Here is a 64414-nt window from a genome sequence, read left to right as displayed (position 1 = left end):
ATTTGGACTTTCCCACATGGATGGCAAGAATTGAGCTATCATCTGCTGCCTCCCAGAGTCTGCATTAGCAGGAAGCTGGATCAGAGTTGGAGGCGGGACTTCAGGCACTCTGATATAGGACCCGAGCATCTCAAATAGCAGGCTAATTCACTGATCTGCGACTTTATTCCTAGGGAATCTTTTTAAACACTTAAAAAAAAAAATAAGGGCTGCCATTGAGACACAGCAGGTAAAGCTCCTGGCTTATGGTTTCAACTTGGCCCAGGGTTGCTCATTGTAATCATGAGAAGTGAGCCAGTGGATGGAAAATTTTTTCTTTCTCTGTAACTCTGGCTTTTGAAAATAAGTAAATAACTTTAATTTTTTTAGAGATTCTTTTTATTTTATTTTAAAGTCAGAATTGCAGAGGGAGAGAGAGAAAAATCTCTCTGCTGGTTTACTCCCCCAAATGGCCATCATAGCCAGAGCTGGCCCAGTCAGAAGCCAGGAGACAGGAGTATCTTTCTTCTGGTCTCCCACATGAGTGCCAGGAACCAAGCACTTGCATTGCTTTTTCCAGGCTATTAGCAGGAAGCTGGATCAGAAGTAGAGAAGGTAGGACTCAAACCGGTGCCCATATGGGATGCTAGCACTACAGGTAGATTAGCCCAATATGGTACCACACCAGCCCCTACTTTTTTTTCTTGAATAATGTATTTCATAGAGATGGGCACACAGTAACATCTTCCATCCTCTGATTCACTCTGCAAATGCCCATGGTGGTCAGGGCTGCACTAGGCTGAAGGCAGGAACCCAGAACTTTACTTGGGTTTTCCAGGTGGGTGCCAGGGACCCAGGTACTTGAGTTAGCCCCTACTGCATTTCAGATACTCATTAGCTGGGGAAACAAAGTGGAGCTGAGACTTGAATCCAGGCATTCCGATAAGTGATATAGGTGTCCTAAGAAGTGTGTCAACTGCTGTGCCCATCACCTCTTCTTTTTCTTTTTTTTTTCTTTGACATAGAACTCTTTGTTAAATTGCAAAGTATTGCACCTTTTTTATAATATTATGAATTTTAAGATTCAATTAACACACAATGAAACTCACTCTTTTAGTATATAAGCAGTTTTGACCAACAAAAGTGGTTCTATAACACTCTTCCAGAAGCCCAAGGGATCCTGTTAGAACCCAAGTCAGCTCAGAGCCCTTCTGGGCTCCAGGTCCCTCCAGGCTCCATGCCCTGCTCTCCAAAGGGCATCCCTGATCTCATCTACCAATGACTCCTCACTCTGTTTCTACCCCACTGGTATCCTCTTTGTTTCTCAGTTGTATCAGGCACACTCCTGCCTCAGAGCCTTTGCATAGGTTTTCCCCTTTGCCTGGACCACTTCCTCCCCTCAGCCTTCCTGAGAGTCTGGGGTCTGGACACTCCTGGGATTACACAGACGACACAGCATACATTCCCAATGTCACTAGTTTGGGAGTAAACTAGGGCTACGTTGAACTGGGGTGTGGACATTATAATCCTGGGGTAAAACATATGAGGATACATAGGAAATGACATCAAAGAGTTTGTGGAAAAATGCAATTCAAAGACGCTTATTTCATTTGAAAAAAATACTTGAAATTTGCTTTATTTTTTCATAACACATTTCCTATGAACTTTCTGACAATCCCTTTGTACACATGTGTTGTTGCTACATTTTGGGTAAGCAGTCCCAGGGTCATGCTGGTCACGGTGTGGACAATGTTGGGGTCACCTTGGGGTGTCGTGTCTATGTGATCACACAGAATTTGGAGTGGGCACTCTTAAAGCACACCAAGCTGGGAGATACACTCTTGAGGACACCTAATATGGAGGTGTGTGACCATTTGGAGTCACCCAGATGGAGATAAGAAGAGAGCTAAAGACACGAATAGGGAATAGATGGCAAATAAGACAGGGGCATCCCTGGATTGGCACAAGCTTGGCCATGGCCACCCCTGTGGGTCCACATTGATGACATGGATACTTGTGGGGTCGCTGAAGGAGGGTTGATGGCTCTCTGAGTCATAAAAATTGCAGGATGGCCATTCCTAGGGTCCCAAAGACTCAATGCAGGCACTTGTGGACTCAGCCCAAGTGGTATAGAAACCGCTTTGGGGATGGATGGCCACACAGCCTTCGGCATGAACACTTGGGTCATTCTTAGCCCTGGGACACACAGGCAGGTATTGCTATTGCTGTGGCCAGACTAGGGCATAGTCTCACCCCTATAAACATACCCTTCAGAGTGTGGCACCACTTTGGACTGGGCACTGGTACCTGCTGTCATAGCCTTATGCATTCTTTAGGGATCACTCAGATAGCTGTGCGACAACTCCTGGGTCAGTCAGGTGAAGAAAACAGCCTCTGAGACCCAGAGAACATGTTTCTAAAGACATAGGATTAAACTGGAAAAATTAGTTCTTGTTGCCTAGCTGGGGAGTTTGTCAGTTCCTTGTTCAGCTGTTCTGCTTTAGGATTGTAAACAGGGGTGACTTCGACTGATTTTCCAACACTCCTGAGGGGTTTGTTCACCTAGAGAATGAATTCTGGGGAACTATTTGGTAACTGCTTAGATCTTTGTACCCCTTCATAGATTTGTAAAAAATAACAACAGGGTTTGGCACAATAGCATAGTGGCTAAATCCTTTCCTTGCATGTGCTGGGATCCCATATGGGTGCCGGTTCTAATCCTGGCTGCCCCAGTTCCCGTCCAGCTCCCTGCTTGTGGCCTGGGAAAGCAGTCAAGAGCGGCCCAAAGCCTTGGGACCCTGCGTGGGAGACCTGGAAGAGGCTCTGGGATCCTGGCTTCAGATTGCCTCAGCTCTAGCCATTGTGGATGCTTGGGGAGTGAATCAGTGGATGGAAGATCTTTCTTTTTCTCTGTAAATCTGACTTTTCAATAAAAAGAAATAAATCTTTTAAAAAGATAACAAAACAAAATTTTACTTTTTATTGAGACAGAGAACTCCCATTCACTAACTCACTCAAATGTCTACAACAGTTGGGGCCAAAGCCGGAAGCTAGAAACTTATTCCAGGGCTCCCACACAAGTGGCAGGAACTCATTATTTGAGCCAACATCCTTGGTGCCTCCTGGGGTCTGTACTGACAAGATGTTAAAATCAGGAGCTGGAAATGAACCTGGGTGCTTCAGATCAAGGGTGTGGGCTGTCTCAATCCCCAGGCTAAATGCACATTCTCCACATGAGTACTCAGATACACAAAGATCAGGGTGTTTTTAAAAGTCCTGAAAAGATGGAATTAAGTTTATTTTTGCTACAGATTGAAATCTGTGCAGTTTTCCCATAAAATGCATTTCAGACAAACTTTGGGGAAGACTCCTCACTTATGCACAAATCTCAAAAATGTCTTGCTCAAAGAAACTTATTTCCAATTCTACTTTCCATGAACTTCTTGAAGAACCCGTCCATATTAAAATGGGATTCCAGTACACTGAAATTTAATTATTGCTATATATAAAATTGAAAAAAATTTGGGGTGTGGTAACATTTGGGGCTTTTTAATCAAAACAGTGGATTTAAAAAATCTGCTATCATTCACAGTGGTGACAAATAGAAACAATATTGCCATATGCCTCCAACTGTAATTTACATTAAAAAGGGTATTTTTGCATCCATAAGAAAATCATAGGTACAGTGTTTTCTATTGTGGTTTGTTGCCAGTATTCAGTACTGGGAATCAAGTTCAAGTTCAGTTATTCATGAAATTACGTGGCATGAATATATAGATAACCTGATTTCTATGCAAGTGAACACCCTCAGGTTCCATGGGGGAAATTGTGGAAATAATTAGGACACCCCTGGGAGAGGCTTAGAGAAGAGGTAGGACCTCAGTCAAGAATTCATCGCCTCACATTCTGGTTCGTTCCTTGCTGTCTCTGTGGTGGCTCTTGCAGATTCCAATGACATGGCTTGTCTGTTTAGGCCCCATGGCTGACATGATATTGAAAATAGGTTCAACTCAAGTTCTGGCATCCCTGATATTAGGCAGCTTGTTCATTTTTACCTGAAGGGGAAAGAAACAGTAATAAACCACAAAAATATACATGCCCATTTGCTTTCACTGTAATAATTTTGTTCACCGAATTGCCAACAGTTTTGTAGCCCTCTCTCCTATGTAGTAGAAAGAGAAATGCATGAAATGTGTTCAGTTTAATGAGCAAAGATGCCAAGGTGTTATTCTACCCATAAGGTAGGTGTTCATTGGCCCTGTGGTGTAGTCTCGACACATACTATGATTTCACGGGGATACATACAGTATTACTCAGAACATTCTAGCATCCTCTGGCATTTCATAGGACACAGACAGCGTTGCTTAGGAGCCTTGTAGCCTGTTTCTCAGGAATGAATGGGCATACATACAGCTCTAAGAGGTAACATTCAACAGCCTGCGCACTGGCCATATCTTTACACTTGTAGCAGTGAGTAAGAGGATTCTAATGGCTACACATCGTTCCAACCACTTGATTTTAGCTTGTATTTCCCTTTGAGCAGCTTTTTCACAGCTTACTGGCCATTCTTATCTTTCTTAAAAAGTATTCATCTGTTCCTGTGAAAGGAAGAGTCAAAGACTGAGAGATCCTTCATCCAGTGGCACACTCCTCCCCAAAGGACCAACACCTGGGGCTGTGCCAGACTGAAACCAGGAGCCAGAAGCTCCATCTGGGTCTTCTATGTGGGTGACAAGAACTCAAGGAAGAGGGTTGTCATAGTGGGTTAAGATGCAGCCTGCAAGCACCACCACGCCATATGGCCACCACTGAGAGTCCCAGCTGCTTCACTTCTGATCTAGTTCCCTGCTTGTGACCTGGGAACACAGCAGAGAATGACACAAGTTCTTGTTTCCCTGAACCTAGGTGGGAGACCCAGATAAAGTTCCTGGCTGCTGGCTTTGGTCTGGCTCAGCCCTGGCCAGTGTGGATCAGGAGATGTAACATCTCTGTCTCCCCTTCTCTCTGGAACTCTGCTTTCCCAATAAATAAAATAAATCTTAAAACAAAACAAAAAAATAAAGGATTCCCAATAATACAAAAAAAAAAAAAAACAACAAAAAACATGGGCCTGGCATGGTGACCTAGTGGCTAAAGCCCTTGCCCTGCACGTGCTGGGATCCCATATGGGCACCAGTTCGTGTTCTGGCAGCCCGGCTTCCCATCCACTGCCCTGCCTGTGGCCTGGGAAAGCAGTCAAGGACAGCCCAAAGCCTTGGGACCCTGCTCACGTGTGGGAGACCCGGAAGAAGCTCCAGGCTCTTGGCTTCGGAGAGGCTTAGCTCTAGCTGTTGTGGCCACTTAGGCAGTGAATCAGTAGACAAAAGCTTTTCCTCTCTCTTCTCTGCATATCTGACTTTGCAATAAAAATAAATAAAGCAAAGCAAAAACAAAAACAAAACAACTCAAGGCTTCCCCAGGCACATATATTAGCAGGGACCTGGATAAGATCCTTAGCAGCTGAGACTCAAACTGCTGCCTGGTGTAGGATGTAATTAACACAAATGGCGGCTTAACCTACTCTGCCAACTTTGCCCCTTACTTTCCTATTTTTCCCTTTACTGATTTAGAAGACTTCTTTAGTACTAAGAATAAAATATACTAAGGTATAAATACTTTTTCCTAGTGCAGTTAGCAACATCAATTTTGTTTCAGCCCTTCCAGTCCTTTACTCCAAACACTAATCACAACACTATAAACACTTTGCCTAGAGACCTTGGTCCTTTATGTCCAGCTTGCACTTGTTTTACTTATCCCATACTCCTTTTACTTATTATGTATCAGGGTACTTCAAAAAGTTCAGGGGAAAACTGAATTTTTAAAGATTTATTTATTTTTGTTGGAAAGTCAGGTATACAGAGAGGAGGAAGATCTTTGGTCTGATGATTCACTCCTCAAGTGGCCACAATGGCCAGAGCTGAACCAACCCAAAGCCAGGAGCCAGGAGCTTCTTCCAGGTCTCCCACATGGGTGCAGGGTCCCAAGGCTTTGGACTGTCCTTGACTGCTTTCCCAGGCCACAAGCAGGGAGCTGGATGGGAAGCAGGGTTGCCGGGATTAGAACCAGCGACTATATGGGATCCCGGCATGTGTAAGGTGAGGACTTTAGCTGTTAGGTCACCATGCTGGCCACCTCCCCCCCAAAATGAATTTGAAAGTTAAGCTTATCATGCCAGCGTCCTGGCATAGTAGACCAAGCTTCTACCTATAGCGATAGCATTCTATATGGGAACAGGTTCGTGTCTTGGCTGCTCTACTTCCAATTCAGCTCCCTGATCTTATGCCTGGGAAAGCAGTGGAGGATGGCCCAAGTGCCTGAACTCCTGTACCCATGTGGGAGACCTGGAAGAGGCTCCTGATCAGCTTACTCTGGTTGTTGTGGCCATGTGGGGAGTGAACTGGCAGACAGAACATCTATCTGTCTCTTCCCCTCTCTCTGTAAGTCTGCCATTCCAATAAACATTAAATAAATCTTTAAAAAAAAGAAAGAAGAGTAAGTTTATTTTGAAATATTGTGAAATGCATACATACAAGTGCTCTTGAAGATGTTCATGGAAAATGTGTATTTATATGTTAACAAAAGGATGGCTATGGATGCCTGTGCAGCGAACAGCACGCCCAGAAGCACAAGCGGGACATGACAGCCAGCTCAACTAGGCCAGCAGACACATCGACTGCCTTGTGAGAGGACAAAATCAGAATAGGTTGGATGGATGATTCTCCTGGCCAAGCTTTGCAACAAGCGTCTGGGTCTGTGGATACACTAAGCCAATAGACCTTGGAAAGATTTTCTTAACCCTGGTACAACGAAGCCGATCATGTCTCAGAACTTTCAAAAACACTCAAAAGGGTCTGGTGTGGTAGCCTAGCGGCTAAAGTCTTTGCCTAGAACATGCTGGGATCCCATATGGTGCTGGTTCTAATCCTAGCAGCCCTGCTTCCCATCCAGCTCCCTGCTTGTAGCCCGGAAATGCAGTTGAGGACGGCCCAAAGCCTTGGGATCCTGTACCCGCATGGGAGACCTGGAAGAGGCTCCTGGCTCCTGGCTTCAGATCAGCGCAGTTCCAGCCGTTGCAGTCACTTAGGGAGTGAATCAATGGATGGAAGGTCTTCCTCTCTGTCTCTCCTCCTCTTTGTATATCTGACTTCCCAATAAAAATAAAATAAATCTTAAAAAAAAAACACAAACCACTCAACTGAGAACACTCTTCCTCGCATCAGGGTCTCTAAGGTGTTAATGAAGTGGTCGCCTCCCTCCCTACATGCTGATATAGTCTGGCAGCAAGAAGCGGCCCCTCCCTTCTCTCTCCCCAGCAGATACAGGAGACAAAAAAGAACAGAACTGAAACATTTGTTGTCCCACTCAGCTTCCTCAACCCTCCCAACCCTCACTGGAGGCCCATGTGGGCAAGCATCCCTTTCAACTATGTAAATAATATTAAAAATAAAATATACATATTTTTTAAAGAATGCACAGATGTCACACATTCACAGACCTCTTACCCAAGCCAGCAGCTCTGGGAGAGCTGAGACCTGTGTCTGTTTTGTTCTTTGCTCTATTTCCAAACCTGGAACCATGCCTGGGCCCACAGTGTGTGCTTGGTGTTTACTGAATTATTGCCTCAATTTGTAAAAAATGCTCCTAGTAGTCCCTGGAGCACCCTAAGAGATGCTTAGCAAAGCTGGGGTGACTATAATCTTAGCAGTTGGTGGAGAAATCTCCAAGGTAATATTTGAATTTTTTTATTTAAAGGTATCCTTATGCAAACCCAGAGATAAAAAAAAAAGTGAACTTACCCACCTTAACATGAACAATTCATTTCAATTCCATTCTCTTCTACCTACGCAGGACAAAGAAATGGGATTCATATAAGTTGGTTCCAAAGTTTCTATTCCTATGCTTGGTTTTATCTACTGAGTCCTACAGCTATGGGAGACAAGGAAGAGAATTTTGGCCTTAGAACCCAGTGATTCAGGGCAGACAGAGGCATGCTGCGAAGCAGTCAATATGGGCTCAGAACCCCATTTCCAGACCTCAGGAGCAAGCAGGGTATGGCGCTGAGGAGTGGCCAGGGGCTGGGCCAAAGTGTCCACTCTGCTGATTGGGCAATCCTGAGAGCGAATCTCCTTGGCCAGCTGTCCCTTCTTCTTCAACGTGCAGGCCTCCTTGTATGGGGGTGAGATAGGGGGCTGGGTGGGGGGTGTGTACTTGTACTCGGAGCCATCCTGTAGCTGTAAGAGATGCAAGACACGGGAAGATGAGGACCTGGGAACCTAGAACAGCTCCCTGTCCCCAACCCCCACCAATTCCTGTCGATTGGATCGGGCACTCACGTGCAGTGGGTAACTCCGGTCTGAATCATAGGCGCTCAGGTCCCCACAAGTCACAAAAGGCACAATGATGCGGGTAGGTCCATCCAATTGGTTGAAATCTGGGTCTTAGGAATAGACACAAACAAACTCAATACAGGGCCAGGACACCAGGGGCCAGGCACAGGTGTCTCGTCCTCCCCAGGTATCTACCAGTCCACCCCACATCCCTCCCCATCAGAAAGCTTTTACCCCTTCAAAAACATCTGCTGCTTTCTTGTGGCAATTTATGTCCACCTGCCATTCTATTGTCAGTTGTCAGGACCTTATCTCCTTCTACTAGGGGGTGAGGCGAAGACCCTACATGGGCAAACCTTCCATGGAGGGCTGAGGTTTCTAAACCTCTGGGTGTGTCTGAGGGAGAGAACTGTCACCAGGTTTAAGAACTACCCCTAAGGAGAGTTAACTGGGTTCAAGAGCCTGTTGGGACACAATGTCCAGAAAGGGTAGTCTCGGGGGTACATGGGTGAGATAAAGCGAATGAGTAGCTGGGTCTGTGTGTGTGTGGGGGGGGGGGAGGGAGGCGGGGGGAAACACAAGAATTTCCCCAGGGATGGAGCATGCGGATCTGGCTCTTACCGTAGGCATGGTCCAGCAGGGGCTTGCTCAAGTCTGGCTTGAAGCCCTCAGGAGGGTCATAACCTTGACAGACAGCAAACGCCTCTGTATGGGGGGTGGGGAGGAGGAATGTGGAGTGAGGGTGTCTGCTGCCACCCCCACCCCATGCAGGCTGTGCCCTGGGAGATTGTTTCTGCCCACCTCCCCAACCCAGCCTCCGCCCTGGCTTGCTTTGCCCTACACTGACCGATGCTGGAGTTCCGACTGCTCCTGGGCTTGGCACAGAGCACGCTGGAGAAGAAGATGCGTAGCTGACTGTACACTAGTGTCACATCCCGGCCTCGGAATATCTGGGGGAGGGGTGAGAGGGGTAGGGCGGGAGGGAGGGAGTGGTGAGGGTAGCTCGCAGGGACCTCATGCTCCACTCTGTTGGAACGCTCGCAAAAGCCCCATCCCTGTCCTGACTCTTACCTTGGCCACCAGGCAGCCTCCCGGCTTTAGGACATGTGTGGCAATATTCAGAGCCTGTGGGCAGGACAGATAGCTGAGATGGAGGCGGAGGCAGCCAGGAGGGGGGCCAAAGGAGGGCGGGGACTGCCAAGGTTACTCACTGCTAGGAGGAGCTGGGCCTGCATGTACTCATCGACATCATGGAGGCCAGTGACTGCAGTAGGAGGAACAGTGTTAGGGGGCCCGGTGGCTTCTTATGCTGCCATTTAGAGTAGCTGGAAAATGTCACTTTGGGGGTTCCCTCCTGCCAAGGCTCTGGAAGCAACTGCAGCCTGCCACTGCCTGCCTAGGCAGAGCTGCCAACCCTCAGCAGTTGCAAAGCACCTCATGGGTAAGTCGTATTGCCATGTCTACCTGCCGCACACATGGCTGCCCCAATCTGCAGCTTCATCCAGCAGACTCCCATCTCCCAGGGCTAAAATCAAATTCAGCTCCCCTCCCAAATCTGCTCTTTTCAGTACTTTGGGCTAAAAACTCTATTAGGGACCTTTGGTCTCCATCTTCATACCCAGCCCCTAGTCAGTCCTCTTCTCATCTCCGCATCCCAGTCAGTAATAAAACTCATCAGGTTGGCTCTCAAAGCACCTGCAGCTTCTCCTGACCATTGCAGCAGCCCAGTCCTGAAGCCCCCTGTTTCCACTCTTGTTCCTCTCCCTATTCACAGTAGCCTGAGAGATCTTGGCACTGCTCCTGGCTTGCTCTGAGCTCTCTGGGACCCACAAAGTTCTACAGGTTCTGGCTCCCGTCACTCTCAGTCATTGTGTCCCAATGACAATGAACTGCTTGCTGTGCCTCACACTCACTGAGCACCCTCTGGCCTCAGGGCCTTTGCATGGCTCCTCCTACTGATGAACCGTGGCCTCCTCCCTCACCTCCTCTCAGCCTCTATTGGCAGCTCAGGGAGGTGCTCCTCATCTAACTTTCCTCATTGATGCCAACAGGTGCTCTCTTCTTTGCTGCTTCCTGCATTCCCCTACGGCCACCTATCGCCTCCTAACATATAGCCCAATTATTGGCTTTCATTTCCACCTGTTCCTAATAGAATATCAGCTCCACAAGGTCGAGACTAGTGGAACATATTCACAGATCTTTCACCCAAACATAATAGACACTCAGCAAAGCTGTGTCCAGTGACTGACTGACTACAAGAATGAGTGGCCAATGGAACTGTGCATTTGCAGAGATGACAGAGGTGGAAAGCAGGCAGCAGAGGGCGGGGAGAGGCTGAGAAGGATGAGGAGAGGCAGGGAGCACCTGAAGAGGTCAGGAAGTCAACTGAGGTGGCAGATGCAGAGGAGCAAGCAGCTGGAGGCCCTGCCTGGCTTTGCACCCATTGCCGCTTACCATCAGGAGCCCCGTCACACACCACCAGGTCTGCAGGGCAGCCCTCAAAGTGCTGGATGATCTCCTGGGCAGTGGACAGCTGCAGAGGGAGTGAAAGAATGAGGGAGCAGGAAGAGGAAGAGGGAGAGAGAGAGAGTTAGAATGAGAATGTGTGGTCCCAGGGATTTATACTCTGGCCCTTTGGTAGCACCTGCCCATGTTCTGGCTCCTAGTCTTCCCTGGGTCAGCCAAATTCTCAGGCTTTGCACACCTAAGACCAGGTTTCTTTCTTCTCTTCCATTCTCTTTCCTTTCCTTCTCTCTTTGAATGTTTGTCAACTTCCACATTCCCAAGGAAATGGCCAGGGATACATTGTAACATAATGTTTGGATACAACAGTGCTCTCAAAAGAGCAGACTGTAGTGGTTTTAGCTTCAATACACCTCTATGTTCACATAATAAAGAAACAAGAAAAATCTCCACTATAAAATCACATAGAACTGTTTCTTGGTTTTTATTTTGAAAGACTTGGTTTCATCTCTGGAGACTGGATCTCTTCAGTGTCTCTTTGCAATGATGGATGACCTGCGAACTCCAAGGCTTCTGTTTTGTCAGTCCGCTTCTCTTTGTCCTTCTCCCTATTTTGTTTCTACCACCTTGCCTCTCCTTCCATTTCCCATTTGGTCTGAAAGAGGGCTTTCTGCCAGAACAGCCCCCCTCCCCTGCCCCACAGTGTCCCCTGAGCCATGCTCTCACCTGGGTGATGTCCCCCTGGATCTGGATCACACCTGGCAGTGGAGCCATAGCCTGCAGGTCCACAGCCACCACTCGGCCAGGCTCTTGGCTTCTATAATGATAACACAACTCAGCCAGATTTTTGGTTCTGGCTGTGCCTTTCCTAACACACATTCCTAGGCCGCCCTTCTGGGCTCCCCAGACTTACCCAATCTTCTGGCTCAGCACCTGGCTCCAGCTGCCTGGAGCTGCACAGAGGTCAACAGCTCGTGTCACACCTGGACACACACAGTGAAAGGGCACAAGTTGGTAGTGCCTCACCTCACCAACCTGGGGTTCCTGCCAAGGGTATCCCTTGTTCCTGGTGTGCACCCACATCTCCCAACTGCCCAGGAGGCCAACTTCCTTTCCCGCCTGTGTCCCTTCCCCAGATTCCCATCAGATTGGAACCACCCTCTCTCTCTTCCCCTTCCCTTGTCACCAGTTAGGCACCTGCAAAGAGGTGGAATTCCTCATCTAGCTGTAGCAGTTTGAAGGCACTGCGGGCACGCCAGCCATTCTCCTTGGCCAGGCGGTAGTAGACATCTCGCTTGTCCTTTGATGTCCGTCCCATCTCACACTGCCCAGGGACCTGTGATGGTCAGCTGATGCCACCCGGAGCTTGAACCAGGTGACTCTACTACCACCTGCCTGCCGAGGGTGGAGAGAACCACAGAAATCCTAGTGTGCTCTTTCGCCCTCCCCCATATGCCAGCTCTCTTAGCATCCTTTCCGTCCATATGTTACATTGCCCTCCACCCACGTGGAACATCATCATCATCTATGTCCCATTATCTTTGAGTTGCTCACTCTACTGCTCCCTCGTTAATCAAGCAATGGACACACTCCATTGACCCCCAAACACTACGTGAAGTCCCAGGTTAACATCGGACCAAACTTTTCCGACTCTTACAGTTCCCCCTCCCCGATTTTCCAATAACCACAAAGCCCATGGCTCCAGTGGGCGCGCAAGATTCTCTTCCCAGACTCTAGCTACACCGCTGTGTCCCTATACTCCCTTCCTACCCATCCAGCACGCTTGGGCGCACAAACCTTGGGGGCTAAAGCCCAGATGTTAGTGCAATGGGGATTGTGCAGCGGCAGCTCCCAGGGCAGTCCAGGCTTCTTCCTTCGCTGGCTGGGACAGGTCAGTCGTGCCTAGAAAACCTCGGCTTGGACCCACGTCCTCGGGATCCCAGGGCCTTCCTCAACTTTCCCAGCGGGATGAAGCAGTTAATCAGGTCAGTCCACTTGCAGCCCGAGCCTCAGCAAGAGCGCAGCCGGTGAGCAAAAGTAAGGCTTCAGTTTGTGTTCGCAGCAGTCCTTAGCGCTGCTCGCACATGGCTAAAGGTTAAAGCAGTCGGCATGGTGGGCAGCTCACAGCAGCAGCGACACCTGGAACCGATCTGAACGTACAACGTGTGTCCCGTCATCTTGGGTCGACGTAACTAAGTAACAGGAACTGCTGCACCCAGCATGCAACGGGCATGACCAATGCGGGCCAAACTCCCGCACGGCTTGGCTGAAACGTCGCGTAGCACCAGAGCTGTCTTTGTTCTTTTGTTCCAAGGCCAAGTTCGATTTCCTCCCTCGCCCCTCCCTTCTTGGATCGTGGCGGGGGTTGCGGGGTGTGGAGAGAATGGTGGTGGCGGGGAGCTGTCGTTGAGCCCGAGGACTACATTTCCCAAGATGCAATGTGCTCGATGACGCCCATTCGATTTCCTCTTGGCGCGAAGATAAATTGCCTCTGCTGTTGTCTCTGTGACAAGGAAAGTGTGTTGGTGGCCTGTGTAATCGCTGAGAAGCTACTGGGTTGGAAAATGGAAATGTTGAATAGTACAGATTTCATGCAACTGTAGGGAACATTAAATAAGTATAGCTTGCGAGGTGTTTCTGCATTTTTAGATATTTCTGCATTCTTTAGGCACTTTGGACTCCGGCTCTCATACAGATAAAGACCGAGGAGACCCAGTGTATAAACACAATAACGGTAGAAATGACATCAATAGTGCTGGCACGGTAGCCTAGTGGCTAAAATCCTCACCTTGCATGCACCTGCATCCCATATGGGCATTGGTTCACGTCTTGGCAGCCCCGCTTCCCATCCAGCTCCCTGCTTGTGGCCTGGAAAAACAGTCGAGGATGGCCCAAAGCCTTGGGCTCCTGCACCCATGTGGGAGAGCTGGAAGAGGCTCTGGGCTCCTGGTTTCAGATCAGATCAGCTCTGGCCTATGCAGCCACTTGGGGGAGTGAACCAGCAGACTGAAGAATCTATCTTCTTGTGTAACTGTGTTATAATGATATCAATGTAATAATGGAAATATTCTAGCCTTTGCTGTGTGCTGGATGCCATACTAGGTGCTCTTAGGTGCTGGTAAATGGTTAACTGGCTTTCAGGAAGGGAAGCTGTGCTTTTTCACCTTTGTCACCTTCCATGCTTTGCGCAGCAGCTGCTGAAGTGCAGTCATGGACCCTGGAGGTACGGGAAAAGCACCACAATCTCTTCTTTCTGCCATGCAGATCAGAATCAGGAAAGGCACCCTCAGCCACTGCTTTGGCCATCCAGATAACACAGGGCTTGGGGACTGCTCTGCTACTTAGGAACTGCAGAGTTTATTACTTATAAATCCATTGCATTGGATTCTAAATTTAGAGCATCCCCTTTTTTTTCCTCTCCAGATAACTGACAAGCAGCTTGGTGAGCCGTACAAGCCGGTCCCCAACATGCTCCTGAGTTCTTACCTTTGTTTACTCTTATTTCTTTCAACGGTCAAGTGAGGTGGCTAATTTCATTGCATCCAATTTATAGATGAAGAAAATGAGGCAACAGAGGATGCATATTACTAGGGTATGTAAGTTTAGACTACTTTCCGTAACGTGTGTGATGAAGAATATTATTCATATTTTTACGATAATTTATCTTATGTTTGATGATGCTTACACAGTTGAAAGGATGCATGCCCATGCTAATCACCCATCAGGGTGGGAAGGGTGGAAGAATGGGGGAAGGTGGGTGAGACAATTGTTTCCATTTTTTTTCTTCCTGTATCTGGGGGAAGTGGGAAGAGAATGGGAGAGGGCTACTCCCAGCAGCCCAACTGCATCAGTGCCTGGGGATGGGGGATGAGCTCTTGGTGTCATCACAGGGTTCCTGATGTAGAGCTTGTTCCGAGGGTACTGCTTGAGTGCTTTTGTATTCACATTTCTGTATAGAAATCTAGACAGATGTAGACTATTTCTAGCTACTTGAGCTATATAGCAAAGAGAACAAATGTAGATAAATATGCCATTTTATGTAAATATCAAAATAGAATGGTATGTATTTTGCACATCTTCCTGAGTCTCAAATAAATGTGTTATACATAAGTATAATGCTAACATTGTATATGAATATATGTAAATATCAAAATAGAATGATATGTATTTTTCACATTTTCCTGAGTCTGAAATAAATGTATTACACATGAGTATAATGCTAATATTGTATATGAGTATATGGATATGCCAGTATCTGGATCCATTTCTTTCGGAAATGACGAAATACAGAGTTCATGATGTAACTATAATGTTATGTCAGGTGGCGATCACAGGTAAGAATAATGAAGTTAGATGAAAGGTGGGGAGAAGAACGGAGGGGACTTGCTGTTTCAGAGAGCGCTCGGGGAAGGAGACTTTGGAGCTGAGCGCCGCAAGGGAGCGCCCCCTAGTACTAGTTGGAGGAAGTGCACTGTGGGCCGAGGGAGCGCCAAATTCGAAGGGGAAACAAATTTGCTGAGGACTTAAGGAGCTGAACCCTTGAGCCCTGGTGGCTTGGTCCGGGAGCTTCAGCACACAGAGATCCTGATTCTTTGGTCCACACCGCTGCTTCCCCGCCCTGAGCATGGGGGCCCGGGGATCCGCCCTTCGGGGGCAAGTTCCCTTCTTCTCTCCCGCTGGCGTGGTGCTTCGCGGTTTCCTGCGGGGTTGGGGAAGGAGCAGAGTCCTGTAGGAGTGCCTAGGACCAGAGCCTGAGGGGGCCTCTGGGTTGCTGCCCCCCATTCCCTCCTCTACCCCCTGCTGAAGGAAGCTCCTGTGTGGGTTAGGAACAGTTCAACCCATGAAGCTGCTGCCTACAAGAGAGGAGGGCTCCCCAAGATGCTTGCGGGGAGGGGATCCCAAGTTCACCCCGTGGAACGCTTCCCACGTCCTGTTTTCTTGCCCTGCCCCAAAAGGATGTTTAATTTTTTAAAGATTCATTTTATTTTTATTGCAAAGTCAGATATACAGAGAAGAGGAGAGACAGTGAGGAAAATCTTCCTTCCTTTGATTCACTCCCCAAGCAGCCGCTGGGGAGCTCAGCTGGAGCTGATCTGATCTGAAGCCAGGAGCTCTTCCGGGTCTCCCATGTGGGTGCAGGGTCCCAAGGTTTTGGGCTGTCTTCGACTGCTTTCCCAGGCCACAAGCAGGGAGTTGGATGGGAAACGGGGCTGCCGGGATTAGAACCGGCACCTATGTGGGATCCCAGCGCGTACAAGGCAAGGACTTTAGCCGCTAGGCCACCGCGCCGGTCCCAGGATGTTTACTTTTTTTTTTTTTTTTTAAAGATTTATTTTTATTATTTTTTATTGGAAAGGCGGATATACAGAGAGGAGAGACAGAGAGGAAGATCTTCCATCCGATGATTCACTCCCCAAGTGAGCCGCAACGGGCCGATACTATGCCGATCCGAAGCCAGGAGCCTCTTCCGGGTCTCCCACGCGGGTGCAGGGTCCCAAAGCTTTGGGCCGTCCTCGACTGCTTTCCCAGGCCACAGGCAGGGAGCTGGAAGGGAAGCGGGGCTGCCGGGATTAGAACCGGCGCCCATATGGGATCCCGGGCGTGCAAGGCGAGGACTTAACCACTTGCGCCACCGCGCCGGGCCCAGGATGTTTACTTTTGAGCCAAGAAACCAGGCCTAGGTGTTGGCAAGGGATGGAAGGACAAGAGCCAGGCTCTGCACTCCCCAGTCGGGATTCAACGTCGGGAGCCCCACCTGGACCTCCTGCTGAGTTAGGAAGGCTTCTTCCTCTAAGCCCTGCTGAAGAGGTAACTGCCAGGTCCACTGGTTCCTGGAGGGGGCACCTTAACCTCGGGCCGGAAATGGGGGAGGATGGGGGGGGGGTCTGAGATTGGACAGGGACGGGGGTTGGGGGCTGGGAGGATCCGTGCTGTCAGAGAATGAAAGAGTTCTTTAGTGGGGAGCCCACATGCAGCAGCAGATTGGGGTGGAAAGTAGTGGTCACATTCACTTGCTGTGTGTCAGGTGTCTGAACCTATTCATTCCCAATAGCTCTGGGATTTTGGCATTATTATGTCCCCCCATGAGATTTAGTGGCCGCCAAGCCCTTCCAACATCAAGTAGAGAAAGCTTTTGGTGCTAGCTGCTTTGCAAAGCCACTCCCTTCACTTCTGAGCAGTGGACCAATGACAGGGTCATGAACATCCGGGATCTCCCTGGAAGAACTGACAAGATGCCCAAATGACTTTTGATAAGCTGTGTGGAAATCCCAGCTATTCTTCCAAGCTGGGATTTTACAGGATCAGCAAGAACCCTAAGAGAACCTGACAAGGGGCTCTACTTACAAAGTTACTGTTTAACATCCCCTCCCCCACCCCCTCCCCCAGCCTCAGGTCCTTCCAAATATCCCAAATATCTGGCACCTTCTATAGCCAATACACAGCCAAACCTCACTTTTGCCTTTCTTCTTCCTTCTACCAGCATAAGCTGACAACTTACTATTTTTAAAAATAATGTATTTCTTAAATTTTATGCATGTATTTGAGAGGCAGAGAGACAACACAAATTCCAATCTGCTTGTTCTCCCCCCAAATATCCTACAACAATCCAGGTCAAAGCAAGGACCTGGGAAGCTGACAACTCAGTCTAGGTGGTTCCTGTGGGTGGCAGGAGCCCGTTGACCTGAGCCATCCTGGCTGCCACCCAGGGACTGCCTTTAGCCAGGGGAAGCTGGAGCCAGGATAGCTGCCCCCCACCCCCCGCCCCAGGTACTCCAATATGGGAAGTAGGAGTCTTACCCAGTATCTTCACCACTCAAGCAAACACCTGCTCCCCCAGCCCCCCAAATACCTGCTCTTGTGATGACCTGAATGTTGCAAAGCTACAGGATGTCAAGCTAAGTGAAGGCTCCTTTCTCTTCTGGAAAAATTTCCTTGGCAGAAATGAAAAGAATGGTGACAATAGTATGACACTTAGTAGGTAGCATTTATTGTGTGTTCTGCTGTGTGCCTAGTAGCCCCTGTGCTGGACAATGTGAGAGAGCCAGGGTTCTGGCAGTGGGATCACAGCAGGAGGCACTAGTTCTTTACACAGACCACTTGCGACTTTTCTGAAAATGTACCAACCTGCCTACCCCCATCCTATCCTGTCCCCCCGCCCCCCCTGCCCCCCGGCCATCTGGGCCAGGGCCTCTGCTGACAGATGTCTCTTTCCCTGACCAACCTGTAACGCAAATGTGTAATGGCTGTGAGTGGGGAGAGAAAGAAAGCAGAGTAAGCAGGAACTGGGGGAGCAAGCAGCTGCTGAAGTGAGCCGGGCAGGGACGTCTGTTTGTGTAGCCATGAACACCCCTGAGGATATCTCATCTGCTTGTATAGGTTCTCCAGCACAGTCACGTACTGCCTGTGAGCTGCGTGTGCGGCTGCCTTTCTAACTTTCCTGTTTGTATCTTCTGTCTAATGCTACCTACACAACTTATGTATGGCACCTTTGTGTCACACTGTGTGTGTGAGTCATTTGTATAGGGTCGTGTGTGCATGTTGCTCAGGTGTTCACGTGTCTCCTTTGTCATGCTTGTGTGTGATGAGTGTGTTGGAGGGAGCATTTGTCTGTCCTGTGTATGTGTATGTCTTATTTATGTGTGTCTTTTTTCTCCATGTGTCTACCCCCACGTCTGTGTCTTTCTCCAGTGAGTGGCTGCAGATGTGTGCCCTGTGGAGCTGTCTTTTGGTGCCACTGTACAAGGTACTTCAAAAGGTTCATGGTTGAGTCTGGCACGGGGGTGTTCAGGTAAAACCAGTGACTAATGCTGATGTCCCATGTGGGCACTATTTGGGTCCTGATTGCTCCACTTCCAATCCAGCTCTCTGCTGATGGCCCAAGTGCTTGGGCCCTTGTGCCCCTGTGAGAGACCCAGATGAAGCTCTTGCTTAGGCCTGGCTGAGTGTTTTAGCCATCTGGGGAATGAACCAGCTTGGTCTCTGTCTCTCCAATTCTCCAATTCTCTCCAATTCTCTCCAATTCTCTCTGTAACCCCTGCCTTTCAAATGAATATATGAATATATTTTTCAAAGTTCATGGCAAATGAAATTAAAGCACAAGATGCCTTGCCCGCATGCTTTTTAAACTGCTCTCTTATGAGTGGTTTTTGGTTCCCTGTTTTTATTTGTTTGTTTTGTTTTTTGGGGGGTGTGCTGGTTTTGTTTTGTTTTGTTTTTTCCTCACACGGCCTTATGCATATTTTATGGATTTCTGCTTTGCAACGATAGTAGGTATGCACTCCGTATTTCTGCATTTTTTTGTTTATGTGCGTTTGCACCTTTCCTTGGGAGTTTTTCCTTGGACTTGATTTATACGTAGTCTGTGGCTTGAGTGCAGCTGTGAATGTGTCTGTGCGCGACTGTGGCTTTGGTGTGTACAGTCATATCATACTGCGAGTGCCTGCGTCTGTGTGACCAGAGTTGTGGCTATTCATTGGGTCACCAGCACACATGTGAGTTCACTATGTGCTAACATGTCATGTTAGAGACCTGATTGTGTAAGTGGACTTCTGGAGCCATCTGCACCTTGGAATTGTGTGCCAGGGGAGGGGGACTGATGCAGATGTTGGTGAGTCTGTGTGTGGATTTGCCTGTTGGTTCTCTTTGGCATGATAGCTGTGAACCCGTGGGCTATGGCGTCTGTGAGTCGACAATGCCTGGATTCCCGTAGGAACTTGTGTTCACCTGCGCTTTGTGTTATGTGGCTCTGTTTGGGGGTGATGATGTCTATGACATCATTGGCACACCGAGGCTGGCTGATTATCCCATGAGCCTGGGAGCTCCACAGGCAGTGATCAGGGTCCGTGTGTGCTCCAGAATTCAGCATTCACTACATGTGCCCTGTGTCTTCCCTGCCTGCCTGGCCACACTCACTCGTAATTCTGTGAGGGATGCTGACTCTGCTCCATCTCTGAGCCATAGATGGGGCTGTACTGAGAACAGTTATGTAGCTGCGATCCCTGAATATGCACAGGAGAGGTCTTTCTCCTGCTGTGGTGGGGAAGTAAACCTCCCATCCCTTATTCTCCTTGGTTGTAGGGGGACTGGGGTGTGTGTGGATTTGCCGTAACCCTAACTCTAACCCTAACCCTAGGCTACTTTTGAAGCCCTAGCCAGCTTGTGGCTTTTCAGGGAGGGTGGGGATGGGGATACAGAGGATGACTAGGGTTCTGGATGGAGGCTTCTCGTCTACCTGCCCTTTAAGCAATCTAATCAAGTTGGATCAGGACCCCCAACTCTACCCCACCTGTAGGAGACACATGCCTTGCCTGGGACACTCCTGCCAAATGCCTGGGTGGGATTGAGCAGATAGATCCTCCCTCAGCAGAGAGACACATAGTGGGGCTCCTCAATTGGGGTGTGAAAACCCTACCCCATGCTTGGGCTGGGGTCCTGGACTCTAGGATTTACCCAGTTTGCATATAGTGTATGTATGTGCACACTCCCCACCACCACACCTGTTCACCTTGCCTCTCCCTGGGAGCCACCCCCACCCAACCCTGTCCCCACCATAACATCCAGATGGAGGGTCTGCGTGGAAATGGCTTGGCTGTGTTTACCCTTACATATGCCCTGCTGCCCTTCTCAGGCTCATATAGCCACGCTGTCTGCCACACTGCTTGACTCCCATATTTTCTGCCTTCTTGTCTTTTATCCCTCTGTTTGTCCCTGTGGCTGAGAGCACTTTGCATCGTTCATCTGGTCCAAGCTGGTATTTCTGAGTCCTGTTCCCTCCCCGCAACCCCCGTGGAAGCCCCTTCAACAGGTTGCATCAGTCCTGGGCTCCGGAGGCTAGGCAGGGAGGAGCAGGTGGAGGAGGTGTTAGAAGGGGTGGGGCCATTGCGCTGACACGTGTCCTTGCAAGGAGTGAATGGCTGGCCAAGTGGTGACTGGGGGAGGGAAGAGGGGAGGGCGCGGGGGACAGGAACTAAAAGGACCGCGGGCATGAGAAGAGGCACAGTGAGTCTAGGGTCTGGGAGGAGAGATTGCCTTAGCTCTAAATGGCTAGCTCATCTGCTGCAGGGTCGGTCTCACCGGCGTTCTTGTCCCTCTTTCTCTCGTGATCTCTCACTGCCCTTTTTCTATGTCTGTCTGAACAACTCTTGGAGTTTCCTCCACTCTGATTTTCTTCTTCTGTTTCCCCATCTCTCCCATCTCTGTGTCACCTCTTAGGCTTGTGTTTCTTGCTCTCCATTTATCTCACTTTCTCTTATCCCCTTGCTCTTCTTGCTTTTCTCTTCCTTCCTCTTGACTCTCCTCAGTTTCTGTGCTTTGCTCGCTGCTTACCTCTGCATGCCATCCTCTTTGCCCTTCCAGCTTGCTTCCCTGTCTCATCTCCTCTGCCAACTCTACTTTTCTGTCCACAGGATGGAGCTTCAGGAGCTCAAAATGAATGGAGACTTCCCTGCGGGTGCTGTAAGGTGAGTGGTTGTGGGCTGGGGCAGTCTAAGTTGACAGTGTCAGGGGTCAGGGGTCAGGGGTCCCCTTCTTCTCAGCCCCACCTGTGTTTTCTTCCCCTACGCAGCCCCAGTCAGGAACATGAGGACATTCTGCCCAACGATGTTCCTGACGCTGAGACGAAGCCGGTTCAGTTGGTGGATGAGCGTGATACTGGCACAGCCCGTGCTGGCTGCACCTGCTCCAACTCAACTTCCCAACTGATGCCAGCTGTTCCTCAGCCTAACTCGTTTCCTGACCCAGCTACTCAACTCTCAGATTCTCCCCCTTCCCAGGTATTTCCACCACTCTCTCTTACTTGCTTGGCTTCCTCCCTCCCTGATTGCTCTCCGTGGCTCGGGGACTGCCTTCCCCTGCGGCACCCACCTACATTCTCACGTGGCTCTGGCTGCCCCCTTCTTTTCTGCTCACTGCTCCCCATTTTCAGCTGATCCAAGTTCACAGTTACTCTCTGTGGAACCCTATCCTCTCACATGCCTCTCCACGTCCAGCTGCTCCCTCCCAAAGTTCTCTTTCCACTTCCTTCCCCCACTTTCTACCTCTCCCTTTCCCAGCTTTAACTCTCATCCCTTCTCCCGACTTTATCTCTTGCCTACAGCCAGAGGGGAAGACATCATTTGGGATGTCAGTGTTCAACCTCAGCAATGCCATCATGGGCAGCGGCATCCTAGGGCTGGCTTACGCCATGTCCCACACGGGCATCATCTTCTTCCTGTGAGTGCATAGGTGACCTGGAGGTGGGGGTAGGGACGCACAAACGTTGTGGGGCGAGTGGAAGGTCTGGGATCATGTCTGAATTGTGCTCTGTGCCCCAGAGTCCTGCTGATATGCATTGCACTTCTGTCTTCATACTCCATCCACCTCCTGCTGACCTGCTCCAGTGTTGTAGGTAAGACTAAGAGCCTGGATCCCAGGTCCAGCCCTCACCCTTGGGACCCAAGACTCTAGATCCCAGATCCAGACCTCAACCTACACCTGGATCCAGACCTCAGACCTTAAGCCCATACTCTGCATGGACCACCCAAATCCCACATCCCATGGTACCCTAGATCTCACAATGCACTTTTTTGAACTCCAACCCCTTCTGCTGACCTCTGAGCCTGACCCCCAGACTTTCTCTGGAGTTCCGGATTCTTGACCTCCATCCCTTGACCTGGCTATGAGACTCCACGTTAGTCAAATCCTCTCTGGTCTTGGACTACTCCACTGCACCTTTACTCCCCACAACTCTGAGATACCCATTTCTCAGCCCCAAGACTCAATGCCCACCATGGCTTTAGTGCTGGCTCCAAGACCCCTACTTCCTTCCTCAAGCCTTCATTCTTCTCCCCAGCTACCATTACCTGGTCTCAGAGCCCCCCCCCCCCCCAGGCTCTACTACAAGATAAACCCTACTTAAGCCTCACCTCCAGTCATTCTCAAGCAGCCCCACCCCTCCCAAGCCATGAGTTCCTGGCTCCTAGACCCTCTGCCCACCATCTCCATTCCCCATCCTTGCTTTGGCTTTCTATACCCACAACCCTTTTTTCTTTGTTCCCACCCTCTGGCCTACGAGCCTATGAACTTCTGGGACAGAGGGCATTTGGGCCTGTGGGGAAGATACTGGTGGCCATTGTCATCTGTCTGCACAACATTGGGGGTAAGGACTCTTGGGAGGTAGAGGCCAGCTGGGAGAAGAGGGTGGGTTGAGGGGGTTTGTCCCTAGTCTGGCTGGCAAGAAAGGGTAAGGGAGTGAGGGGAATCCTTCTTCTTACACCTACCCCATTTGTACCAGCCATGTCCAGTTACCTGTTCATCATCAAATCCGAACTCCCCCTGGTTATCGGCACCTTCCTGCGTATGAACCCTGAGGGGTGAGTGAGCAACACCTCTTGGCTGGTGCACAGACCCCCATGTCTGCTTGTGGCCTACAGCTGGTGACTTTAACTCTGTGTCTAGCTTGAGGCTGTTGGGCTGGCCAGTTGGCTCAGACTGACTCCTGTGCATGGTGATGCCAGCAATGTGTGTGATAGTGGCTTTGACCATAGCAGCCCAGGAAACCATGTGCTGAGTCTGTGATTGCTCTTGTACTGTGTTCTGATGTTGACTGTGTATGCCCATGCATATCCAGTAGATGTGGATTCTGACTGTGGATTTACTTCAAGTGACTGTTTTGCTGGCAGATTCCCTGGCTGGCTGTGTGATTGACTGCAAGTGGGTTATGTTCAGTGTGATTCCAATTCTGACACTTAGTCGGTCTGACTTTGCGTATCCTGCTGATTCTATGATACTGTTTCGGAGTCTATCCACCTTGCTAATTCAGTCTGGCTGTGAGAGGATAGTAATCTCCAGTGACACGGATGTGTGAGTGTGTGTGTGTGTGTGCGCGCGCGCAGGTACTATCCCATGGCTTGCTCTGTGTGTGTGCCAAGTTGACTATATCTCTGGTTTGGTGACACTTGTTCTGGCAAATTCTCTCTGGTTATCTACGTGTAATCCCCAACATCTGTCCATACGTACTCTCTGTATTATGGCTACAGCCATAGATGTGTGACTGCTCTGGTCTGTGCATTTGTCTTTGCATTTGATTATGGATTCATTGTGCTGTGGATCTGTGTGTTTGCTTGTGTCTGAAGGGACTCCAGCTATATGTGTGTGTGTGTGTGTGTGTGTGTGTATGTGTGTATAGTGCAATGTGTTTTTGCTCCAACTGCAAGCATCTAGGTGCATCTGTGGGTTAATACTGGCACTGGGTGTCTAGTGGCTGAGCCTCACTGTGATCATGTGGACGTTGCCTGACGTGGATAAGCTTCTGTTTCACATCATCTTAAAACTTATTTATTCGGGGCTGGGGAGAGCTCTAGAGAGAAAGCTGGCATTCACGGGTTCACTGCACAAATGTCTGCAATGGCACAAACTTGGGAGCCTGGGACCCAACCCAGGTCTCCCACATGGGTGGCAGGGGCCCAATTATTTAAGCCATAATTTTATCTGTTAGGGCAAATACCCACTCCTCTATGACTGGTCTGAATTTTCTTTTTGTTATTTGTGTTTATTCTTTTAGATCTTTGACTTGATTCTGAGAACATCCAGGGGGCTGACATGTGACTTAGCATGTCTATTATATTCTGCCCCTACTGTAAAAATAGGTCCAATGGTGCTTTGTTGGTTTGCCTGTGAATAACTATGTATAACAGATAGAGAGAATGTGTGACAACCCAGAAAATAGTAAGCATGCAGTGAGATTCTTTTGAATGAATGAACTGGTTATTAGCAGATTCTGTAGTCTCTGACTGTCTTGCCCGCATGTCTTCCTCTGAAATCTATAGAGAATCCCAGTGTTTCTCTTCTAAAAATGTTTATTATTTTTATTTTAATCTGTGTGAGAGGGAGAGGGAGAGAGAGAGAGAGAGAGAGAGAGAGAGATCTCCGATCACTGCTTCATTTTCCAAATGTCTGCAACATTAACAAGGATTCAGCCACTTGAACAGCTAGGATTCAAATCAGCACTCCATTGTGGGATGTCAGTGTTGCAATCAGTGGTTTAACCTACTACACCACAATGTCTATTTCCACCTCCCCCCCACCCATTTCTTTGGATTTGATCTCAACAATGTGGTCAGCTACCTCACTCCATTTGTATTTCAGTCTGTCTTGGTGTGTGTGGCCATATCAGCCTAGCTACTTTCAGATGCTCCATGAACCTTGAGCTATTCAAACATGTGTTTTGGACTTAACTGACTTTGTGTCCATGCCTGCCTTTCTATCAACTTATTCAACCATAGATCAGTTTGCTCTCATTCTACTTGTACCTGCCAGGATCATGGCTCACTCCAACTATATGTCAGACATGTTGTGGCACTGGGCTCATTAGAACACTGAAGGTGATGGCTTAGGGGTGTTTGGTCAGCTGAGTACATGTGCTGAAGGCACATCTGCCAGTGGCTTTTATCTACTTGCGTGCATGTTCCCATCTGCAAACCGCTGGTGCTGCCTCGCAATCAGCCGACCGTTTCTGTCAGTGCTCCTTGTGCCATTTGTCACTGCGGACACCTGAATGACTTCTTCGAGATGAAATGTCAGCTCATCTTTCCGGCTGGCTGGCTAGCTGACTGATATTTTGTGTGTGGCTGCACCCTCGTACCCACCCCCCAATAGTATTCTTTGGCCGCGATCAGTCACTTATGTCTTTCTGTCTCCCTAGGTACTGGTACTTGAAGGGCAACTTTCTCGTCATCATTGTCAGTGTGGTGATCATCCTTCCCCTGACTCTCATGAGGCAGTTGGGTAAGAAGTTTCCTGGGGTGCTCATGGGAGAACAATGGTAGGTGGAAGGAGCTCCACGGAGAAAACCTCCATCGTCAAGGTGTAGAACACCAAGGGAGCTAGCCTATTTGGAGGCTTTGTGGTTGTTGGGGTGGGGGAGAGGTCCTGAAGGCCAGACTAGGGATTTGGGAGATTTGCTGTAGATAGTGGGGGGCATCTTTTGATTTATGAGGCTCTATGTGTTGCCTTTTGTAGGTTACCTGGGGTATACCAGCGGTCTCTCTCTGTCCTGCATGCTGTTTTTCCTCATTTCGGTGAGTCAGAGAAGACGTGACAAAGTGCAAAGACAGAGTTCAGGACTTTGGGACAGAGTCCTGTGACCTTGTTTTGTCACTCTCCTCTTCTCACTCAGGTCATCTATAAGAAATTCCAGATTGGCTGTGCTATAGTCTTCAGTGGGACAGTGGTGCAGAATGAAGATTCCCTAGAAATCCCCATCCAAATTTTCAACTATACCTGTGAGGCCCAGATGTTTACGGTTGGCTCTCAGGTGAGTGTACAGGCCAGTGGGAGCTCATGCCACTCTCAAACCCACTGGCTCTGTGCTATAGGGCATCCTGGACAGAGTGGACTGGTCAGGTATTGGACATCAAGGATTGCCATGTGTGTGTGCGCGCATGTGTGTATATGTGGGTGTGTGTATGATGTAGAGGGTAAAGCAGGGCTGGGGGAATGTGGAGGGGCTTCTCTAACCTTCTGTGAACTCTGGTGTGCAGATGTCCTACACAATCCCCATCATGGCTTTTGCCTTTGTCTGCCACCCGGAGGTGCTGCCCATCTACACAGAGCTCTGTCGGTGAGTGGATAGGCGAGTAGTCATGCATGATGAGCCAGCCAGGTACAGGGTGGACAGTCACAGTGTCCCCCAAGTGCTTGCTTACAGTGATCTGGGGACTGGAGCTTTGTGCATGACTGGGGGTTCTTGAGGGACTCAGAGTACATAATTCCTGACTGGAGCTTAAGTGGTCTATTATTTTAGCATTCAGTATGAGTATGTATGGACAGAGTTGGGAGGTAGAGTGCAGGAAATGAGTTGGGAGGGGGTGGTGTGCATGGCAAAGATGAGAACAGTGTGTGTGGGGGGGTGATGTGGATGGCCAGAGAGGGCTGAGGCAGTGGCTAAATGGGATGAGATATGGATGGGCAGAGGGAGGTGTCACTTGGCTAGTCACCCAGGGGAAGAAGAGACAGGCAACCTAATATGTACCAACTCAATGTTGTTTTGGGAAAAGGAAACTCTAGAGAGTGGGATGGGGTTTGGTTTTGCGGAACTAGGCCAAGTTCAGAGGTCTAGACTTGACAGTTCCATCACCACTATACATTAGGCCCACACAGCGCAGGATGCAAGCCGTGGCCAATGTGTCCATCGGGGCCATGTTTTTCATGTACGCTCTCACGGCCACCTTTGGATACCTAACCTTCTACAGTGAGTAGAGCCGACGGGGTCAGGGCTGCTGGGCCATGGGAGGAGTCCTGGGAGTCGTGGATTGCGGAATTAGTCCTGGAAGCTCTCTCTAAATCCTGTGTTCCATGTCTCCCATGTCATACTTTAGACAGCGTGGGAGCAGAGATGCTGCACATGTACAGCCAGAATGACCTGCTCATCCTCTGCGTGCGCCTGGCCGTGCTTCTGGCTGTGACTCTCACCGTGCCTGTCGTTCTGTTTCCTGTGTGTGGGGGGCAAGGGCAGGCCCATGGCGTGGGTGGGAATATGGGTGATGGATGGGTCGAGCATGTAGGCTTGCAAGTTTGGATGGGAAGTGGAGCTACAAGTGGATGGATGGGATGGAAGCAGAGATGGACAGACAGGAAAGGCAGCACTACCAGATGGACAGAGAAGGAGAAAGTAGATGGTCAGACTGAAGTGGAGATATATGTGGTAAGATCAGGGAGGGAGGCAGCACAGATGATGGCTCATCAGAAGAACGAGGTGAGAATGATCAGTTCAAGGGTACAGCATAGCTAGATGATCAGCTGGGACAAAGAAACAGGAACGGCAGAACAAAGGGTAGAGGCAGAAATGGGAACAGCCTATAGGGATCTCATATAGAGGGTGGAGCTAAAGATGAAGAATCATGTTGAAGAGGGGCAACACTTGAACTCTGAACCCTTTGCTGTCCTGCTTTGGCCACAGATCCGCTGGGCTCTGCAGCAGCTACTCTTCCCAAGAAAAAGCTTCAGCTGGTTACGACATGTGCTCATAGCCCTGATCCTGCTGGTTTTGGTCAATGTCCTTGTCATCTGTGTGCCGACCATCCGGGATATTTTTGCTGTTATTGGTTGGTGTTCTCCCTTCCCTGTCCCTGCCTCCAGTCCCAGATCCCACCTAAATTAGCTTCTGTACCCAAACTCAGGCTGACTCGTCCACATTGTTCTTGTCCTCCAGGGTCAACCTCTGCTCCCAGCCTCATCTTCATCCTTCCCAGCATCTTCTACCTCCGCATTGTACGCTCTGACACGGAGCCCCCCTTCTCCTGGCCCAAGATCCAGGTGAACATTCTAAAGGGTGTTAGGAAAAGACATGGCATTTGGAGGATAAGAAAATTTGCTGCTGCTGGATACCTTGGATATGGGAGGGACATTCTCAGAGCCAGAGGGGGGTGGAGGGAAGGGAAGGTATGGTCTGGAAGAATGGAAAAGGTTATCCTAAGGAGGAGCAGAATAAGCAGAGCATGTCTCTGGGGAGACAGAGCATTCCAGAAGGAGGAATTCTCCAGACTGTTGTAAAGGAGATTGAGCCCTTTTTTTTTTTCTCTTTTTAATTTGTGCATTTTTATTTTAAAGTAAGGTTAACAGGGAGAAGGTGAGACAGGGAGGTGGGGGGGATCTTTCATCTAACTGCTGGTTCACTCTCTAAGTGGCTGCAATGGCTGGAGATGAGCTGATCTGAAGCCAGGAGCTTCTTCTGGGTCTCCCACATGGGTGCAGGGTCCCAAGGCTTTGGGCCATCCCCCACTGCTTTTCTAGGCCACAAGCAAGGAGCTGGATGGGAAGTGGAACAGCTGATGCACAAAATGGCACATATGGAATTTCAGCACTTGCAGGGGGAGGATTAGCTAATTGAGCCATTGCACTGGGCTCTGAGACTGAGGCTGTTTAAGAAGAAGGATGGAAGGGAGACTTCCCGAGCGGTTTCGGTCATATAAAAAGTGTGGCTTTAAGGAAAGAGGAGAACACAAAGGGTCAGGAAGAGCTGGAGTGGGAGGTCCCAGCCAGCTCCATCTTCTCTCTCCCTCACCCTGCAGGCCCTGTGCTTTGGTATCCTGGGGGTCTTCTTCATGGCATTCAGCCTGGGCTTTATGTTTACCAACTGGGCTGTGGGCCACAGCCACAAGTCTGGACCCTGACCACGTCTGGCTTGGGTCCCTCTGCACTCTCCAGGGACCCTCTTCAGCCTGGCGTGTGACAGTGGCTGCTTCCCATGACTGTGGCTGCCTAAGGTGGGGGGCAGAGGCATGCCTCCTCTGCAAAAATGCTGAGTGTGGATCATGGCTCTAATCTGAGCCCCACCCCTAATGCCACAGTGGGAAAAAGACAGCCAGATCCTTAGGAAATCCTTGCGTAGTCCAGTCCTCTCTGCTTCCTCCTAGATAAAGCTTTCTATTAGTAGGATTAATGTTGGAATAAAGATACTGAAAGACAATGCTGGCCTCAGCCTTTTGATTTTCTACAGCTTCTTGGGGTGGGGTGAGGACATCTAAGTCCTGTCAGGGGTAAACTGGGGCCCTGGGATTAGAACTGTTCACTCTCTTGTGGTCATTAACTTCACTTCTTCACTGACTGGCTTCACAAATCATCTGTGGGGGACTTCTGGGATGCCATGAGCCGGGGAGATAGTCATGCATGTTGTAGGTCCTGGGAATGTGGCAGGGAGTGAAGCACACAGTGGCATCCCGGATTTGACCCTGTAGCACGTGTGGGTCAACTACAATCTGCTGCCTAGTGTTCTATGGCGCTTGAGCCAAAGAATAATGAGTGTATTTTGAAACGAAAAAAAAAAAATGAAGACTACTTTGTGATCATTGGAAATTGTAGAAAATCCCAGTTGTATTATCTGTAAAACCAATTTACTGGCATACAATCATGCTTGTTCACTTACAGATTATTTGTGGACCTTCAACCCCGCCCCAACACACACACACACACACACACACACACACACATACACACACACTTGAACAGAGTTAAGAAAGCCAGCAGACTCCTGGTATAGCAGAAAAAAGGAAAAAGAAATAATTTCTCCTTTAACATTTTTTGTTTACTTATTTTATTTATTTGAAAAAGAAATAGAAAGGAGAGAGAATTCACCCTCTTTTTTTTAAAGATTTATTTTTATTATTATTTTTTTTATTGGAAAGGCGGATATACAGAGAGGAGAGACAGAGAGGAAGATCTTCCGTCCGATGATTCACTTCCTAAGTGAGCGCAACGGTCGATGCTATGCCAGGAGCCAGAAGCCAGGAGCCTCTTCCGGGTCTCCCACTCGGGTGCAGGGTCCCAAAGCTTTGGGCCGTCCTGCTTTTTTTGGGGGGGGGGGGCAACTGCTTTCCTGGGCCACAGGCAGGGAGCAGGAAGGGAAGCGGGGCTGCCGGGATAGAACCGGCGCCCATATAGGATCCCAGGCGTGCAAGGCGAGGACCTTAACCACTTGCGCCACTGCACCGGGCCCAATTCACCCTCTTTTTAAAAAAAAGATTTATTTATTTTTATTGGAAAATCAGATATACAGAGAGGAGAAGAGACAAAGAGGAAGATCTTCCATCTGTTGATTCACTCCCCAAGTGAGCGCAATGGCCAGAGCTGAGCCGATCTGAAGCCGGGAGCTTCCTCTGGGTCTCCCACACAGGTGCAGAGTCCCAAGGCTTTGAGCTACCGTCAACAGCTTTTCTCAGGGCACAAGCAGGGAGCTGGATGGAAAGCAGGGATGACTATCCGATGACTCACTCCCCAAGTGACCGCAATGGCTGGTGCTGCGCCAATCCGAAGCCAGGAGCCAGGAACTTCTTCCAGGTCTCCCACTCAGGTGCAGGATCCCAAGGCTTTGGGCCATCCTTGACTGCTTTCCCAGGCCACAAGCAGGGAGCTGGATGGGAAGTGGAGCAGCCGGGACATGAACCGGCACCCAAATGGGATTCTGGAAGTTGCAAGGTGAAGATTTAATCACTAGGCTATCTGGTTGAGCCCTTAAGGTGCTTATTAAAGTGTAAAGGCATAGGTGGTTCTAGATGAGCATGGTGGACCAGCAAGAGCTATTGGCATCCTTCCCAAAGCCAGCCCTCAGATGCTGCACAGAAGAGGCAAGGAGGGGGTTGGATTTCGGAATAGCTCCTAACAGGACAACCTCTGGTAGTTTGGACCTCAATGAGATAATAAGAAGGCATGGGGTGGAGAAAAGTCAGAGATCACAAGCAGGGGGTCAGCTGAGGCAGGAATTTTGAAATTGCACCTTTTGCCTGGATCCTACGATACTAGCCCCTGTTGAAATCGTGACGTCCTCTTCTATCAATCCTGATATTCAAGTCATCCCTTTGTCAGCATATCCATGCTGTATGTGCTGCAAGCTCGCTATATACAGTACAATGATGATGAGCAAAGCATTAACCTTGTTATGCATTGTAAGCAATCTTGAGATCATTTAAAATACGAGAAGAAGTGCATAGGTTCTACATTGGTTTATCTAAGGATGTGACCATCTACAGATTTTGCAACTGAAATAGACCCTAAAATTCATTCTATTGCCATAATTGATTCACTTTGCATATCATTATGGATTTGTGGTATATTTAGGCAACTACAAACTGTCTTTACCCAGAGAAAGACAGAAACAGAGGCTGTTACAATTAGAAAATTTATGATATCGGGGCTGATATTTTTGCACGTTAAGCTGCTGCCTGTGACACTGGCATCCCGTATTTGTGCTAGTTTGAGCTCCAGCTGTTCCACTCCCAACCCAATTCCCAGCTAATGCTCCTGGGAAGGCAGAGAAAAAGGGTACAGTCCTTTGGCTTCTGCCACCCACAAGGGAGACCAGGATGGACTTTCAGGTTCCTGGCTTTGACCTTGCCCAGTGCTGGCCATTGCAGCCTTTTGGGGAGTGAATCAGCAGAAGGAAGTTGTTTCTCTGTCCCTTTCTGTAATGCTGCCTTTCAAACAAATAAGCATTTTTTTTTTTTTTAAAAAAGGAAAACTGTAATGTTACTATAGCCCAGGAATGTCTTTTTTAAGGGCTTGGGAGCCATCTCTTCGAAATGTGAACATCAAAGAAGACAGTGCCTTCGCGCTCTGCTTTCCCTACTCCCCATCTCCCTTCTCCAGGGGACTTCAGCCTAGGTGTCCACTTCAGGCTGAACCACCTAATTGTCATTGAAGGATGCGTTTTATTTTTCCTTTGGATAGGGGCAATCAACTAGCACAGATGTCTCCTCCCATTACCAGGTGAACTTGACCCTTGCCTGGGAATAGGTCATTTTCACCTTTGGATGTTACCATACAGCCAGGACAATAGGCCACATACAGGACTTTCTGGTTCTTCCCATCACTTTAAGATGGAGATGGGAGACTACTTCCCAGCCCATGAAGTGTGGGATTTGTCTTCCCAGACAGCTGCCAGAGGGACAGGCATTGCAAACTACAAGTGTGGGGGCGTCAATGATGCCTGTGGGGTAAACTTTGACCACAAAGCAAAGGAACTGGGAGTGACATCCAAGCACATACATTCCCTCTCTGTTCTCCCTCCCACACACTGTTCCCAGTACGACTTTGCAGAGTCTGTCTGCAGTAGAACTCTAATGACCCAAGCCTGTTTCCTTGGACACCTGGGCTGAAACAAAGGGCATTCAACCACTTGAAGTGGTTAAGTGTTGTGGACAACACAAGCCTAGACTGAATACATTGTCCTGATAAAGAAAAAATAGAAAAAGTTGAGGACTGGCGATAGAGGGACGAAATGTAAGAAGAATAAACAGCTTGAAGATCATTTTGGTTTGTTGAGGGCAAGGCAGTTCTGGTGATTTTTTTTTTTTTTGTAGTGAACTGAATTCAGTTCTGCAACATACATACTTCTCTCATCAGTTTTCCCTATGAAATCTCTCATAAATGATTCTTTTTACAGCTTGCCTGTGGAATGAATTTTCTTTTGGCCAATAAACCAGATCAAATCTCATGCCAAAATGCAGGGGAAGCTGTACCAGCTTAGGTTATAGCATATTATACAAAACTATTTGATAGGCTTTTCTATATATCAGCAATGCCCATTAAGAAAGCAAAATACATTTATATGGGGATAAGAGTATTAATAGTATTTCTTTAAAAAAAGATGATTGGAACAAATCAGTAGATACAGCCTGTTTCCAATTCAGTATCCCATTGGACTGGAAAGAAGAATGTTTTCAAGAATAAACTGGGCCTGGCTTACAGCTTAGTGTCTAAATTCTTGCCTTGCAACCACTGGCATCTCATGGGAGCCAGTTCATGTCTCAGCTGCTCCACTTTCCTTCCAGCTCCCTGCTTGTGGCCTGGGAAAGCAGTCGAGGATGGCCCAAAGCCTTGGGACCCTGCACCTGAGTGGGAGACCCAGAAAAAGTTCCTGACTCGTTCCTTTGGGTTGGTTCAGCTCCAGCCATTGTGGCTACTTGCTCATCCATCTCCACACTGCTACAGTTCTCTACTGGGAACTAGGAGTAATCTTAGAGACAATTAAAAACAAATTGAAAGAAAAACAGCACTAAAAGCCTCAGGGTGGGGACAGGCATTGAGTCTCAGGGGATTAAGCTATGTCCTGCCAGCATCCCGTATGAGCATGGGCTGGAGTCTCAATTGCAGCACTTTCTATTCAGCTCCCTGGTAATGTGCCTAGGAAAGCAACAGAGTATGGCCCTAGGGCTTGGGGCTTGGCCACCCACACGAGAAACCCAAAAGAAGCTCCTGGCTCCTGGCTTCAGCCTGGTTCAGACCTAGCAAGTTGGGGTATTTGGGAGTGAATCAGCAGATGGAAGATCTCTTTGTGTGTATGTGGTGTGTGTGTGTGTACGTCTTGCTGTATCTCTACATTTAAACAAACAAACAAACAAATAAATACAAATTTGAAAAACTAGTTGGGACCCACATCAGAAGAGCACATTCATCCATACTGGATCCCAGGCTTGGTGGAGGAAGACTGGCTCTGAGACAGGCAAAGCCAGACTTGATGCATCTTAGAACTTGAATCTTTCGCATGAGATGGGCAGCAGGAGGAGGAATATGAGAGAACAGAAGGAATAGGGGCAGAAAACCCTGTTCTACTCAAGGTGCTTCACGAGCTGTGACAGCTTACACTTGGCCCTGGCTCTGCCTTGCTTCTGTCTGCCCCTTTTCTGCCCGCTCTGCTGATCTTTGCCCTCTCTTGGTACCAGGACTCCTGCCTCTACCTCCCTGTACCCCTTCCCTTGATGGGCACTCCTTGTCTCAAGACAATGACTTCATGCATTCTACCCTAAGATTTGAAACAATGCCTGCCTCATTCAACTCTCTCTCCACCTCCCCATTACATGCACCTTATCTTGCAGAATGTTTTTGAAATCACAATTAGTTCTAAACCTTTCCCTCCTACACATACCAGCTAAGAACTCTGGCGGAATGCCCATCGTCTATCTGGGGCTCCATCTCTCTATTTTTTCAAACTTTGATACTTTATTAGAACAATAACAAAGTGAAGGAGATATAGAGTGAGAGAGAGATAGACAATCTTTCATCTTTTTGTTCACTCCCCAAATGACAGCAACAGTCAATGCTAGATCATGCAGAAGCCAGAAGCCCAAAATTCCATCCTCATGATCCATGTGGGTAGTAGGAACCGACTTCCTCAGGCCGTCTTTCCCACCTTCCCAAGTTCATTAGCAGGGAGCCACATGGTAAGCAGATCAGCTAGGAGTGGAACTGGTGCTCAGATATGGGAACCATTTAGGGAGTAAACCACTCAATTGTGAAAATTTAATTTGCTGCACCACAACATTGGTCTACTTCACTTTTTTTTTTAAAAAGTGATCTAGGGGGTGGGTTTGTACTAGCTGTTGAAACACTGAGCACCCAAGTTCTACTTCAACTCCAACATTTGTGTTCACATAGACTCTGGGAAGCAGAGGGAATGGCTCAGTTGTGCTCCTGGCACCTATGTGGGAGACCTAGATCCTGCCTTTGGTCTGGTCCAGCCACAGCTATTGTAGGCATTTGGGGAGTGAAACAGGGGTATGGAGAGGAAAAGAGAGAGTAGAATGGAAAGAGAAAGCAAGTTGTCATCTGTCTGCATCTCCAAATGTGCACACTGGGCAGGGGGGAGGTGAATCCCACAGCTGAGAACTCTGTCCAGGTCTTTGTTGTGGATAGTACGAACCCAGTCATTTGAGCCATTTACTGCTATGTGCTACAGTTCACATTTTCAGAAAGCTGCAATCAGAAGCTACAGAATCCAGGTACTCTGATGAAGGATGTAGGTATCTTAACTGGCATCTTCCACTTGTTATTTGAAGGGCAGAATTACAGAGAGAAAGAAAGACAGAAAGATCTTCCATCTATGGGTTCCCTACTCAAATGGTCACAACAGCTGCAGTTGAGTTGATATGAAGCCAGCAGCCAGAGGCTACCTCCAGGTATTCCACATGGGTACAGGGGCCCGGCTATCTGCCGGGAGTTGGATTGGAAGTGGAGCAGCTGGGACATGAAGAGGCACCCATGTGGGATGCCAGTGCTTACAGGAGGATTAGCCTACTACAGAATGAACTTTATAGAATCTGGAGGCTTATTCCTGAAATAGCTGTAATGTCCAGGGTGGGGCCAGGCTGAAGCCAAGATCCAGCAACTCCATTTGTGTCTCCCACATGGGTGTCAGGGGCCCAAACACTTGAGCTATCTTACTCTGCTTTCCCAAGCACATTAGCATGGAGTTGAATCTCAAGGGAGCAGCTAGAACTCAAACTGGTGGCCATATGAGACGCCAGCATTGCAGGTGGCAGCTTTACCTGCTATACCACAGTGATGACTTATGCTCTTTCCTGATTCTTCCATGTTACCCTAGTTTATAGATCGGAAACCTTTTACTTTGCCAAGGGCTGTTTGGACATGCATAACACAACTTGTGGGCCACACAAAATTATAAACTTGCAAATTTACCTGTGGTAGATACACAGAATTTCAAGTGTTGCCTGTAGTTATCTTGGACTTTTCCCTTTCCCACCATAGTTGGTAGTTTCATCTCTGTCTCCTCCCCCACGCTCCCAAATAGAAATGGATCATCTCTGCTCCTGAACCTGAAGATCTTCCAGAGAGCAAGGCCAAGGCCTTCAATCATGTGCTGCAGAATCTTGCCCTGGGACTGGAGTGTGTGGTGTCTTTGAAAGTCAACTGAAGATGTTCTCACACTAGGCTAATGGCTCCACGAGGGAAGGGCTGTCTGCCTTGGTTTCTGACCTTTCTCCAACAGTATCTGCAACAGCACTTGGCACAGGCTATGTTATGGTTGGGTGTCTGTTAAACAAATGACTCCCCTGTCATATCAACTCCACTTCTAAAAAGCTATCCTAAAGAAACCCATGTGTGCATGAGAATGAGAGGTGGAAACAACAGGGAGATGTTTGCAAATCTTTATTGTTACTAGTAAGTACAAAATAAATGGCGATGGGAGTCTGGGGTTTACATCACGTACAGACAGCAAACAATTCAAGAGCTTGCCCAGGATACAAATAACAAGCAGTGAAGATCAGGTAAAAGTTGATACCCCACATCTACAGGCGTCAATACAGAGGAAAAAATGTCTGGAATTAAATGCTCTGAATTGTCGTTGGCACATCTGAGTTGTCATATCTGACGAATAAGGATAGTGCTACTCTAACAAATATAGTGCTATAGCTAACAGAGTGCTTACCAGAGTGGGAAAAATCACTAGGAGAATGCTTCTGGTTCACGGGAGCACATTGATGCTCACAATTTCACTATGAGGAGTGCTAAGTTCACTTGTTGCTGGCCGAAGGTGTACAGCCCTGCCTGTGTTCTTCAAAGGCCACCACGTTCTGTTTCTCATTACAGGCAGGTCACATCACAGAGGCTGAGACAAGGACAGAAAGGAAAACAGGTGACACTGACGTCCCATTGCCTGTTGACCTGAGCCATAGCCTTACAGCATCCCCATGCTCTGATCCTGCCTGGCCTCAAGGCTCAGACGTATCCCCCGCTGCTCCTCCTCTTCCCATTGCGTCTCCTGAATGCAAGCCTTCTGCTGCAGCCATGGTGACTCCATCACCTGGCCTCTGAGTTCCTAGGCTAGTGTAAGGTATAGTCTGCCCATCAGGAGCTGGTCTGGGCTCTGGGAGCCCATGGCATCCTGGGTAGGGGACATTTTTGGATATTATGAAGAGACTTCAAAAACTTTCATAGAAAATGGAATTTAAAAGGTCAGCTTATTTTTGTGCATAAAAAAATCCATGGTGTTTTATTTTTCCTCTCATAATGTAAAATTTCCAGGAATTTTTTTATGATTCCCCATCCAGAGCAAAGAGCATGGAACAGTTCATCATTGAGCCTCAACAATGAACCCCTAAAGGAAGAGGCAAAGAGAATAATTTGGGGAACAAATGACAAGATGGGATCCCAGTACCATCACAAGAACAGCAAGCATCTGGAAGTATGGGGTGGGGTGGGCTGGAGGGTCACTTACAGACTTAGTCCTCTTCCTCAGGGTCGCTGATCTCTTCATAAGCGACCACATACTTCCGCTCCCGCAGCCGGTGGCTCCAGACACCACTCTCCTCCTTCTTGACTGCTATGATGGAGAAGAGTTGGTGAAGGAGGTGTGGGTTGGTCAGTGAGCGTTAGGTCCTACTTTGCCAGAAAAGCACACTCCTCTCCCCACCCAAGTGTTCCCAAAGCAAGTGTCCCACATGTTCCTATGCAGCTCAAATAGGCTGATGTGTTAAGACCCATATCAATACAGACCAGATGCCAGTTCAAGTTGCAGAACTTTTGCTTCCTCTATCACCAGGTTTAGATTCCCAAATTCTTCACTTACCACATTTCTTTCTTTCTTTCTTTCTTTCTTTCAGCATATGTTAAAGGCATATTGTGTCCAGCACTGAGTTAAAGGCTGGAAATACAACCCAGAATTAGCTATGTTCCTAGATCAACAAAGATGGAATACTTTGAGGCCCTGTTCTGCCCTTGGGCTGAACCTCAATTCTCCATTTCTGTTTTATGGACAAGGACTCTGAAACTTAGAGAGTTGAGAAGACTTGCCAAAAGTCACATGGCTTTTGTATGGATGGCAAGTTGTAGCTGTAGTTTCAGAAGTCATAAACACTCAGCAGGCCACGGGCAAGGTCCTCAGCTTAAGTGGAAGCTAGGCTCATCCAGAGTCCATGAGACCACACATGAATGTAGGCAGGGAAACCAGAGAGCTTGCTCCCAAGTCATTTCCTTTTACCTGGCATCACAACTTGCTTCCCATGGGTACTTGGGGTTCCCCGGCGAGGCGGCTTTTTCTTGGTTCCTCCTGACTTAGTTGCTCCCTGTATTGCTTTTGAAATATTTCCTTGCTTCACTGGTTGCTGGATCACCTTTTGAATAGGAAGGGCATACACAAGCAGTGTCCATGGCATTTTTCTAGCGCTTTAGAGCTTCTAAAGTGTCCTTATCTGCATTATTTTTAATTAGAGCACTCAATAACAGGGGCATCATTCCATTATTTATTCCTAAATTACGAGGACTCTGTGAGGTTAGAAGGGAAAAGGAATGACCTAAATGAATGGTGTTGGCAAGACTGGAATGCTTTGTTTCACTCTCTAGCCACACATTCTCACAAACAGCATGAGGCTCTGTGTAATTGGGACTATGTTACACAGAAAATTTGGTGAGGAAAAGCATTCTAAGAATCCATCAGGCTGATACGGGGGCACAGTGGTCTAATCTTCCACCTGCAGTGCATGGCAGGTTCGTGTCCATGGAGCTGTTCTACTTTCAATCCAGCTCTCTGCTTATGCCTTGAGAAAGCAGTAGAGGATGGCCCACCCACATGGGAGACCTGGAAGAAGTTTCTGACTTCTGGCTTCAGATCAGCTCAGCTCCGGCCATTATGGTCACTTGGGAGTGAACCAGAAAGTGGAAGACCTCTCTATATATCTCTATCTTTCGCTCTATATAAAACTATACCTTTCATAAATAAATAAATAAATATTTAAAATCTATCAAGTCTATAAAAGGAAAGGCTTTTATAAAATGTGGATGATCTCATATAAAGCCTGTAGATTGGCTTCTGGAAGAATAAACATAAAAATGTACAGAGATGGAGCATTGCTGAAAAAAGACGGTATTGGGGGAGCTAGACATAAAGAAGGCAGAGGGAAAAAAATGGCTGGTGGAAATGAATCCGGGCAATAAAGAAAGCAGTATCACGTGCAGCCTACTGCCAGCCCCCGGGCCAGAAGACTGAATGTGGAATCAGGCAAGGTCGTCTGTCTACTGACTTCTGCTTGTGTCAGGGTGCAACATGGGCCAGCAATCTTAAGGTACCTTACACACAGCTGTCTGATTCAAGAATGTGAACAGTGCACGTAAAACAACCTAAAGTGCTTCCTGAGCTCCTAACCACCTTTCAAGGTGGTAGCAACCAACACGAACGCTTCCCTTCACGATCCTGCTCTGAATTTGCTCCCCATTCCTCTCCACACTGGGCTGGGTCACAGGCTTCAGACGTTAGGGCCCTCAAGGAACTCTCAGTAGAGAGGCATCAATCGATTCCCCAGCCATGCAAGTGGCCCTGTGACAGTTGAGAATGAAACTTATGCTTATTTAACTTATAATATTGCTATTGTTTGGAGATAATAACAGAAACAAGATCAGAGAGAGTTCCGCAAGGATTAAGTACATTTATATATGTGAATGGCTTAATACCTGGCACTAGCATGAACATAAAAGAATTATTAGCTAACAGAATTGTTAGGTATTGTGAAGGCATCAGTGCTACAGCAGGATAAAGACATGAGCAAAGGGGAGCAAGGCAGGCAGTCGGGTTTGATGTTTCCCAACACTTAGCAAAATTCACATCCACAGGAGGACAAGAGGTCTCTGGTCCTTTTGGGTGGGAGGATACTCACCTTCAAGGTTTTTGCCTGCCTCATGCCAGAAGGCCCATCACCTGGAAGAGGGTAAGCAATCAGAACTTTTCTTTGTTGATAACTATTTCCAAATTCAACAGGCAACTGTAGTATCAAGGGATTCAAAGGCAGATGCTTATGCGTCTCGACTAGATGGCTGTCTCCTTCTATTATGTGACATATTTCTTACTTTTGTCCTTTGAATAAAACTGATTGGCTGAGAATTTGAACTGGATCTACTTAAAGATATGAGGGAACTACAAACTGTACACTTAAAATGAGTCTTACAAGGTCTATTATGCCTCGATCAAGCTGTTAATGTGTGATGAAGCATGGACGATTTAGTTCAGTGGTTCTGAAATGTTTCCAGTTGAAAGACACTCCTTTAATGTAAAAAATTTGGCAGATACTCAAGCGATGGACTCTCTGAGCTCTCCCCGTGATTGTGGGGGCGTGGACAGTCTGGTTTGTTTACTTGGAGAGTCACAAGTCTACTGGAGAGATTTGGACATTCTGACCCTACCTTCCCACAGGTGTGCTATCAGAGTGGAGGAGCCAACATACGCATTTTGTCCCTTTTATGATGATGACACACATTGCTCAAATGCACAGATCTCCATCCCAGAGTCCGCCCAAACAGAGTTTAACCAAACTCTATTGTTACTATTTATTGACATGTGAGAAGGCTGTGTGTGTGTGTGTGTGTGTGTGTGTGTGTGTGTGTGTGTGTGACTTCTAAGTTCAACACACAGACTCAAGTTCAACTGGGAATAAGAAATAGGATTGGGCCTGGCACAACAGCACAGCAGCTAAAGTCCTAGCCTTGAACATGTTGGGATCCCATATGGGCGCCGGTTCTAATCCCAGCAGCCCCGCTTCCCATCCAGCTCCTTGCTTGTGGCCTGGGAAAGCAGTTGAGGACGGCCCAAAGCTTTGGGACCCTGCACCTGCATGGGAGACCCGGAAGAAGCTCCCGCTCCTGGCTTCAGATGGCCTCAGCTCCAGCTATTGTGGCTGCTTGAGGAGTGAACCATCGGAAGGAAGATCTTCTTGTTTGTCTCTCCTCCTCTCTATATATCTGCCTTTGCAATAAAAAGAAATAAAAATCTTAAAAAATGAGATTTTTCACTACATAATGTTTCTCCATTGTCTCTCAGTGTATTTATGCTATACCCATATTCTGTTATGAAACCTGGACATTTCAGGTGACTTTACCTTCTGTTCATTAACTGTTCAGTAAAAGTAATAATCCTTAAATAACTATTTCAAACACACACAAAATGATGGTGAGAGTAATGCTGAATCCAGTTGGATCACAACGCTTTCTCATAACTACTTCAGAGCTCTCTGATTTCTTCATTCAAGATCTCAAAAACATGGTAAGAGCTGTGGCACAGCAGGCTGAATCACCACTTGAGATACCCTCATCCCATTATCAGTGTGCCTGGGATCTAGTCCCATCGTTGCTCCCTGCTAGTGCACACCTTGCGAGGCTGCAGGTGATAGTGCAAATCCTTGGGCCCCTGCCACCCATGTGGGAGACCTGGATGGAGTTCCTGGCTCCTGGCCTGGGACTGGCTCAGTTCCAGCTATTGCAGGTGTTTGGGGCAATGAATGCAGCTGATAGAAAGTCTCTTTTTCTTTCTCTGATGTAAACATGGAAGAAATAAACATAAAAAATGTATTAAAACACTGCTAACAAGTATGGCTAATGGTCCAAACTGCCTTGAAACTGGCACCAATTCTCAGCCTCTGCTTATGGCTACACCCCTGACTTTGAAGGGCTTTATTCTGATTCAGGTTTGGATTCATTTACCATTTACTGATTATCCACTGGAATGGATATTCTTGCTTGGTACGTCCTAGAATTTTATGTGAATGGCTACTCTATCCAACCTTCTACACCAGCTTGTTTTTACTCAGCTGCAACATAAGCGAAGAAGCAACTTCCAGGGCACTGGGCAGGGAAACGATCAGCACCTGTGCATCCCCTTCCCGTCCACTCACCCCGACGCTCAGTGTTAGTGTTCTGCTCTTCATCAGAATCACTCTCACAGCATCTTTTAGCATGTATGCCAGAACGCATGAAATCTGGCATGGCCCGTTTGAAACCTAGAAAGAAGCAAAATGTCAGTTCTCTGAGAGGAGGAATGAAGGTGACGGCAGGAGGAGAGTGTGTGTGTGTATGTGGGGGGGTGTCAGCGGGGGCGGGGAGCTGCAGCGGTGCACAGACAGTGGAGCTCAGAAGAGGAGAGGCTGATGACAGAGAATGGAACCAACTCTGAGCACCCCTGCCATGGCACTCCCTGCCCTCAGGTCTTCCCAGGACAAAAAAAAGAAAGATATCCACAGACTGCTTTGGGAGTTATCCCTGCAGCAAAGGCAAGTGTTAGGCACCTGTTGCAGCCTCAGAAGGACTTGCACAGCACATAGAGAGGAGAAATGCCCATGTGTTTCCAGGCATGTGTGTGTGCACCCAGACCATCCTGGTACCTAGTCTAGTCATGGTGGTATAGTTTCTCTTCATGTACACATAAGTGATCTTCTCAGAGTAACCCATCTTTTCCCATTCCTTCTTAGAAAAGTACTGGGAAATATCCTGGAAAGCCTAGAAAAAAAGGAAAAATTAATTCTGGCAGCACCTTAGATGGATCTGCTATCCAGCCAGAGCCGCTTCCTCTGCTGTAGGACTGTCCTCTGAATAATCCCTTCTGATTGATGTCATGGCAAATGGAGACAATGCCGGTGACATTTCCTGGCTTCCTTTCTGGCATGCAGTGGATGCTTAATGTTGCTGGTTTGCTTCCCTCCCACCTCCCATAATAGGCTGGGAGTGTAGTATAAGAACATGGATCTGTTGTTTCCAAGCACGTTAGGTGACGGCAGCCTGCGAGTGCAATATTCCCAAAGCCCGGCACCTCCTGGACACCACTCTTGTCTCTGGTGCCTCTGTCTTCAGAAATCTTGTCACTTATGCTCTTCCCTAGCCCACTCCTTTGCCCCCTCTAGGTTATCTCACCTTGCAAGACTTATCTGATTTCTGAGGATCAGCCCCCAGGCTCTTGGAAGAGGAGCCCTCTTTGTTCATAGCACGGGAAACAGTCTGAGCTTGAAGGGACACAGGCTGATCATCTACAGGCACAAGACCAAAAGTACTGAGGACACAGAAGGCACTGGGGGATGGCCACACTTGATCGGTCACTGAGTTTTAGGTTTACTTTTCTTCATATTCGATTAACCTGTCCCTGAGAAAGGCTCAAGGGCTGGGAGTGCCAAATGACAATGAGGGACTGGGGATCTCTGAGACAAGCATTTATTAGAGGTGACAGGTGTGGGCATGAGCAAAGCAACCTGGAGTCTTTCCGAGGGGTTAGTTACTGTGAGTGGGGGCAGACTTCAGAAAGTTTGTGGAGTTAGTGTGGTTCCTAACTTTGGTTTGGTACAGCCTTAGCTGTTGCAAGCAATTGAATCAGAAGATGGAAGATGAAGATCTCTGTCTCTTTCTGTCCTTCAAAGAAAATGAAAGCAAATACATGTTAGTTTAGGGACTGGCATTGTGGTTCAGTGGGTTGAGCCACTATTTGCAATGCTGGCATCCTGTTTCAGTGTCAGTTGGACTCCTGGTTCCTTTGCTTGTGATCCAGCTCCCTGTTAATGCATCTTGGTCATGTGGGGGAGTGTGGGATAAGCCAGCAGCTAGAAGATACCTTTCTCTCTCTGTATTGCTCTGCCTTTCAAATAAATAAATCATTATACATTATTTTAAAAACCCATGCAGTTTTTTCCCCCAAATATGCATTTCCAGGAACTTTTAGAAGATCCTTCACCTGTGTAGGCTTCAAAATTTTTAAAAGTATTTTATTTATTTGAAAGGCAGTTATAAAGTGGGGTTAGAAAGAGAGAGAGAGAGAGAGATAAGAGGGAAAGATGTCTTGTCCTTTCTCCAAGTAGCTATGAAGACTGACGCCGAGCCAGACTGAAGCCAGGAGCCTAGAACTTCATCTGAGTCTTTCACCTTGGTAGCAGGGGCCCAAGCAATTAGGCCATCTTCTGCTGCTTTTTTAGGCACATTTAACAGGGAGCTGGATCTGAAGTGAAGCAGCCAGAACTGGAACCTGGGATGCCAATGTCACAGACAGTAGTTAGTTCAACCTACTGCACCATATACCAACCCCAGATTTCAATTTTTAAAAGCATTTTGTTGAGATATAAATATATATACACAAAGAAATACACTTAAATGCATATGTAAATGTGGTTTTTAATGAGCACACTCTTAACATTTAAATTAAGAATAAAAGATTACAAGTACCCCAAGACTCCTCACCATTTCTCATTTTGTTTTATTAATGCTTGAAAGAAGAAAATATTATCATTTACATGGTATGATTTAGTGAAACAATATTTGTAACTAAGAACCAAATAGTTAATTTTTTTTGTTCCAAAATAAACTTACCTCTTATTTCCAGTTTTTCAAGAAGTTCTTGAAGCATTGTTATACCTCCACCGAGGTCCTGTTTGGCCTGAAGGAAAAATAAAGACTCTTTGTTGGGTAAATGAAGCACAAAAAGACAAATTCTGCATGACCTCAAACATAGGCAGAAGCTAAAGCAATTGATTTTCTAGAGCCTGGAGCAATAGCCTAGTGGCTAAATCTCGCTTTGCATGCACTAGGATCTTGTATGGGCGCTCATTCATGTGCTCACTGCTCCATTTCCCATCCAGCTCCCTGCTTGTGGCCTGGGAAAGCAGTGGAGGACAACCCAAAGCCTTGGGACCCTGCATTCACTTGGGAGACCTAGAAGAAGCTCCTGGCTTTAGACTGGCTCAGCTCTGGCTGTTGCGGCCACCTGGGGAGTGAACCAACAGATGGAAGATCTTTCTCTCTGTCTTTCCTCCTATTTGCCTTTCCAGCAAAAAGAATTACGAAGAACTGATCCCCTAGAGGTAGAGGGTAGAACAGTGTAGTTTTAGAATGTAGGGAGGCGGAAGGGCTAGAGAGAGGTTGGGTAACAGGTGCGAAAATACAGTTAGGAAGGAGGAATGAGTTCTGTTTAACAGTACAGGGTAATATAGTTTACAATGATTTAGTATATACTTTATAAAAAATTAGAAGAGAATTTAAAGATACCCAACACAAAGAAATGATATATACCTAATCATAGGTAAATGTTAATTATTCTAATTTGGACATTGTATACATTATATACATGCATTAAATGGTCACACTTAACACCATAAATGTGTACGATATATGTTGACTAAAAATTAAAAAAAAAAAGGGATCCACCACCTTGTGGGAATGCAACCAATGCCTGGCTCAGAGCAGCCACCACCAAGATTTCTGTCTATTGCAGCTTCCACTTGTCCACAAGCATGGGGAACATCTTTGCAAACCTCTTTAAGGGCCTTTTTGGCAAAAAGGAAATGTGCATCCTCATGGTGGGTCTGGATGCTGCAGGGAAGACGATTTTGTGCAAGCTGAAGCTCAGTGAGATCATGACCACCATTTCCATCATAGGAAATGTGGAGACTGTTGAATATAAGAACATCAGCTTCACAGTGTGGGATGTAGGTGGCCAGGACAAGATTCGGCCACTGTGGCGCCACTACTTCCAAAACACCCAAGGTGTTTTGTGGTGGCCAGCAATGACAGACAGCATGTGAATGAGGCAGGGAAGGAGCTCATGAGGATACTGGCTGAGGATGAGCTGAGGGATGCAGTCCTCCTAATGTCTGCCAATAAGCGGGTAGGTGGGCACTTGGGACTAGCTTTCTAGATGGGACCTTTGGAAGCCGGTAGAGGTGAGCTGGGGGTGGCCTCAAGGATTACTGGGCTTTCTGCCCTGGAGACGGGCAGCTTGTGGCCCCTTGTGATGGCAGCACCTTTTCCCCATCCCCAGGACCTCCCGAATGCCATGAATGCAGCTGAAATCACAGACAAGCTGGGGCTGCACTCGCTACGCCACAGGAACTGGTACATTCAGGCCACCTGTGCCACCAGCGGGGATGGGCTCTATGAAGGACTGGACTGGCTGTCCAATCAGCTCTGGAACCAGAAGTGAATAAGAACCCCCTCCCACTTCCTCCTCTCCACCCTCTGCTTTCCTCTCATGTGGCAAACGTGCGACTCTGTGGTCCAGGTGCCAGAAGCTGCCTCCACGGTGGGTTCCAGTGTGCCTCGCGCCACCTGTCCCTGTGCAGATGCAGCCTGCAGCCAGGTTCTTATTTAATGTAAATAGTTTGTTTCCACTGAGGCAGTTTCTGGTACTCCTATGCAATATTTCTCAACTTTTTCTTTTTTTTTTTTAATTGTAAAAAAAAATAACTTATTGTTAAATACTGAAAAGGGACTGAGAGGCACATTGGCACCTCTGAGCACTAGATCTGTTAAGATTCACATGGTGGTTGGTTTGAATCGAAACTTTGCATTGATGTGTAAGCCCCCTAGCCTGGGGCTTACAAGGATAGGCCTGAATGCCAGTTCATGGGCTCATCTGAGAGATCCTGTGCATGGTCACAATAGATCCCTGTGGTCATCCTGCATTCCATAGCATCATGCTTGTACTCATGCTCACATGGTCACCTGGGCAGGGGTGCACCAGGAGGCCACGTGCCCAGCAATTCTCTCAGGCCCCCCTTGGTAAGCACACAGCCAGAGCAAAAACCTGTCATTCCCAACACCTACTCATGCATGTGCTGACACACTGGTGGAATGTTTGTGGTCTCACCATCAGAAGCACATGGCAGCCAAGAGGGTTGGTCCACCTACAGCCACAGCCCCTGGAAGCACCCCCATCTCCATGTGTGAAGTAGCTTTCTCTCCCTCAGCCTGCAAGGGTCCGATTTGCCATAGAACAAAACAACCTCTACTTTTTCTTTTCTTTTCTTCTTCTTCTTTTTTTTTGTATTTTGATAAACACTGAAGAAGCTGGAGCTGTTAAATCTATCTTGGGAAAACCTCAGAACTGTTTTATTTGGTGTTGTGGAACCTCTTAACTGCTTTCAATACACGATTAGTAATCAACTGTTTTGTATACTTGTTTTCAGTTTTCATTTCGACAAGCACTGTAATTATAGCTATTAGAATAAAATCTCTTAACTATTTCAGTGGCTAAAAAAAATCCTAGAAAAGAAACCAAAATTATCCTTGGGAAGCAGTGAAGTGAATGTATAAGTAGTTTTGGGGAGGTTCAGATTATTTTTCTAAAGCCACAAGAAATAAAATGAAGAATCACAATGAATTTTCACAGTCAAAAAACAAAAAATATTTAATTATTTTTGTCCTTTTCACAACTTTTTAAAAAAGAAATTTGTTTACTTATTTATTTGAAAGGCAGAGTTACAGAGAGGAAATATACAGAGAGCTTCCACATGTTAGTTCACGCCCCAAATGGGCACAGAAGCCAAGACAGGACTGGGAGCTACGTTAGGGTCTCCCACAGGGGTGCAGGGTCCCAGATACTTGAGCCATCCTTCACTGTTTTCCCAAGTGCATTTGCAGGCAGCAGGAAGGAAAGAGGAGCAGCTGGGACTCAAATTGCTAGAGTAATAACAGCAGGCTTATGTTTTATTTTATAAAAAATATATTCATTCTTTGAATAGCAGTTACAGAGATAGAGGGGGCAAGACAGGTAAAGAAAGAGGAGGAGAGCAGAAGGCAAGAGAAAAAAGAAGGCGAAGGGAGGAGCAGAGGGCAGAGATCTTTCATGTGCTCGTGCATTTTCTTTTTTTTTTTTCCCATGCATTTTCTAAATGGCTGAAATACACTGCGGCAGGCACTTCTGATGCGGCTTTCTACTAATATGCCTGGGAAGGCAGCCGACTATGGCTTAACTGTTTGTGCCTCTGCCATCCACATGGAAGTGGAGCAGCTAGGATTCCAATGCAACCAAGTAAGTGGTAATTTAATCCCCAACCTCACAGTGCTCACCTTTTTAAAAATTACTATTGTTTCATTTTATGACAGTTTCATAGGCTCTGGGATTCCTCCAACTCCTCCCCCCTCCATATTGAATTCCTCCATATTTTTACAGTAGTACAGTTCATATCCAGTCATGATTCCTTCATTCCTTCATGGACCATGCAGAGTCCAGCATCTCATTGTCCAGATAAATTCAACAGTTTCATTGGGAGACCATCCCTGGTCTGAAAGTAGAGCTGGCAGAATATCATCCCCTCCAATGAAAAGCCACAACACAACTTCAACAACAGGAAGAAACATGGAAATTTACAACATCATGAAGTTAATTGACATGGTATTGAGTGACCAATGTGTTAGAAAATGCAAGTTCTTAACCACATCCTGTAACTACTTCATTGACATCTCAATTTTAGTATATACACAACTGGCTGCTATAAACCTTAAAATGGTTATAGGGTACTATTCAGCTGTCTCGTGTCTATTTTCATTTTTATATTTAGCAGCTTATAGTATTCAAGCGTGATTTTTACTGAACTTTGCGAATTTTAGGATAGTCCAAACAGGCTATATCTCTAACAAGCCATATGTTAACGATTGAGGAGCAGAACAATTTTAGGAGGGGTGTGCAGAGAAATTTTCAACACCTTAGTGAGGAGTAACTGATCTTTGTGTCCCACCTAGTTAGGTATATGGGAGTCCAAGCTGACTTTTTCCTGTCTGTTCTAAGCTTTCCTTATTGGTCTCTGTCTGTCTATCTGATTTGAATTTGGGGGGCGGATCTGGGTGCTCACCTTTTTAAAAAAACTTAAATTTTTTTTCTTAAAAAACTTTAATAAACTATTAAAATATTAATTAACTGTACATATTTATGGAGTACAATGTGACATCTTAATACTCATATGGTACATGTGTTGGTCAGCTCATGGTAAATGGCACATTTTTCAGTGTGTGGGGTTTCTTATGGGAGGGGTATTCTGACCTAACAAGGTCAGGTGTTGGGGGTGGGGGAGTCCTAAGCATCTTATTTGAATTTTCTGGCAAAGGGATACGTAGTTCTGCTCTCTTGAAGAGACATGGGGACCACTAACACAAACAGCTTTAGAGACATTACTGGGTTATATGGGAAAAAAGCCCAGAATGCAAGTCCCTAAAACCGTGAATGTGGCAGTAGCTGAGGTGGAAGAACAGGAGCCATTTAAACCTGCGGCAATCTGGTGCCGTCCCCCTCCCAGCCACCTCCTCCCCCCGAGCTAAACTGCACAGGGAAAAGACAGCTAGGTGTTTCTGGGGCCAAGAAGACCGCCGTTTTTATTGCAGACAACCTGTTAAAGTAGTTTTGTAGGCACAGACTCTTTGATATTATTTTTGCGTGGGGAAATTTAGGGGCATCTTGCGTATTTGGGGGTGATGGTTCTCAACCTTAGGGAAGTTTCAATATAAGCATATATTCATTTGTTCATTGAAAATTACTAGATGGCCTGGCGCGGTGGCCTAGTGGCTAAAGCCCTCGCCTTGCACGCCCAGGATCCCATATGGGCGCCGGTTCTATTCCGGCAGCCCCGCTTCCCTTCCAGCTCCCTGCCTGTGGCCTGGGAAAGCAGTCGAGGACCGCCCAAAGCTTTGGGACCCTGCACCCACGTGGGAGACCCGGAAGAGGATCCTGGCTTCGGATCGGCATAGTATCGACCCGTTGCGCTCACTTGGGGAGTGAATCATCGGACGGAAGATCTTCCTCTCTGTCTCTCCTCTTCTCTGTATATCTGAGTTTGTAATAAAAATAAATAAATCTTTAAAAAAAAGAAAATAGCTAGAAAGGAGTTTCATAGATCAAAGATAGTTAATCTCCGCTCGTTAGGGACTGCCGTTAAAAACTTTACTCATATCACAGTGTGAAAAACAATTAAGATCTCTGAGTGAATGAATGAAGACCCAATCACTTGCGTATCCAACAGTCTCCGACTTTCTATCTGCCCCCACCTACCCTCGTTAAACTGCGTGAAAACAACCTACCTCCGTCTTGGCGGTTGGGCGGTCACCGACTGCGGATGGACAAGCGGCGAAGCGAGGTTATGACACTTACAATCAACCAATCAGGGGCGGGAGCAGTGAAGGAACTCGATCTTAGCCAATCAGGTATCAGGAAGGTTCGCAGCATCCGAGACAGAAACAAAAAAGGTCCTAAGTTAGTGTCTAGACGCTGAGAATTCTGTTGGGGGTGGAGATTCTGATTTTCCCGCCCAAAGGGACATTTCACATCCTCTGCTAGCAGAAACTACTCCGCGGGTCGTAGGTCCGGTTCAATGTTTATTAATACGAATGGTCTGGTTTTTCCTTTCCACTCAAAATAGCGTTCATAGCTGTTGTACACACAAGTGAATACTGCCATTTTGTCTTTCGCGTTAGTACTTAAGTGCCTTACATATGGGGTCTTTTCTAGGATCACTGTAGGAACTAGCCAAACACACACATACACACACACGCACATACACACACACACATTCTGATCGGCTTTTTATTGAACATCAAAGCATCAGATATATATGCTATCGGTTGGTATTAAAACTATTCATATGGCGACGCACAGTAGCCTAGTGACTAAATCCTCACTTTGAATGCCCGGGATCCCATGTGGACGCGGTTCTAATCCCGGCAGCTCCACTTCCCATCTAGCTTCCTGCCTGTGGCCCAAAGCCTTGGGACTCTGCGCCCAATCTATCTTTCTTTCTTTCTTTCTTTCTTTCTTTCTTTCTTTCTTTCTTTCTTTCTTTCTTTCTTTCTTTCTTTCTTTCTTTCTTTCTCTCTTTCTCTTTCTTTCTTTCTCTCTTTCTTTCTTTCTTTCTTTCTTTCTTTCTTTCTTTCTTTCTAAAAGATTTATTTATTTTCATTGGAAACGTGGATATGCAGAGAGTAAGATCTTCTGCCCGATGATTCACTCCCCAAGTGAGCGCAACAGCCGGTGCTGCACCAATCCGAAGCCAGGAGCCAGGAGCTTCATCCGGGTCTCCAAAGCAGATGCAGGGTCTCAAAGCTTTGGGTCATCCTCGATTACTTTCCCAGGCCACAAGCAGGGAGCTGGAAGGGAAGCAAGGCTGCCGGGATTAGAACTGGCGCCCATATGGGATCCCCGGGGCATCCAAGGTGAGGACTTTAGCCACTAGGCCATGACTTTCCAATAAAAATAGGTCTTAAAAATATATTTTTAGCAACAATGCTCTTTAACTATCTTGTGTAAAGCTTCTCTGTGCGGCAGTATGGGAGGGGTGGGAGCGAAGGGCCCTCAAGTTGCGACTCTACTCCCAGTGCCTCCAATGGGCCTCCCGTACCCCCGACCTTTCCAACGACAAGTCTGGTCTCTCTAAATTGGTCCTCTCTGGAGAATTCTTACAGAAAGGCAATGACTGTGACCCTGACAGCCAGCACAAGCCCTTTCTGTGCACCTTACATTTGTTTTTCACAGTCCTCTCTTGAGTTAAGTACTGCTGTAGTTTATATTGTGAAGACATTAGATAGAACTTCAGACAATTAAGCACCTACTTAAGGTCACACATATTTGTCTCTGATTTTCTTGTATATTTGTTATATAAACCTCATAAAAACTGGAAAGTATTCTATGGGAGGATTTGCATAAGATTGTTATTCCCTTAGTAGTCTTAATAGTCTTAATATTTTGCCTTTTATTCAATGATTAAAAGTATGAAAAACATTTTCTAGGTTTTCCTGAAGTGAAACGAAACGCACTGCTTCTTGGGAGACCGCTGTGGGGCGCCTTTCCCGGTGAGGGATCCCCGGCGCTGACGGGGCGGGGACAGGGGTTTGGAGACATTTTCTGAGAGGATTCAGGCCTCCAGTGAGGAAAAATGGCAAAAGTGGATTTCTGGAAACATCTACAGAATGTCTCAAGATAAAAGCCGCTGGCATCAATTAAATTAAGTCCAGGGCGTGAAAGGTGACAAGGACATCTGAAAAGACCGCTTTTCTCACCCACCTTTGTCAGCCTTTGGGGAAAACATGTTGGTGTTAAACCAGGGTTTCTCCCAGTTCTCTGATATATATGGCACTAACCCACATATTTTTTTAAAGGAAAAAACACACTTTTTAGCTTATGAGAATTTGAAAATCAAATGAAAGGCTAATTTTGGCTTTCAGACCATACCTTACTTTCCCCCAGCATCCATTATCAACTTTCCAGGCACAGATTTATTTACAGTAAGTATCCTGTTATTACCTTTTTCAGTATGTTTAAGAATACCAACCTGTTGTTTATGAGTCTTTTTATTATTTCTAGTTTTTTCCCTTATAATCTATAATAATAGTGATAACATTATTAAGAACCATAATTATTTACAGAGTGTTTATTTTTATTCCAGGGATGACTATAATATATTATAAGGTAATCAACTCATTTGATTTACCCAGGGACCCCTTCTGCTGATTACTCTTATTGTCCCATTTATTAGAGGAGAAAACTGAGGCACAAAGTTTACACAGCTAGTACAGTCTAGCAAGGACTCTACAAGTGAAATCACAAATGGGGAAACAACTTTATATTTTGTGTAATATTAGGATGGTTATTTCTGTTTATTTTTCCTTTCCATTAGCATAGAATTATTTTCCCACCCTTTCACTTTGTCTGTGTGTATCTTTTTTGGTGAGATGTGTTTCTTATAGGTATCATATAGATGAGTTTGGTATTTTGATTAATCAGTCAGTTTGCATCTTTCAGTTGGAGAATTTAGTTGGAGAATTTGAAAGGTAGAGTTAGAGAGAGAAAGAGACAGAGAAACAGAGAGACAGAGAGGTCTTCAGCTGCTGGTTCACTCTCCAAATGGCTGCAATGGTGAGGGCTAGGATAGACTGAAGCCAGGAGTCAGGAGATTCCTCTGGGTCTCCCAAATGGTACAAGGGCCCCAAACTTAAGCTATCCTTTGTTACTTTGCCAGATTCATTAACATGGAGCTAGATTGGAAGTGGAGTAGCCTTGACACATACAAGCAACCACTTGGGATGCTGGAATTGCAGGTGTTGGCTTAACCTGGTATACCACAATCAGCCTCTACATTTTTTCATGATGTTGATTCTCTGCTTCTGCATGTAGTATGTTCTTACGTATCATTTGTAAGGCTGGGTGGGTAGTAACAAATTCAATTTTTGCTTGTCTTGGAAGTCTTTATTTCTCCTCCATTTATAAATGAGAGCCTCATTGATTAAAGTATTCTGCGTTGACAGTTTTTTTCTTCCTTTTAGGACTTGGGCTACATCTCTCCATTTTTAATCTGGCCTGTGAGGTTTGTATTAAGAAATGTACCATTATACATATACTCCCACTGGTTTGCATGAGGACCAAGTATGAAGTGGACAGGATCAGTCTGGATTACAACACCCATCGGTTCACATAGAAGACAGGGCTGGAAACAGAACTGACCCAGCAATTGAAATGACCAGCATGTACATAAGCTGATTGGGGCGATGGATGGTGCCGGACCCTGTACTGGCAAGCACACACAAGAATCAGGTCTGGGATTACCTCAGACAAAGTTTCTTTGGAGATCCCTCCAACTGAACTGCTGATCTCAGAACCCCAACCATGAAGGGACTATGTCAGCCAGTAGATTCTGAATAGATTTCATTGCGATTGGAACGGTGAGATTGGCAGCAATTCAGACCTGTTGAACTATCAAAACTGCTTGAGCAGGACTCTTGGAGCGTGCCTCACATCAGGGACCTGGGATGGGAGGGAGGCTGGGTGGGGCTTTTCCCTTTATTTCTCCCCTGACCCCAGATACAGGGGGAAAAATGATATTAGCATGGAAACAATTAGTATTACCTACTTTCTTGTAGCTCTTGACCCTTTGTACCCTAAGTAACAAGTAAGATGATCAAAATAAATAAAGAAGGTAAAATGACTAAAAAAAGGAAAGAGAGAAAAGAAAAGAAATGTGCTGTTATTTCTTTGCTGTCAATAATGTGCTAACTGGAAATCCTTTAGAGTAAAGTTAATATGGCATTTCTCTCCTGCAAAATTTAGGATATTTTCCTTATCTTTTTACTTTTGAATGTTTGACTATAATGTTCTGTGGAGAATATATTTTCTGATCATTACTATTTGGGGGTCTGTGTACTTCCTATATATGGATGTCAATATTCTTTTCCAGATTGGGAAATTTTCTGCTGTCATTTCATAAAATAAAATTTTCTAGCCCATTGCTTTTGCATACCTTCAGGAACTGTTACGGAATGTGTATTTGGTTGTTTAATCGCATCCCATAGATTAGGAACATTGTTTTTCATTTTCTATTTTTTTTTCTTTTTTCTTGTTTGATATATTTCAGGCTTGTCTCCTAATTCAGATACTCTTTCTTTTGTATCACCAAATCCGCTAAGGTATTTTTATCTGACATGTTTAACTTATACCTTCTAATATTTCAGTTTAGTTTTTCCTCAACATCTTTTCCTCTTTGTAGAATTTCTCATCCATATCATGTATGGATTTCCTTGTTCCAGGTATTTGTTTCCCGGTGTTTCTGAGCAATCTTACAATCATCGTAATTCTGGATTCCCTTTCAGGCATTGGTCTCCTCAGTGCAATATTAATGTATTGTTGTATTCCTTTTGGGAATTGCATTGCCTTCCTTGTTCATATTTCTCATTTTTAAAAAACTCATCTGGGGATTCACTTGTTACAATTTTTCTTCTGAAGTCTTTGTTCTTGGTAATGTGCTTCTCTGGCTTGAAAAATTCCTCTAGCTTACACTGGAGAGCCAGAGGTATGTTGTGGGTGGGATCAGAAACTGGGTGGCCACAGTTTGTGGGTGGGGCAAGGAGACCAAAGTGACACCTAAGTTGAGCATGGTGGGTCTCCTTTGACTACAATTAAAAAAGGAAGGGGAAACAGATGGAGATCATTTAGCCAGGGTGAAGCAGAGAGGCTGTGATCCCAGGAAATAGGAGAGGACAGGCCAGCAACGGATGGGACACTTGGAGACCCATGGACATGGGGAAGCAGCAGAGACAGCAGAGCAGTGTTGCAATGACCAGATACCCCAGCAGCAATCAGCAAATGGCAGTCGGAGCTCCACCAGCTTCCAGGTGGGAGGGAAGTTCACCAGGAGTTCAGGAGGTGAACCTAGGCACAAAACTGCCCGTCCTACTAATTTGCTTGATTCACACATGAGCAGAAGCAGAGTGGCAGAGTCCAAGCAGGAGCTGCAGGAACAGGGTGGATTTCATGGCTCAGACCCCGACCGGTGCCACATTGAGTGCCACTTTGTGTACTGAAAAAGGCTGTGGGGCTGGAGGAACAACAGCAAGCTGTGCATGCACTAAGCCAGGAGTGAGTTCATTTCTGGCTCGATACATTGCACTGGTCCCACAGAGAAAACAGTACCAACTTGGCATCCTACAGGTAACACCCAAGATAGGTCTGGGTGGCCAACAGACCTAACGATGAGCAGGCTCATACCCTCACCAGTGCCACATCAGGAGTCACTTTGTGTACTGAGGAAAAGGCTATGGGGCTGGAGGGACAACAGTGAGCTGTGCATGCCCTAAGCTTGGCAAGAACCCACATACAGCTCAATGCATTATACTGGTCCTTCAGGGAAAAGGGTACTGATTTGGCATCCTACAGGTTACACTGAAAATAGATCCGAGTGGACTTCAAACTTAACAACCGGCAGGCCTAGACTTCTACCAGTGCCATATCAGGTGCCATTTTGCATACTAAGGCTGTGGGGCTGGAGGAACAGCAGCAAGCTGTGCATGTGTTAAGCCAGGAGAGTTCAATTCTGGCTTGATGCATTGCACTCATCTCACAGGGAAAACAGTACCGATTTGGCATCCTACAGGTTCCACCCAAAATAGGTCCAGGTGGCTTTCAGACCTAATGGTCAGCAGGTTCCAGCAAGAGCAGCACCACTAACAACCCAGTGATTTAAGGCAGCTATCATCTCCCTAATGTTGGGCACTACTAGAACCAGGAAAGGTTGTACAGACAACAGTGTGGCCACAGCACAGGATCACAGAGGGTGGAGAGTGGTGAGCCAGGAGCTGGGGCTACGGAGACCATGGTGGAAGTCTAACACAAGAGCCCAGGACTGAAACTTGCTGGAGGGAATGTCACAAGTGACTGTAGAGAATCGGGTACTGAACACAACCAGAAAAATGAACCTGTAGGCCAGTGGGCAACACAGCTTAGAAACCAGCCCTAAGGAGAGGAATCTGCTAACCAGAATAGCAATGACCAAGAGCAAAAGAAGAGACAGAGGCACAATGAATGTTACTAATGACTTCCCTGTAAAGGGACACAAGTTAACTGAATTAACTGAGGAAGACATTGAGGCAATGGGGGACCCTAGCCACATTCCACACCCTTCTCAGTTCTTCAGTTGATGCCCAGAACTCCCACTGTCATAGGGTGCAGGCTCTGTCCTGAAGGCTGCCCTGTCACCAGAGCAAGCCACCTGCCATTCTCTGAGCTACGACAGAGGTTGGCTGGAGATCCACCTCAATACAATCTGAGGCTGACTCTGTTGAGAAGGGGAAAAGCAAGCAGTGTGGCCTTCCCACACGGTACTAAGTGGATGCCCTGCTCCCTGATAGCTCCCCAGAGTGGACTGTGGAGTTCTTCAGATTTTTCCAGCGGTTTAGGCTACAGCAACCTCTTCTCACCTTTCCCTGGGAGGATGGCATTTCTTTGCCAGGCATTGGCTGCAGGAATCAGTGGTGGCATACAACTTCCCTGCTGCATGTTTGTCCACTCTCCTTGCTGCGCTGCAGAATTTCTGTTCTTCTCTGTTTTCCACTGAAATTTTGTTTGTCAGTCCCTCTTAGAATGTGATTCTTTGTTTTTGTGGTTTCTTATTGTGGTTAAAAATCAGTGCAACTTCCTACTCTTCAGCTGTCTTAGATTGTGTTTTCACAAGTTTGAAAGCCATTTGTGGGGCTGGCATTGTGATGCATCCGGTTAAGCCACTGCTCGCAATCCCAGCATCCTATACGCTTGCTCAAGTCCTGACATGCCTCTTCCTCTTCTTCTTTTTTTAAAAAAATATTTATTTATTTTATTTAAAACTCAGAGTTACCCAGAGGGAGGGAGGGAGAGAGAGATAAAGAGAGAGTGAGCACTTCCATCCACTGATTCACTTCCCAAATGGCTGAAATGGCCTGAACTGAGCTGAGTTGAAGCCAAGATCCAGGCATTTCTTCCAGGTCTCTCATGTGGGTGCAGAGTCCCAAGGATTTCGGTCACTCTCCACTTCTTTCCTATGTCACCAGCAGAGAACTAAATTAGAAGTGGAGCAGCCAGGATTACAACTGGGGTCCCAGTCCCTACTCTAGCTTCTTACTAATGTATCTGGGAAAGGAGTAGAAGATGGCCCTGATACTTGGACTCCTGTCGTCCATGTGGGAGACTCATGTGGAGTTCCTGGCTCCTGGATTCACTCATAGAGTGCTGTCATGCGACCTGGCTGTCCTCACTCAGGTATTCATGTTGGTAATGATCTAGATATTTGAGCCCCTGACCCCCTGTGGGAGACCCAGATGGAGTTCCAGTCTCCTAGATTTGGCCTGGCTGAGCCTTGGCTGTTGTGGCCATATGAGGAATGAACCAGTGAAAGGAAGATCAGTTTCCCTCTGTCTCTGTTACACTGTCTTTCAAATAACTAATTAAATAAATAGACATTTAAAAACTAAAACCTAAGTCATTTAACTTAGATAAGTATTAATATTGTTGGTTTAAGGAATCAAAAAGGCTGTGTGTTCAGATACATGCTTAAGATTATGAAAAATAGGGCCCGGCACAATAGCATAGTGGTTAAAGTCCTTGCCTTGCACACCCAGAATCCCATATGGGCACTGGTTCTAATCCTGGCAGCTCCGCTTCCCATCCAGCTCCCTGCTTGTGGCCTGGGAAAGCAGTTGAGGATGGCCCAAAGCCTTGGGACCCTGCACCCGCGTGGGAGACCCAGAAGAGCTCCTGGCTCCTGGCTTTGGATTAGCTCAGCTCCAGCCGTTGCAGCCGCTTGGAGAGTGAACCATCAGATGGAAGATCTTCCTTTCTGTCTCTCCTCCTCTCTATATATCCTCTGCCTTTCCAGTAAAAATAAATAAATCTTTACAAAAAAAAGATTATGAAAAATATAAATTTGAGTTTAATCAAATTAAGATGTTATTGTAAAGACTATTTCAGTAATTTTTAAAAAGATGTCAAATATGACCATCACTCCAGACAGTCCCCTCATGCCCCTTCCTTGTCAATTCCCACTGCTACCCTCTGAGAAAGAAGCATCAGCTTGAATTTTCTTGCCATAAATTAATTCAGCTTGTTCTGGAAACTTCATATATGTAGAATTATGCTGAACTGGCTTGTAAGAGTTTTCAGGGGCCAGCTGTTGCATGTATACAATTGCAACACTGATTGAAAATGAGTATTTTTGTCTCAAGACTGATTCTTTTCTGCTGTGAAACAGGAAGTCATTGTACTAAAGACTTCCAGTGCTGTTACACTTGATCCTCAAGGGAAAACTAGGAAGAGGAAGCATCAGCTTCATTTTACAGACAAAGAAAAGGCTGGAGAGGTCAGGTCATTTGCTAACAGAGGAAGGTAGAAAACCTAGCATAGACTGACATGTCTGTGGTGGTTATGCTTGCTTTGCAGTGAGGTGGGAGCCTTGGTCTGATTAAGGATCTTATGCCATTGCCCAAGGTCATGAAGATCTGGGAATGGTAGTGGAGGTGAGCATCTTGCGCGGCTTAGCTGGCAGATGCTTGCTTAACCATCTACTATAATTCAGACACATTTAATAGTTTCTGCTGCTGCTGGGTGTGGCCTAGTAGAACAAGAAAATCCAGGTAAGCAGGTTGAAAAATAGCTGTTAAGTTTCTTGTGAGTTTCAAACTGCTCTGTTCTCTTATCTATGCCTCTTATGGTAACCAGCAGATCCTGGTGGATGAGACATTTTCTGTGGGTCAGTGGGCCCACTGACACCTTTTACTCTTTGCCCCCAAAACACTATTGTGTAAATCATATATATAAGGAGGCCAACTCTGGTTTTGCTGGCTACTGCTGTTGCTGATGCTGCTGTTGCTACTGCTAACTGCATAAGGAAATTGCCACCTGCCTTTGATTCTATGAATCTTTTCCCAGTTTCCAGCCTCACGCACTTGGACGTTCCAGTTGGCCAAACACAGATCCAACATCTGGTATAATCAGCATGATTTTGGGTGAGTGCTCCCAGTGCCTTGCCAGAGGACATGTGGCCTCATCCTGGGCAGTGGTATACTGTGGCATCTTGTGGCAGCAGTCCTAGTATCTTATTGCCCTGCCCCACTCCTCCACCTCCTCAGTCCAGAGGAGTGGAAACAGGTGAATGGGAGTTCCCAGACAAAGACTCTACAGTTCCTGGAGGACATGGTACCAAAAAAGTCAGGCAAATGTCGGATGGATAAGATGAATGTTCCTTATGGCATTGAAGCAGTAGCATAAAGCCACATTTGCCAGTGCTACCTGAGCACCAAGATTGTTTTGTGTGGCAAAACAGCCAAAGGCTAGAGTGTGGGCATACACTTTGGTGCTATAAACAGGATTTCTTTTCAGTCCTGTAGAAAAATTCAGGGGTGTATAGTCACAAGTATGTGGTGCTGGGCCTTATGGGTTGGGGAACTACCCACTGCCAGGAGTGGGCTGAAGTAGAAAACTCTCCCACTGTTGTGGGAAAAAGACATTGCGTGGGTTTAGAGCAATGTCTGAGCAGCAAGATGCCAGAATAGCAGCAGGGGCTGCAGTAGTGGGAGTGGAAATCTTCCTTTACTGCATTATGGACAGGAACTCACAATGAGTTGAGGGTAGAAATCCGAGGAAAATGTAGCATGCAACACATCTCTAAAAAAGGTGGTGGGGAAGACAGCTGCTACGAGAGTAACTATCATGAACTCCACCTCAGACCACATATCCCACCTCTTCTTCTGGGGAAGAGGTGGAAAAAAGAAAAAGGACAGCTTCAACAGTTGGGGAAACAACAATGAAAGACCTCAACTCAGAGTACCCTGGAGAAAATAGCAAGCTCCAACACCTGGGAAAAAGAGGGTCAAGATCAAGATAAAAATGACTCTGCTTCAGAAAGCAACTAGGTGCTTATGCAGGCAGTTGAAGGCCCTGAGCCAGGGCGCCTGCGGGAGCCTGTGGTTACAGACAAGGTACATTTCAGCTGCAAGTGTGAGCCCTAAAGGCTGCGGTCAGGAGGCATCCACAGCTATGCAGCTGGGACTGTGCCAACATCCAGCAAACAGTGTGGGTGTGGCAATACTGATTACCTGAGGAACATAAAAAAATTGGACAGACTGTTATCCAGTGGAAAAAGGCTGAAATTATGAGCCCAATGCACAGCCCATTATAACTCACTGGTACAACTGGTACAGAGGGCCAGAGGGTACCGGGTGAATGACTGTGGATTATTGAGAATTAAACAAGTTGACACTGCCTCAACATGCTGCTCTTCCATTAGTTACAGATCTCTTGAGCCATTTGATTTTGGAACAAAACCACTATGTGGTGGAGTTGGCTAGTGCATTTCTCTCTATTGATCTAGTTCCTGGGAACCAAGAATAATTTGTGTTTACATGGGGAGGGAGACTCTTGTTCTTTCTGGAAGTTACTGGCACAGCCCTATCATTTGTGACAGGCTGGGAGCTAAGGATCTGGCTACCAGAAAGAAGTCACCTACTGTTGTCTTGTTCCATTATATTGATGATACAATGTTAACTTCTGATTCTCTTGTAGATCTAGAAACTACAGCTGACAGTTTCCAACATGCTCTGAATTCATGGAGCTGAACTCTCAACATTAACAAGAGGCAAGGACCCAGCTTGTCTGTAAAGTTCTTAAAGGTTGTTTTGTTGGGAAAGACTGAAGTCATACCTAAAACTGTAATTTGTATCATACAGGCTTTCCCATCCCCCACTATGGTAAAATAGCTATGTCAAAGCAAAACCCTAAGAGTAGATGCTCAAGACTGAGTAGGCCGTTACAGTGCCAAGTTCACAGTGACACAGGCTCAGGTGCCACAGGTGACATATACCACAAAACTTTTCTAGTTTGCTGTTACTGTTGCCATCACTGGTTTGAGGTGAGACTATGATGACAGGTAGGAAAGAGACAAATTCCTGTCATTTTCTGGCTCCAGTTATAAAAGGTAAAACAACATTACTTCCCCATTAAAAAAAATAGCACCCATATATATGGGTTTTCAGGTTTCTGAAACCATACCTGCCCCCAAAAGATCCAAGTACGGACTATGCACCCCATGGCTGGCTGGTGGCAATCCTAAACCAGGAATAGCTCAGATTCCCATTTCGGCCAAATAAGAGGCATATTTAATGCAGAGGGTGGATATTAATATTAACTAGTCCCTTTTTCCCCCAAAATTACATTCTTTATTGGGCCCAGGCACATAAGCCACCTTGCCTGATTAAAAACAACAACAACAACAACAAAAACCTCTGGCTGTCTTGGAGGACCAGAGTCCTTAGTGTGAGGACATGGTCACTCTTGCTGTCCACCACTTGGTATACTGATGGATCCAGCTGAGGCAATCCTACTGTATACCCTGGGATGGTGGTTAAGATAGATGCTAATACCATTGGGTCTAAGATGGGTACTAGACAAAGTAGCCAGTAGCCAATTGCAGTCCACATGGATGATTGTTATAAATAAAGCTGGACCTTTATATATGAAGACAGATAGCTGGATGGTATCCCAAGAATTAAGTTTGTGACTATCTCAGTGGAAATAGCAAAACTGAGATATAAGTCATTGGCCAGTATGGGACATGTAAAATAGAATAAAATAGAGAAATCTATGGGACATAGCTTTCCAAAAAGACTCACAATGTATCATTTGAGTGTCCACTGTGCACTATTGGTCCCTAAAACTGATAAAACTCATGTACTAGCTCAGGTTCATAGCCTCCGGATACCTGGTACAAATAAGACCATATGAGTTGAATCAAAATCTAGGATATGTTGGGCCCCTGAGATCATGCTGCAGATAGCCTAACACTGGGATGTCACTCCCAGTGAAGCAATCCAAATAACCCAAAGATGCCTGGGCCACACACCAGTGTACCCAAGATGACTTGGGCTGCATCCCACACCTGGCCATGTGTTACATAGGAAAGATCCCCTGAAATACTGAGAAGCATATTTTCTAAGACCTTTATCCTCAAAACAGGGACTTTCGTATGTATTAATCACTGTCCAAATAGCAACGGGGCTTCTTTTTGCCTAGTTGGCTTATATGCCCACTCAAGATACAGTTATATGGACACTAAAACATCTAAGTACAATATATGGCTGCCCAGTTAGTATAGCCAGTCTCCAAAGTTCACATTTCATTTGCCATACTCTGCAGGCCTGGGTTAAAGATATAGACACATTTTGACAATTGCAGCTGCTCTACAGGCCACAGTTACTGTCCTGATAAAATGTCGTAATGGCTTTCTTTAAAAAAAAAAAAAGCAGTTAAAAGCTGACCCAGCTGGTTTCAATGGGGTGGACTCATCGGTTAAGCCAAGTGGTCCATTTGTTAAGTAAACAACCAGGAAAGACAGGGATATCTCCACTAAATACATGATAAATAACCACGAAGTGTACATGTTCAGATTAATACAGAGGGCCATAGAGTAGTCCTAATGGTGTTATATTATTGCCAATTCATTCCCTTAAGAATAATTTTTAAAAAGGTAAAAGAGCATGGCCCTGGCTTATCATGACTAATGTCAATCCCTGGATGGCCTTGCTTCCTCCATGACAAAGAGACATAATATTAGTTTCAGGTAACAACTTGTAACCACATGGTTAACTGTGGTAATGCTACAAGTCTCCGAAGATAGTAAAGGTATCCTATTAACCAACATATATGTTGGCTATATACAACCTGCTCCCTGACTGCCTGCAGTAATTGGCTAAACATAAAACAACTATATGGCAGGATGTGGTCTGGTACCACCAACCAGAATGTTTTTCCCTTCCCTGCTGCTGCCATAGCAAGAGATAAAACTGTTGCTTGTCTATTGCCTAAAGGGTGTGATTTGCCTATGTGATGGTTTCTGTGTCACTTTTTTCTACTAAGCTGGTTCAAGCCAAGCCAACCAGTATGCACTCATGGGCCCATACATACTCTATGATATATGAGGCATTACACTGTTGGTTGTATGCTGGATTTCCCACAAAAACAAGAGGAAATTCCCATGGCGCGTCCACTGAACAACTGAAAACAAAACAAAACCTGGCTGTTTTCCCAGAACCCTTCCTCCTGATCCCCAGCCCAAGACTGGATACAACCCTGAGAGCAATCAAAACCCTGCTGTGAGGAGGTGGAGACATCCACCACTCTTTATTAAATGTGCCAAATACAATGATTACAGATGACCCACTAAAAATAATCCTGTGGGATGGAGCTCATAGAAAATGTGTACAAATAGTGCTAGAATTACAAAACCCGACTACTGAGGACATGGACAAAAGCAAAGCAGCACAGTTCTCAACCTGTAGATCTGCTCCTGGCCAGACGGTTGGGGATTTGTGAACAGTCCGCTTGGCTGGACTCTCAGCTAACTGGACTAGCAAAAGCACTTGGGGGGGCAACCTTATACTTCTGGCCAGATTCTAAAAGATGCCACACAGTTAGGACACAGTATACTGTAAAGGACACCATTGAAAAACAAACAAAAGGGATGCCTTATGATTTTATCCAGTGGTGATGTGTTTCCCTGAGGAAATGTTACTGAGCTGAAGTTAGGAATAACTATCCTGGGGCTGGCATGTTAGTTTAGCAAGCTAATCCTCCACCTGAAGCACCAGCATCCCTTATGGACACCGATTTATGTCCCAGCTGCTCCATTTCCCATCCAGCTCCCTGCTTATGGCCTAGGAGAGCAGCAGAGGATGTCCCAAGTCCCTGGGACCCTACACCCATGTGGGAGACACGGAGGAAGCTCTTGGTTCCTAAGTTTGGTTCAGCTCTGACTGTTGCAGCCATCTGGGGATTGAACCCATGGATGAAAAATCTGTCTCTTCTCTCTATAAATATGCCTCTCAGATAAAATAAATACATAATTGTTTTAAAAAGAAAGAAAGAAAGAATAACCTGCATTCACAGGATAAACTGCCAAGGCTCTAAACCCAACAGGACAGGTGCTAGCTTTGATGATAGACAAAACAACATTTTAGATTTGCTAACCACAGTCCTGGGGGCATTTGTACTACCCTTCATAGAAAGTGCTATACATTCACACCTCATAGTTAAGTTAATGTTGCATGGGCCGTCATTGAGGTAGACACTGAAGTGCAAGCCATGCAGGCTTTACCCCACAACATTCTAGGAAAGTGGTCAAACAACTTGTCCTCTGCATATTCTACCTCCGCCTTCATAGCATATACACTGATGATTTACTGTTGTTCCGACACTGCAGTTATTATGGGTCCCCAAAATGGCCCTGTGCCTCCCTGATCAACCTGTTAAGGGGTGGGATGTTGGGATGACAAGCAAATCCAGGTAAGCAGGTTGAATAGTAACTGTTAAGTCTCATGCGAATCTCACGCTGCTCTTTTCTCTTATCTGTGCCTCTATGGTAACCGAGCCAACCTGGTGGCTGATACATTTTCTGCAGGTCAGTGGGCCCACTTAGGCTGATACTTTTCCTGTGGGTCAACAGGCCCAGTTTTCTGCTAGGCAACTCCTTAGCGGATGGACACTATTGTGTAAACTT

At 46.6% G+C, this 64414-nt stretch overlaps 3 protein-coding genes and 1 pseudogene across 9 annotated transcripts; 2 read left to right on the top strand and 2 right to left on the bottom strand.

Moving 5' to 3' along the window:
* Window positions 1-2936: 2936 nt before the first annotated feature.
* LOC121166739 (putative tRNA (cytidine(32)/guanosine(34)-2'-O)-methyltransferase) lies at window positions 2937-13172 on the bottom strand. 6 transcript variants are annotated; one of them, XM_040996008.1, is made up of 13 exons: window positions 12606-13172; window positions 12006-12203; window positions 11722-11791; window positions 11535-11625; window positions 10800-10878; window positions 9557-9609; window positions 9417-9470; window positions 9193-9295; window positions 8967-9050; window positions 8352-8455; window positions 8052-8249; window positions 7815-7858; window positions 2937-4034 (listed from the first exon to the last, which is right to left on the bottom strand). In XM_040996008.1, exons 2-12 carry the CDS (start codon window positions 12124-12126, stop codon window positions 7820-7822), a joined length of 996 nt encoding a protein of 331 aa, XP_040851942.1. In that variant the 5' UTR covers window positions 12127-12203; window positions 12606-13172; the 3' UTR covers window positions 2937-4034; window positions 7815-7819. The 6 variants fall into 6 exon arrangements, with proteins under 6 accessions (XP_040851942.1, XP_040851941.1, XP_040851939.1 ...); XM_040996007.1 differs by having other exon boundaries at window positions 2937-4577; window positions 7819-7858; XM_040996005.1 differs by having other exon boundaries at window positions 7819-7858.
* Window positions 13173-21215: 8043 nt separating this feature from the next.
* LOC121166719 (sodium-coupled neutral amino acid transporter 5-like) lies at window positions 21216-28957 on the top strand. Its single transcript, XM_040995972.1, has 15 exons — window positions 21216-21268; window positions 21373-21452; window positions 21908-22019; window positions 22121-22191; window positions 22849-22944; window positions 23080-23158; window positions 25489-25571; window positions 25806-25864; window positions 25963-26100; window positions 26327-26406; window positions 26936-27036; window positions 27164-27279; window positions 27745-27889; window positions 27997-28100; window positions 28856-28957. The coding sequence occupies exons 1-15, from the start codon at window positions 21216-21218 to the stop codon at window positions 28955-28957; spliced, it is 1419 nt and encodes a 472-aa protein (XP_040851906.1).
* An 8340-nt stretch (window positions 28958-37297) lies between these two features.
* LOC121166718 (protein SSXA1-like) lies at window positions 37298-44217 on the bottom strand. The gene is made up of 5 exons (XM_040995971.1): window positions 44181-44217; window positions 42744-42856; window positions 42218-42332; window positions 41732-41836; window positions 37298-37398 (listed from the first exon to the last, which is right to left on the bottom strand). The coding sequence occupies exons 1-5, from the start codon at window positions 44215-44217 to the stop codon at window positions 37298-37300; spliced, it is 471 nt and encodes a 156-aa protein (XP_040851905.1).
* An 866-nt stretch (window positions 44218-45083) lies between these two features.
* On the top strand, window positions 45084-45847 carry LOC121166715 (annotated as a pseudogene). Its single transcript, XR_005885464.1, has 2 exons — window positions 45084-45474; window positions 45628-45847. The product of XR_005885464.1 is annotated as an ADP-ribosylation factor 1-like (transcript).
* The last annotated feature ends 18567 nt before the right edge of the window (window positions 45848-64414 follow it).

Source organism: Ochotona curzoniae, unplaced genomic scaffold (genome assembly GCF_017591425.1).
Source record: "Ochotona curzoniae isolate NIBS_2020 unplaced genomic scaffold, NIBS_Ocur_1.0 patch216, whole genome shotgun sequence".
Taxonomy (NCBI): Eukaryota; Metazoa; Chordata; class Mammalia; order Lagomorpha; family Ochotonidae; genus Ochotona; species Ochotona curzoniae.
Note: the sequence above shows the minus strand (reverse complement) of the source record. Positions and strands in the feature narration are given on the sequence as shown.

Coding starts and splice junctions, on each gene's coding strand:
- LOC121166739 (XM_040996003.1), bottom strand. CDS start 12,126: ATGGGACGGACATCAAAGGACAAGCGAGATGTCTACTACCGCCTGGCC. Junction 9,296..9,416: donor GAGGCTGCCTGGTGGCCAAG/GTAAGAGTCAGG, acceptor CCCCTCCCCCAG/ATATTCCGAGGCCGGGATGT. Junction 8,456..8,966: donor CCTGCTGGACCATGCCTACG/GTAAGAGCCAGA, acceptor TCTATTCCTAAG/ACCCAGATTTCAACCAATTG.
- LOC121166719 (XM_040995972.1), top strand. CDS start 21,216: ATGGAGCTTCAGGAGCTCAAAATGAATGGAGACTTCCCTGCGGGTGCT. Junction 21,269..21,372: donor TTCCCTGCGGGTGCTGTAAG/GTGAGTGGTTGT, acceptor TCCCCTACGCAG/CCCCAGTCAGGAACATGAGG. Junction 26,407..26,935: donor ATCTACACAGAGCTCTGTCG/GTGAGTGGATAG, acceptor ACTATACATTAG/GCCCACACAGCGCAGGATGC.
- LOC121166718 (XM_040995971.1), bottom strand. CDS start 44,217: ATGCTTCAAGAACTTCTTGAAAAACTGGAAATAAGAG. Junction 41,837..42,217: donor TACCACCATGACTAGACTAG/GTACCAGGATGG, acceptor GCTTCTTTCTAG/GTTTCAAACGGGCCATGCCA. Junction 37,399..41,731: donor CACTAACACTGAGCGTCGGG/GTGAGTGGACGG, acceptor TCTCCATCATAG/CAGTCAAGAAGGAGGAGAGT.